The 60,948-nt window shown below is 29.5% G+C and overlaps 6 protein-coding genes across 10 annotated transcripts; 3 read left to right on the top strand and 3 right to left on the bottom strand.

The window, feature by feature from the left end:
• Positions 1-7,138: 7,138 nt before the first annotated feature.
• Positions 7,139-10,690, bottom strand: LOC114162603 (cytochrome P450 734A1-like). The gene is made up of 5 exons (XM_028046547.2): positions 10,358-10,690; positions 9,026-9,249; positions 8,686-8,927; positions 8,221-8,593; positions 7,139-7,855 (listed from the first exon to the last, which is right to left on the bottom strand). The coding sequence occupies exons 1-5, from the start codon at positions 10,620-10,622 to the stop codon at positions 7,403-7,405; spliced, it is 1,557 nt and encodes a 518-aa protein (XP_027902348.1). The 5' UTR covers positions 10,623-10,690; the 3' UTR covers positions 7,139-7,402.
• Positions 10,691-15,918: 5,228 nt separating this feature from the next.
• On the bottom strand, positions 15,919-21,025 carry PRMT10 (protein arginine methyltransferase 10). The gene is made up of 7 exons (XM_028086389.2): positions 20,740-21,025; positions 20,133-20,325; positions 19,639-19,744; positions 18,698-18,887; positions 16,959-17,144; positions 16,788-16,871; positions 15,919-16,347 (listed from the first exon to the last, which is right to left on the bottom strand). Exons 1-7 carry the CDS (start codon positions 20,923-20,925, stop codon positions 16,171-16,173), a joined length of 1,122 nt encoding a protein of 373 aa, XP_027942190.1. The 5' UTR covers positions 20,926-21,025; the 3' UTR covers positions 15,919-16,170.
• A 5,386-nt stretch (positions 21,026-26,411) lies between these two features.
• Positions 26,412-28,328, top strand: LOC114162483 (Protein kinase superfamily protein). The gene has a single exon (XM_028046394.2). It carries the CDS (start codon positions 26,804-26,806, stop codon positions 28,157-28,159), a length of 1,356 nt encoding a protein of 451 aa, XP_027902195.1. The 5' UTR covers positions 26,412-26,803; the 3' UTR covers positions 28,160-28,328.
• A 3,856-nt stretch (positions 28,329-32,184) lies between these two features.
• On the top strand, positions 32,185-40,758 carry LOC114164756 (alpha/beta-Hydrolases superfamily protein). Of its 3 annotated transcripts, XM_028049513.2 has the most exons (11): positions 32,247-32,323; positions 32,874-32,946; positions 33,538-33,612; positions 33,803-33,917; positions 36,602-36,638; positions 36,768-36,837; positions 37,044-37,148; positions 38,200-38,350; positions 38,461-38,543; positions 40,190-40,283; positions 40,412-40,758. In XM_028049513.2, the coding sequence occupies exons 3-11, from the start codon at positions 33,579-33,581 to the stop codon at positions 40,497-40,499; spliced, it is 777 nt and encodes a 258-aa protein (XP_027905314.1). In that variant the 5' UTR covers positions 32,247-32,323; positions 32,874-32,946; positions 33,538-33,578; the 3' UTR covers positions 40,500-40,758. The 3 variants fall into 3 exon arrangements, with proteins under 3 accessions (XP_027905313.1, XP_027905314.1, XP_027905315.1); XM_028049512.2 differs by lacking the exon at positions 32,874-32,946 and having other exon boundaries at positions 32,185-32,323; XM_028049514.2 differs by lacking the exons at positions 32,247-32,323; positions 32,874-32,946 and adding an exon at positions 32,380-32,404.
• A 1,091-nt stretch (positions 40,759-41,849) lies between these two features.
• LOC114164730 (deSI-like protein At4g17486) lies at positions 41,850-44,492 on the bottom strand. Of its 3 annotated transcripts, none has more exons than XM_085666410.1 (5): positions 44,187-44,492; positions 43,057-43,344; positions 42,611-42,691; positions 42,362-42,531; positions 41,850-42,240 (listed from the first exon to the last, which is right to left on the bottom strand). In XM_085666410.1, exons 1-4 carry the CDS (start codon positions 44,404-44,406, stop codon positions 42,380-42,382), a joined length of 741 nt encoding a protein of 246 aa, XP_085522536.1. In that variant the 5' UTR covers positions 44,407-44,492; the 3' UTR covers positions 41,850-42,240; positions 42,362-42,379. The 3 variants fall into 3 exon arrangements, with proteins under 3 accessions (XP_085522536.1, XP_085522535.1, XP_027905282.1); XM_085666409.1 differs by having other exon boundaries at positions 41,850-42,251; XM_028049481.2 differs by having other exon boundaries at positions 41,853-42,531.
• Positions 44,493-58,714: 14,222 nt separating this feature from the next.
• On the top strand, positions 58,715-60,599 carry LOC114164418 (protein kinase PINOID 2-like). Its single transcript, XM_028049088.2, has 2 exons — positions 58,715-59,290; positions 59,463-60,599. The coding sequence occupies exons 1-2, from the start codon at positions 58,740-58,742 to the stop codon at positions 60,292-60,294; spliced, it is 1,383 nt and encodes a 460-aa protein (XP_027904889.1). The 5' UTR covers positions 58,715-58,739; the 3' UTR covers positions 60,295-60,599.
• Positions 60,600-60,948: the final 349 nt, after the last annotated feature.

Below are 60,948 nucleotides of genomic sequence, written 5' to 3' on the forward strand. Positions count from 1 at the left end.
CCTTATTTGTGACAAACTCTTTAATTTTCTCTAAATAATTTGGGATGCCATTTATATTATCCAAATTTTAGATGTACTCAACAATTTCTTCTTCTTGTGACTTGCTTATTATATAAAAGTAGATTAAGTTATCTTAAGAGGTGAAAAGTTACTAAATTCATTATGAATAAGTTTTAGTGCCTACTCTTAAGCATATTTCTCTCCTTTTTGTATGTTCCATGACTTTTTGAACATCAAAAGTGACTACTTCATCCTGAACTCTTAATTTGAATTTCCAACATGCATATCAATGAGTGCTACTGAAATAGTCATAAAAGGTCTCCCTATGACAATAGATACCTCAAAATTTCCAACAATATTCTTGATTAGAAATTTGTAAAAATAAATAAATAAATAAATAAACTTGTCAACCTTTATCAACATGTTTTCCACCATCACATGAGGAAGTTTGATCAAGTTGAAAGGTCATGTGTGTGGGATTTCTTCAAGTAACACTTTATCCACCGATAAATTTTGTATGATGATGAGTAGGGCTGGGCATAGTTTATAAAACTGTACTAAACTATGGATTATCTACACTATTGTATACTAAAAAAATTGAACTTTTTTAACAAAAACTGGATTAGACCGTTTTTGTTGTTCAGTTTAAAAAACCTGAACCTATATAGTTATGGTTCAGTTAACTTTTGAACTGTAAAACGTTGCAATCATATCTTGTTAAACACTCCAATCAATGTTAATGGTTTTTTTTTAATTCGTGTGGCCAATGTATAAGATGATTTTGATTGTATAGTGTGAATTTATTTTTTATGTACGTGTTATGAATTTTGCTAAAGAGTATCTTGTTTATTATTTATTTTTTATGATGATTTCATTTTTATTGCTCTTTATCTTAATATACCATTGTGGTTAAAATTAATTATGATTAGGTTTATTCCAAAAATTAATATATCATACAATTTAATTGTGATGTATATTAGATTTTTATTATACGATATTTACCATTTTTTATTTTGTAATTTTTGGATGCATTAAATTTGTGATTATTCCTTGAAATTGGATTACAATTACTAAAATAATTGTTAAGGTATATTAAATTTTTTTATCTTGTTTATTATTTATTTTTTATGATGATTTCATTTTTATTATTCTTTGTCTTAATATACCATTGTGGTTGAAATTAATTATGATTAGGTTTAATCCAAAATTTAATATATCATACCATTTAACTGTGATGTATATTAGATTTTTATTATATGATATTACCATTTTTTTTATTTTGTAATCTTTGGATGCACTAAATTTATTATTATTCCTGAAATTGGATTTCAATTACTAAAATAATTGTTAAGGTAGAACTATGTCATATATATTCTAAATAAATGACATTTTGTTTCGCAATTAAATTTTTAAGTTTATCATATAAGTAAATATTTTCTATGGTTGATAAAAAAAAAAATCACCGACACCGAAGAATATGTCGTAGCGTTTTACATACGGAAAAAATTCAAGATAATGTAAAATACGTAAAAATGGTTCAATTTTACAATGAAAGATATGATTGTATCGTTTTACAATTCTAGAAGTTAATTGAACTGTAACTATATAATTCCAGTTTTTTTTAACTAAACTTAAAAATGGTTCAGTTCACTTCTTATTAAAAGAGTTCAGTTTTGTTTAGTATATAATAATATGGATAATGTATAGTTCAGTATAGTTTCATAAACTATGCCCAGCCATAATGATGAGCATCACGAAGCCTTAAGAATCCTTCAACTTAGGAGGTAGAGATGGATAATTGCACTACAATATGTTTATAATTTCACGATATCATTTTCAATGATTTTTCTTTATTTTTGTCAAAATCTCCTTCATGAATTTAGAATTTATGGACATTTTATCTGACATCTTACAAAAGAATGTTTATATTTTGAGATATTTAGAGATATCCATGAAATGAGCAAGTATTTTATTTTCCAACTAGACATTAAAGGAAAGGCTCTTTACATTCATAGGTATTACAAGCTCTTTCACAAATCTTGATCTCATCACTTCCAATGAAGCAACACTTTACTTGGAAAGACTTATCCAATGATTTTCCATAGTGAAAAGTCGTTTTAGTTTAACCTACAAATGTTCCAATCCTAAAATAATAACAATCCAACACGAATGATCTTTTTTATAACTATTTTACAACATAGAGAAAACAATATAGTACAAATATTCTAAACAAATAACAGAAATCAATTTACCAACATTTGGTTCAAGTTGTTGATCAATAACTCATCCATAACTTAGTACAAATCAAAAGAGACGTTGATGACAAATGATCAATCATCGGAAAAAGATCTAACTTTTCAACACAAGCATGTTACACGAATAATCATGGAGCAACATTGAATTATTTGTCTAAACAAACAAACTCATGTGTGTAACATCTCGTGAAATGATTTATGACTTATAACATAATGTCTACGTCAATGAATCACCAAATAAGAAGATCTATGTAAAATATATGTATCTATTTTATTTCATTATTTTATATTTTATTAATTTCATGTTCTTTTTCCATCTAGCTTTTAACTTTCAAATAAATGAAATTTAAATTAATCTATTAAATGTTTATTATTTTCAAATATATTTATTTACATGTTAAAAGTTAATTTTCTCACTAAGAAAAATATTAATAATTTTAAAGTTAAATTGTTAAAATTGTTAATAGAAAATATTAAATAACAATATATGAAATTCTTAATCGAAACCTAAAAGAATTTTATATTTTTACTGTATTCTTTAAATTCTTTACTGACTCTTTTTTATAACTTTTGTTATAAATAGTTTTTTATTATTTTATAGGTAGTTTTATATTTAAAAAATGATTACATTTTTTTCAGAAAATAGTCAAATTGAAAAAATGGTAAAATTGAGAAATAATTATTTTAATTTAAAAATACTTTTATTTAAAAGATAAATTTGTATAACAGATCTGACACCAAAAGGAAAAATCTACTTTATATACCAGGACAAATATTTACATTTAGAATATTTTTATTTAAGGTATAAATTCAAAAAATAAATATGGACACAGAAAGAAAAACCCCTTCATACAAAAGAATAAAATTGTCCTACATATATAATTAAATTAGTTATATTATGTATTTTAGGAAAATCATTATTTGTTCTTGTCATTAAAAAGATATAAATAATTTTAAGAATATCCATTTATATTCTACATTTAATTACACAAACCGAATTCGTATTTATTTATTCAAAATTATTTTATTTTATTTTTCTATTATTTTAATTTTATTATACTATAATATTCAAAAACAAAAAATAAAATCATATCAAGAAAATAATACTAATTATACTTAAACATTTTTAACAACAATAAACAATTAAATTAAATATAATAATAATTAGCTGTAAACTTAATATTTTAAATTTCTTTATTAATTTTACACTAAATAATTTAAAATATTTCTAAACTATTATTAGTATTAATTGTATTTTATATATATTTCTTAATATTATTCATGAATCTATTTTATATTTTATTAATTTCATATTCTTTCTTTTTCCATGTAGCTTTTAACTTTCAAATAAATGAAATTTAAATTACTTTATTAAATGTTTATTATTTTCCAATATATTTATTTACATGTTAAAAGTTAATTTTCTCACTACGAAAAATATTAATAATTTTAAAGTTAAATTGTTAATAGAAAATATTAAATAATAATATATGAAATTCTTAATCGAAATCTAAAATAATTTTATATTTTTACTGTATTCTTTAAATTCTTTACCAACTCTTTTTTATAACTTTTGTAAATAGTTTTTATTATTTTATAGGTAGTTTTACATTTAAAAAATGATTACATTTTTTTAAGAAAATGGTAAAATTGAAAAAATGTAAAATTGAGAAATAATTATTTTAATTTAAAAATACTTTAATTTAAAAGATAAATTTGTAAAAAAAATGTGAACACCAAAATGAAAAATCTCTTCTATATACTGGAATAAATATTTACATTTAAAATACTTTATTTAAGGTATAAATTCAAAAAATAAATATGTACACAAAAAAAAAATCCCTTCGTAGAAAGAAAATTCCCTAGATAAATATAATTAAATTTTAATTATGTTATTTATTTTAGGAAACTCATTATTTGTTCTTGTCATTAAAAAATTGTAAATAATTTTAAGAATATCCATTTATGTTCTACATTTAATTACACAAACCGAACTCGTATTTATTTTTTCAAAATTATTTTATTTTTTTATTTATATTAGTTTAATTTTATTATACTATAATATGCAAAAACTAAAAATAAAATCATATTAAGAAATTAATACTAATTATACTTAAACAATTTTAACAACAATAAAAAATTAAATTAAATATAATAATAATAATTATATGTAAACTTTATATTTTAAATTTCTTTATTAATTTTACACTAAATAATTTTAAATATTTCTAAACTATTATTAGTATTAATTTTATTTTATATATATTTCTTAATATTATTCATGAATCCATTTTATATTTTATTAATTTCATGTTTTTTTTTTCCATGTAGCTTTTAACTTTCAAATAAATGAAATTTAAATTACTTTATTAAATGTTTGTACATGTTAAAAGTTAATTTTCTCACTACAAAAAAAATAGTAATAATTTTAAAGTTAAATTGTTAATAGAAAATATTAAATAATAATATATGAAATTCTTAATTGAAACCTAAAAGAATTTTATATTTTTACTGTATTCTTTAAATTCTTTACCAACTCTTTTTTATAACTTTTGTTGTAAATAGTTTTTATTATTTTATAGGTAGTTTTACATTTAAAAAATGATTATATTTTTTTAGGAAAATAGTCAAATTGAAAAAATGGTAAAATTTAAAGAAATGGTAAAATTGAAAAATAATTAATTTAATTTAAAAATATATTTATTCAATGATAAATTTTTAAAACAGATGTGAACACCAAAAGGAAAAATCTCTTCTATGCACCACATTTTTTTAGGAAAATAGTCAAATTGAAAAAATGGTAAAATTTAAAGAAATGGTAAAATTGAAAAATAATTAATTTAATTTAAAAATATATTCATTCAAATGATAAATTTTTAAAATAGATGTGAACACAACAAGAAAAATCTCTTCTATGCACCAGAATAAATATTTCAATTTAGAATACTTTTATTTAAGGTATAAATTTAAAAAACAAATATGGACACAAAAAGAAAAACTCCTTCATACTAAAAAAAGAAAATTCCCTACATATATAATTAAATTTTAATTATATTATTTATTTTAGGAAACTCATTATTTATTCTTATCATTAAAAAATTGTAAACAATTTTAAGAATACCCATTTATGTTCTACATTTAATTACACAAACCGAATTCGTATTTATTTATTCAACATTATTTTATTTTATTATTTATATTAGTTTAATTTTATTATACTATAATATTCAAAAACTAAAAAATAAAACCATATTAAGAAAATAATACTAATTATACTTAAACAATTTTAACAACAATAAAAAATTAAATTAAATATATTAATAATTAGTTGTAAACTTAATATTTTAAATTTCTTTATTAATTTTACACAAAATAATTTTAAATATTTCTAAACTATTATTAGTATTAATTATATTTTATATATATTTCTTAATATTATTCATGAATCGATTTTATATTTTATTAATTTCATGTTTTTTTCCCATGTAGCTTTTAACTTTCAAATAAATGAAATTTAAATTACTTTATTAAATGTTTATTATTTTCAAAAATATTTATTTACATGTTCAAAGTTAATTTTCTCACTTCGAAAAATATTAATAATTTTAAAGATAAATTGTTAATAGAAAATATTAAATAATAATATATGAAATTCTTAATCGAAACCTAAAAGAAATTTATATTTTTACTGTATTATTTAAATTCTTTATCAACTCTTTTTTATAACTTTTTTGTTGTAAATAGTTTTTATTATTTTATAGATAGTTCAATATTTAAAAAATATTTACATTTTTTCTAAGAAAATAGTCAAATTAAAAAAATGTTAAAATTTAAAGAAATGGTAAAATTGTGAGATAATTATTTTAGTTTAAAAATACTTATATTTAAAAAATAAATTTATATAACTGATGTGAACACCAAAAGAGAAAATCTCTTTTATATATCCGGATAAATATTTCAATTTAGGATACTACTTAAGGTATAAATTTAAAAACAAATATGGACAAAAAAAAATCTCTTAATACTAAAGAAAATTCCCTATAGATATAATTAAATTTTAATTATGTTATTTATTTTTGGAAACTCATTATTTGTTCTTTTCATTAAAAAATATTAAATAATTTTAAGAATATCCATTTATGTTCTACATTTAATTACACAAACCAAATTCGTATTTATTTATTCAAAATTATTTTATTTTATTATTTATATTAGTTTAATTTTATTATACTATAATATTCAAAAACTAAAAAATAAAATCATATTAAGAAAATAATACTAATTATACTTAAAAAAATTTACAACAATAAAAAATTAAACTAAATATAATAATAATTAGTTGTAAACTAAATATTTTAAATTTCTTTATTAATTTTACACTAAATAATTTAAAATATTTCTAAACTATTATTAGTATTAATTGTATTATATATATATATATATATATATATATATATATATATATATATATATATATATATATATATATATATATTCCTTAATATTATTCATGAATCTATAATGTTTTAAAATATTAAAAATAATTTAAAAATATTATAACATAAAGTTGTGTAACTTATAATTTTATGATAAATGATGTAAATAATAATATAATAACAATCAAAAACTATTTTAATTAATAGTATATCAAAGATAATAAAAAATAAGATTAATAATCTCTAAATTTGATAAAATTAAAATTTATCACTATTTAAAATTTTAATATATTTATAATATATTAAATAGTATAAATATTTTCCTCTAAATAAAAAACGAAAGTATGTCAAAATTTTAGATAAGATGAATTTCAATTTTTTCTTAATTTATAAACCAAATAATATAATGTTATTAAATGTTATTATTCACATAATTACGAAATTGAATTTCAAATTGTAGGAGAATATTCATTAGCTTGTCGATGGTAAATGATAGAAGTCACACAAACCACGTGCCTATAATTTGTTCTTGGCTAATTTTAAACTTTTGAAATTCTCTTTTAAACACTCAATAAAACCCTAATCCATACATTTTTTTTCTTTTTTGGTCTTCAATTTTCCAAAAGCCACAAGGGGGTTTTGATCCCTAAACTGAACCCAATATACACTTATTCTACGCAAACGTGCTGGCATAGCCATAACGCATCATCATCAACAATCCACGGTGGCTGCGCCGGTGGCAATGGGTTGGAAAATGATCGGCGCGCCATACTGAGGGTAGAGCAACATGAGGACCGTCGGCGCGTGGCGATAGGATGGGGCCAATTTGAAAGTGAAACGGCTAAGCATGATGGCCAGGGTGAGCTTGGTTTGAAGAAGCGCCAGGTTCTGTCCCACGCAGGTTCGCGCACCGAGCCCGAAGGGGATAAATGCAAAAGGGTGGCGCGCCGCGCGAGATACGCCGTTGGAGAAACGCCCAGGATTGAACTCGTTCGCGTCGCTGCCCCACGTGGCCTGATCGTGATGAACGGCCAGGATGGGGATCAGGAGTTCTGTCCCGCACGGGATCTTCAGCTTCCCCAGCTCCACGTCACCTTTCGCCCTTCTGATCGTTGCGATCGTCGGAGGGTACAGCCTCAGAGACTCGTTCACGATCATCGTCAACTGCAAATATAAAATTTCAATTTTTTTAAAAAAATTTTAAAAAAAAAAACATAGTATTTAAGTGTTTGATACGAGAATCGACAAGTTGATGACCCAGGAAAGATTCGAGAATTTTGAGGGAAGTTTTGTAGTTAAACGAAAACAAAATTTGGAAGAGGGAAACGATAACACTGCCCCTACATGCTTCCTTGAGATAAGAAACAGAAAAGCCGAAAGGGCCGCGGTTGGGTTTCCTTGTGTGAGGAAAGCAACACAGAAAACAAGGGCCGAAGAGACAAAACATGATTTTTGTCTGAATCCCAAACAAAAACAAAACAAAACTTGCTTAAAGATTATATATCATTTTATGCACAGTTGCTGCTTACTGTCTTAAGCTTGAGGAGATCGTCCTTGGTAGGGATGTCACGTGCCCCGCACACCATCGCCACCTCCTCACGTGCCTGTACCTGCCACTGCGGGTGCATCGCAAGCAGAATCGTGCTCCACGTCAGCAGGTTGGAAGTGGTGTGTTTCCCTGCAAAGAAAAATGTCTTGCACTCTTCCACGATGTCATCAACCGTTACGTTCGCATTGGTGGCGGATGCCCCAATCATAAGCCCCAGCAAATCTTTCGCCCCCTTCGTATCTTCATTCCCACACGCATTCTCTTTTTTTCGTCCATCGATCAACTTCACCAACGATCTCTTCATTTTCTTATCCAATTTCCAAGAATTTAAATTCCTCCTCGTCGGAAAGAATCTAAAACAACCCCACTTTCAAAATATTATTATAATTAATTAATTAATTAATTACACAGGGATTGTATTGTTCGTTGTTTGTTTGTTTGTTACCTGGAACCTGGAATGAACACTTTTTGGAAGGCATCAGCTGCTAGTTCCATTTGTTGGGCTTGCAACCGGAAAACCGCTTTCCCATCTTCGTAGCTGCTTCCAAACGCTGTCCTAGTCACCACATCTTCTGTTAATGTTTGAAAACATTCTGAAACTTCGATTTCCACTTCACCCTTCTCGGCCTCTGTCTTCCACTTCTCCAACATCTCAACCACGCTTGCTGCCATATTCGGTATCAACAACTACAAACATGTATTTTTTATTTACACCATTCAAATACAATAAAAAAGGGTACACACCATGAACAATTTAACATAATATATATATTACTATAAATTACTTTGAGATTCTCCATACGAAAGGTGGGAGAGATGATTCTGCGGTGGTGAGCCCATTTTTCTCCTTTGAGGCTCAGGAGTCCATCACCTTCAAGCAGCTTCACAAGCGGGGGAGATTCGTTTTTCTCATACAATTCTGACTTGGAGGTCAAGATTTCTCGGATGAGGTCTGGATCAGCGATGGTGACTCGAACGGTGGGTCCAAACCAAACCAGGAATGTCGAACCTTCATCAAATATAATCATGTTTTTTATCAAAAATTAATGCAATTGAATGTGGTGTGTGTCATTTTGCATTAATGGGATTATTTTGATGTGGTAAGAAAAAAAAATGAGACATTTTTACATGAAGGTGGAAGTAGCACAGAGGGTTGTGTAGGAAGTGTGAAGTTTGTAAAATGATGAAAGATGCAGGAAACATGACAACCGTTGGTTTCAGAGGGTGCAAGGACGGTGTAGACCCTACAGCACAGAGACATTAACAGAGAGGTGGCAAAAAACAGGAGGAGGAGGGAATTGAAGAAGACAAGTCAATTTAAAAACGGTTACCAAACATATACAACTACATTGTCACAATTCAATTCCCCATATAACAACACAAGAAAAATAAGACATGGGAAAGATCAAAACCAGATGACAACTTCGCATTCAACAAAAAATTGAACTCGTATATATAAGAAGGGTTCTTTTATGAGCTTGGTGTTTCTTTTTTCTTGTAAGAAAATAAACTAGGAAAAAAATGTTAGTTTTGTGTAACTGACATCTGTATCAGTTCCTAATAAATATGTGATTAACATACAGAAGTTTTGGTTAATTAAGGTTTCAAAAAGTTGCAGTGGTCATTGTCACCGTTACTCCTACTGCAGGAAGTTATGGATAAATATGACTAATACAACTGTGATTGCCTGGTGAGCTAAAAAACTCAGAAATGGCGATGTTGTGGTCAAAGTCTTTGGACATTACTTTATTACTAAAAAGATGTATCGGAAAAAACAGAGGGAAAAGAAGAAAAAAAAGTTGATGGAGAAAGAGGTGGTGCAATAAACCGCTACCGGTGGAAAAGAAACGGTTGCGAAGGAAAAAAAAAAAAAAAGCAACCTTTCTCCATAAATGAGGCCTTGAAAGTCTCAAAATTATCGAAAAAGAAACAAAAAACAAGAAAAAGTAACACACCCTTTGAAGAGAAACAACATGGGTCTGAACAAGTGTCTGAAAATATTCATGCAACCAAGATTGGAGACAATGTGTGTGCGTACGAGGAAAAGTAGTAGCAGGGTGTGTGCGTTTGTGAAGGAGACAGGGTGAAAAAAACGGTGATAAGAAAAAAGAAGGTACCATAAAGTTTGTTCCAGTGATGGTAGAAGGCAAGGACTCTAGGGAGAATGTTGTGAGAGAAAGGCATGGGTTGAGAAGAGGCTTTCATCATCATTCCGACAAGTTCCTTAACATTTCCGACGAAGAAACGATAAGGGGGTCCTCTTATTCCTTGGTCGGAGAAATGGCCTTCGATTTTCCTAGGTCTCCACCAGAAACAGAGTGCGAGCTTGAACACAAGAAGCAGAGTAATGAGAAAGAGAAAAAGAAGCTTAAATGGTTCCATGATGTTTTTGGGTATGAAAATGAGTGTGTTGAGGAGTTTATGGTTAAGTGTGGTTTGGTTGATACTGTGTTGTTGGCTTTATAAGATTTGAAGAGAGAGAGAGAGAGAGAGAGAGAGAGAGAGAGAGAGAGAGAGAGAGAGAGAGAGAGAGAGAGAGAGAGAGAGAGAGAGACAGACAGAGAGAGACAGAGAGAGACAGAGGAAGAGAGCAGAGAAAAGATAAGCAGAAGAAAGAGCGTAGGGGCCGCCATTGGAATTCTAATAGTCAACCAATTTGAGCTTATTTTAATCAATAAATTCTTCATACAAATGTTACCCTTCTATTTTTTTTCATATAAAACTATATATAACCTTCTTTTTTATTCTGTTTTACCCTTAATAACATTTTTAAATCATAACTGAAATTCATGATAAAGGGTGAAATAAACAAAAAAGAATTTTAGAGTTCTCATATGTTTTTCTTTTTAAGGGATATTTTTTGTGAGAAAAATTATTCTGAAGATAAATTTGAATTGAAGAATAAACATAGATGTAAATAGTATAATGTTTTGTTTATAATTTATGTATGAATTTTTTTATAATGAGTATCATTTGTTTGTGTTTCTTTGTGGTGTAGATTATTTTGTAGGACACCGATATTTTAACATTAATTTTTTTTATTCATTTGATGTTATTAATCACTATTTTTTATTTTCTATTTCTTTTTACATGTACAAAAATTTATTTTTGTATGTAAGGTAACTTCAAACAATTGTTTTTTCTTAATTTGTATATATATACGCATCTGTTTATTATAAATTTGGTGTGAGGTTCATTTTTTGTATTATTTATTATATTTGTTATTTTATTTAATAATTTTTTATACGATAGGAAATAATAAATATGCTTTGAACTGTCAATAGTGATATTAAAGTATATATACAGTAATATTATTCTTAAAAATAAGAAAGAATTCAAACTATCAAAGAATTACCGAATAAAAAATAATAATTAGAAAAAACAGCTCAAATTGTACAATATTTAAAATATATCTTTTATTGTAAAGTAACTTACGAAATAGTTATAAGATAATATAATGAGAAAAAAAAAATGTCAACACGCATCATATTATCTTTCTATTTTCTTTAGTTAAATTGTATATATTATTCTTAAGTTAACAAGTTTTCATTTGACTTCATTATTTTGTTTTTATTATTATATATTTTGAAACTATTGTTTTTAGTTTTGATGACATGTATGATTTCTCGTTTTAGTTTGTTAAATATATTTTTTTCACTTTTCATCTTTTAGGATTTTAACTTACTACTTTTTATATTATAATATTTATTTTTAAATATAAAAATAAAAATTATTTTAGAAATATTAAATTTTTTTTAATATTATATCATAATATTATTATACATAATTTGAAAAGTTTATTTAATCATTTATTCCATGTATATAAGTAGTTAATTAATGTTGTATATTACTAGGAATTACAAGTATTATATTTTAGTTTTAGATGACTAAAATTAAAAGCAACTTATTTTACACCAGTAAAAACATATGTAAGACTATATAAAATATTGGGTTAAATATGTTTTTTTTCTCAAGTTTCATTCAATTTTGGTATTAGTTCTTTTTTTAAATTTTATATCAATTTAGTCCTTCATATTTAAAAATGTTTGGATTTAGTCCTTCTTATCATATTTTGTTAAGTTTATTTGACATTTTAAACGCATTTTATAATAATATTTGAGTTAACATCGAAACGAAAATGTGTCAGACAGGGTAAACAATTTAAATATTGTCATGAAATACATTTGAAACGTCAAATAAACTTAACAAAATTTGGTTAAATGGACTAAATTCACACATTTTTAAAGATGAAGAACTAAATTGGTCAAAATTTTTGAAAAGGGACTAATTTCAAATGTCACTCAAACTCAAATTTTAGCGACCAAAAACATATTTAACCCTAGGATATTTGGTAGAAAGATGTTAGTTAACAAGTTTCAATAAATGGTAACTTGTTTGTATAGAACTGAGATGAAGAATTAATATTATTATTTATATCTTGTTAACTAATCAAATTTAAAATTTTATTTCAATAAATGCATTAAAATTATTATAAATAAACACATTACTATTTCTCCCTTAACACTATTTAACTAAACGTTATTAAAATTTCTATTAAGAAAATTCATACTTATTATTGTTATTAAGATGTTTATTAAGAAAATTCACATTTATTATTGCCTCCTTCTAACTTCAATATCCTTAGTTATTTACATTCTTAATTACATTAAAATATACAATTTTATCATTTTTATGAATAATTAATTAAAAATAGAATATATATATATATATATATGATTTTGCAAAAAATAATATTAAAAAAGGAATAATCATTATTTAAAAAAAATATTTAACTATATACTTTAAAATAAATAGAAGTTATTTGTTTATTTATTTTATTAAATAATTAAATAAATTATTTCATAAAAAGAATTTGAAAAAATTATTTAGTTATTTTAAAATAAAGAAAACTTATTTAATTAATTTTATTAAATAAATTATTTTTTATTTATTAAAAGGTAAAATTGTCTAAAAAAAAGTATATCCTCTTGTATATCATGATATGATATAGATGAGTATTATGTTAGAATAATTGTTAAAATAAACAACATTACTTAAAAAATTGTAGTGTTTGCGTGTTATTAGAAAATTGTTCTATTTTTGTATGAAAACAGTTATAGAGTTGTATAAGTTATCTTCATATTCAAACCAAATTATTTCAAAAAGACAATACGAATAAAATCATTTTTGTTTGTATCACAGAGATAACATATGTTTTAGTGAAAACAATACTCGGAAACTGTAGAATTGCATGATAGAAAAACAGTTTTGTAGGTAAAGTATGATAACGCGTTCTTATACTGCAGCAGGCAATACCAAAATTGTTGCTTATCTTGTCAAATAAAACAATTATAGGATAATAATTATTTATTTCAGAGAACTGTCATTTAAATAAAAGGATGATTTTCCCTTTACGAATATACAATTTTTATACAATATTAGGCACTGATTTAAACTTTTACTGTCGACAACCCATTTCAAAAAGAAATATTTGAAAAGAAAAAATAGATTCAACAGCCTAATTGTAGAAAAATATTCTTTTATACATGAAAAATATTTTATTAATTAAAATGCACGCATCACCTAGGATACAAATTCAGAAGTAATGGAAAGAAAGAGAGTCCCTCATATTTAATTCACTTGACAAATATATCATCTTACTCACCAATGAACTCACAATTATTTAATTAAGAACAAGAAGAAAAAGAAAAGGTATTTTTGCTTTTGATTTGTAATCTATTATGTAATTTAAAAATAATGTAACCTAGGAGGAAAAAAAATATAGCTTAGAGATGGATAGATAAAAGTTGTGAGTGATTTTGGTAAAAAAGAAAAGAAAAGAAGACACTAGAGAGTAAAGAAGAAAAGAATAATCAATTGTATCATATGTAAGTTTGTGTAAAGAAGCTAATTTTAAAAATGTATTATTCCACTGCTTATACATTGAGGTTCTTCTATGGTTTACTTAAGTATCTATTAGAGTTTTCTTATGTTGTTATCTATTTTGTAAAGAGAATTTTTTTTTATTGATCCTATGAAACTCCAAGGTATGTAATATATCCATTAATTATTATTGGTGGAGGATTTAACTAGATTAGATCCCTTGGAATTATCTTTCATGATGAGATTTGTTTACATTAAAACATGCGGATATTTTTTTAAATGGGTATTTGACAAATAACAGAGTGGGTAATGATTGGAATTATGTTAGTGTGAGTCAAGTTGTAGGTAAATACTATCTATATCAGACCCGACCTATTGTCATTTATATTTGTACATCTCATTGTTTTGAGTATTATTTATATAAGTAAAACTTGTGTGGATTTTTCTTCCACTTATTATTTGTTTTTTTTTTGTTATCTTCCAAAAAAAATAGTTTGAAATTAAGAAGTAAAAGATATGATAAGGGCATATAATTGGAGTTTGCTTATAAAAAAATAGTTTTTTAAGATAACGGTATGCTATAGAAATTAAAAAAAATGTAACTAAAGATGAATATTAATATTTTAATGTTTATTTTCTACTTTTATTTTATTTTTATCTTTCGTCATTCATACTATCATATTCACCAATAAAATATATAAATGAAAACTAAGATACATCTTCCATTTACAAGTCATGTCTTATTTCTCGTAGGAATTAAATTTTATGAAAGTGGACCACACCTCATAATTTTTTGATTTGTCAAAATACTTCAGAAAGTAACAAGTGTTTTTGTGATTAACTTAATTTTCTAATCTCGTCATTAATATTGAATAAAAGTGTTTATTTTCTCGTTATATTTATTCTGAATTGATTACTATTTTATTTTGATGAGAAATTTAACAATTTTTTAAGATATTTAAATACATTAAATTTAAATTATTTTTATTTTTAGTTTTTTAATCTTTAAAATGCTTCTCAAAACAATGCAACATAAAAGGTATTTAGTTAGGCTCTAAACAATTTGTAAGAGAATGTCACTTAAGTTCTAAAATGCAAGAAAATAACTTGACTTGTTTCTAGTTTTTTCAAGACTTTGTTTTGTGGTGGCTAACCTTAGGAAAGGAGGGAGGTGATCCTATATTAGGGTTATTCTTGGATGAATTAGGACAAGTTTTGAAAAAGTTCTAGAAAGAAAACCATGGAGAAGGCTAGTTACATTTGTGCAATATGTTTTGTACCTTGTTTTCACAAATTCGAGGTTTAAATATTATCTTTAATTCATAATATTTTATTTACCGAAATGGTAAAGAGTTCTTCTAATCAAACATTACAAGGGATTTGAGAGTCTCTTGGACAATAAGGAATTAAACCAAAATTAAGGGAATTTTCTCTTCTTGAATAAAGCGCAAATGTGTTACGTAATTACTTAACTACTTTGTTAATTTAGTGGTCACTTTGTTGCATTCCACCCACTAACCATTTATTTCAATTTGGATGAGTTGGTTGTGTTCAACCCGAGAAGGAGATGAACAAGAATAGTTAAGGAGAGAAGAAGTGTGGGGTGGGGAGATGGAGATGATAAAAAGAAAAAAATGCTAATGATTCATTTGAGTTATTTTTTACTTCAAAAACTCTATTGATGATAAAAAATAATAGATTACTTCACATAAAATAAGCTAAAGCAACTGCATCATTAAATGTAGTTTTTAATTATTTAACAACAATAAGCTAGATTCATTTTTTGACAGAAAAATAAATAAACCTCATTGCATTTCTCTACCGATATTATGTTTGGATACAACTTGGTATATAATCGAAAACCTGGAAACTACCATGAAAATATTAAAAGTAGTTGTGGAAAAGAAGACTATTAAATTAAATATCATCCCACCAAAAAGATACAATAGACCTGGGGACATAATTATATGATATCATCATTCAAAGCATCAAGAGCAATAGAATCTACCATGTATCCTGTAGTCCCTGGAATTTGCAATCCAAATTGTTACTCAATGTAGTACTTGTTTTTGAAAGGTGCAAGTAGCTTGCCGGAATGCTGATGAATCTCACATCCAAGTTCAACCTCCATCAAACGATGATTCCCCTTTGAGCGACTCATCACAAAAGAAACCTTTAAATCATCACCTTCACTAAGATTCATAGGAGGATGCAAAAGAAAAACCTGTCCAATGATTAAATATATCATCAAACTAACATTATCATGCAGCTGGATACAAAAGTCAGATCGTAGGTTATGAATACAACAATAAATGCTGCATACGCATAAATCATTATTCACAAAGTATAGAAGTTATCTATTTGCCTGTTTTCCTTTCTCTATAAAATTGTTAACACGTACTTTAAGACTACAACATGCACTTTAAGCGAGTGTTTGAAGCAAATTGAAGAACTACACTAGCAAAACAGCAAACTACAAGCATCTGAGTCAACTCAACACAATTTTTTGACCTATTGTTGTTTGGAGATTAAGTAGCTAGATAGAGAGGAGGAAAGGACAGAGGAGGGTTAGGGAAGAGAAGAGTCAGAAGAAAACTACTGAGACACTGACAAAATTATTTCATGAACAAGATTATATCACCAAGAAGTTGATGCAGTACAAACCTGTTGGCCCCAATGTGTACCGTAATCCACACTGGGAGCTGTAGTTAACTCAATCTCCTGTTCAGCTGGATCCTCACTTCTTCCCTGGTGAGTTAAAACAGAAAACATTGGGATTAGGATTTATGATATTAGATAGATACAAATGCTCTTAAAAAGGTCAGAGTAACTAACCCGAAAATGTACATCAAACCATCCTCCAAATCCACACAACTTTGCGTTTTCCATCGTTATTGACAAAGAAAAGTTTGATCTAACTTTTTCTATGTCAGTCACTGTGGCAGTTAAACAATCAATTTCCTTTATTATAGCAGCAGTTCCAATGACTTGATGTGGATGAAGGTTGTTCCACAAAGATGTCTAAAGAAATCACAGTAAGCATAAATTAGTTTCATGAGCAATCTTTATCCTTCTATATCACACTCTGACATTAACTTACAATAGCTAAGCCAAATTTAATTTGTATATCCAATAACACCCACAAAGTAAAAAGAGACCATTAAAGTTCATAATTCAATAACCAAATTTTCAATTTCATGCAACTGCTAAAGGAGAAATAACTAAGGTTGTCAAACTTGCAGATCCAACCATGGATCTGAGAAGGGACGAAGACACAAGCATGGGATTGTATGTGAAAAATGTAAGATCCTACCTAAAATATAGTATTATGCTATGAACTGCACACCACACACGTGAAAGCACATATAAAATAACACAAAACAACTATAAATGACAAGTTCCTCAACATTTATATAGATTATGGTTCATAAGGCATAATGGATGTTTGATACAACATGGCCCACTAACTAGCAGGCCTACAAACAAGAAAGTATATGAGACCCCAATGGATGAAGGACTTTATTTAATGAGTCCATACAATTATGTGTTTTTCTTTTCTTTTCTTTTCTTTTTACCAAGATACATGACTTCTAAATAAACAAAAGTTATAAAGTTGCAACTCAAACAATAAAACTCACACAGGGCGGACCAGAAGCAGATGAGAATTTCAACATAAGAAAATAAAATTACACAAAACAAGGAAACGAATGACAGACCACTAAAATAGTAGCCTCGGTCTCATATATGTAGAAGCAGAATATATCAGTGGCAAATAGCTACAGAAGTAGCACATAGAAACACAAGCCTAGCTCCTACATAATGATGCAGACCAAGCACATGGACATTATTGCACACATTCTTCATAGGTCCACTTGACATAATCACCCACTGATACTCACGCAGGCCTTTAGGAAACAGATTTGAATAACCAGAAAACTGATAGTATTAAACACAAAAACCAGATCAGCGAACTTTTACAGCAAGAAGAAAAAGAGTAGAGCTTAGACAAGGAAAATTCTGTCCAAGATCACATCCAAAAAGTAACAACCACGACTTATTACTCTCTAACCACTACAGCCCTATCATCCATACACAATACAGCAGAAAAGGTGCCCACAACGTCACGGCACTAAGGGCTCACGTATCAAAACAGGTTCATTCTCAGACAAGGCCCAAAAAAAATTTCTAAAATTTGGTTATTTTGGGAGGGTAAATAATTTTTTGATCATGGATTTTCCACAAGTTGCTTGACCCAATTAATCATTGTTGATGCACAAAACCCACCCACCCCCCTTTATAGTCCAGGTGTCCAGCATGAAATCGTACCAAAATCACAAAAATAAATTTTGGAACTACAAACTTTCAATCTGGTAAAACACAGAGAATTGACCTTGTGTAAACCATCACGCAACTTTGACAATCATGATAAGAGTACCAAAATTAACTTCTAAAAACTAATTCACTAATTTTAAACAAACAAGAAGACCAAATTATAAGAACTCAAAGGCTTCCAACCATGATCGAAATTTTATTTCAGTACAAATAAACCACTAAAACCAAAGTATACAACTTGCCTGAAGATAGTATTTTCTTTGCTCATCTGAAAAAGGCTTTGTTAAAGTGCTCATATCAACACCATAGTAGTCTTTTGTTTCATCCACGAAGCTGCGCCAATCATCCATAGTTGATTCATATTCTCCTAATTTGTGATCTACTATCCCAGTCCTGATAGGTGCCATCCACATGCGAGCATGACTAGGATACCTGCCAAATAAAGCCTCTCAAATCACCAATTACGTAGGCAACACCATAAGCAACCAAAGAAATACACCAAGCACTAAGGTAACCAAAATTTATAAAATAACCATCAGGCAACAACCAAATAATTTATACATGTAAGTTATCATCACTGGTAATGTGATGAAAAGAGAATGGTACGCACAACATGCCAAGACAATGAATCTACTGTAAATAGATAAGGATTGAGTAGTTTTGTATTTAACTCACGTCATGTGACAGGTTTGGCACTATATTTGTTGACTAATGCGTAATGACTATGGAATAAGAATTTTGAAGCTAACCTATCCCATTGAAAACCATAGAATATGTTACACAGAACAAAACTTTGTGCCTTCTATGAAGCTTGGTTTGAAACATGGAAACAAACATTGAAATTTAAATATTACATCTACTTGTTGGCAATAGTTCTGGTTCAAAAATTAGCCCCCACTGGAAGCCCTTTGCATATGCAATACAGTATGGAAATAAAATAAAAAATTAAGTGACCAAAAATACTAGTAGAAATCTCAATAAAATCTCAGAGAAAGAATGAATCCTGCAATATGAAAAAGGAACTACACAATATCTATTTTAATTAACACAAGCTAAAACACAAAATGGATGAATAGGTAAGGTGCTAGGGAGTAAATGAGAAGACAAAATATCAATACATCAAAATACTTTTTTCTCTGCTTTGAGGCAGAAAAATAATTGCAAAATACATCAAAATACATACATCATTCCTGTCGGTTTGAGCCAGTGGTCACGAGCATGTATAACTGAATCAAACATGGATTCTCGCAGAAGAAAATAACCCATCCACTCAGAGATGATCACGTCAACTGCAAGTTACATAATAACATCTAAGGCAATCACAAGGATAATCAACAATTATAATTTAGACGAAGAGGGAAAAAATGAACAAAACTCAAATGTACTAATAAAACACAACACAAAGTGTTTTTTTTTTTTAATTTAAGAAAACAATTTTTGTTTCCATTTCCTTATTTTACCAATAATTATAAAATATCACTTTAATTTCTTGGTTTAGAAAACGGATAACACACAAAAACTGTTGTTTTCTTCCCCCACAAATCCTTTAAAACAGGAAACAGAGTAAATGTCATTTTTGAAATCATTAATGTACACAAGAACCAGAAACACACAAAAACAAAAAACAAAAAACATAAGTTATATCAAACAAACTAAACAGATCTCATTACTTCTAACCTTTCTCAGGCAAGGTAACATCCTCCATTGATCCCTCGATGACCTCAACTACATTCTGGAGATTATTCGCTTTGACGAGTGCACGGGCATGTTCTGACATCTTCGTCGCTTCCACTGCATACACCTTCCTCGCACCTGCTTGCGCTGACCATATAGCAAGAATGCCACTTCCAGTCCCCACATCCAAAACAGTCTTCTCCCAAATTAACTCACCAAGTCAGTTCAAAATCATAACACAAGCAATAAGCATAACCAATGCTCTCAAATTGTAACATAGTAGCAAAGGTCATCCTTAATCAATTTCTGTATCAATAAAATTTCCATTACCATCGAAGTTGGGCTCAGTAACTAATTTCACAGGTTTTATTTCACCTCATATTTTCATATAAACTGCAAAATGAAATCCCAATTTCTTGGAAACTATTGAAGAAAAAAATTAGGCTTGTACTAATCTGAGCTCAAAATAAGACATTCAACCTTTGTTGTCCAAGAATAATTTAATTCAAGTTTGAAAGGAAAAAAAAGAGTAGCAAAGTTTCATACAAGACGGCGCTTGGTGTAGTGGTTAATGGTTGATGCGTAAAATGGTGATAATGAAGAGGCTTACCTTGCCAGCGAAGTGTTTTTTGTTGTCGAAGATGGCGTTGAAGTAAGCGTCCATGCGAACACGATCGGAGAGCATCTCCTTCTGGTGATAGAGGAAAGCATAGGTGCAGAAGTAATTGGCGTAGTCAACGTCTTTGGGAACAGGGGCGCCTCGGCCACCGGAAACGGCGTTTGCAGAGGTTCCCATCTTACACACTCTCGCCCTTGCGGCGTTGCACTCTCTGCTCCGTTCAACTTTTAGGGCATGCTAACTTTCGCGGCACTACACTACGGTTAGTTTATACTCGCTGTCTTTTCGAGCCTTTTATTCAATTTTTTTTTCTTCTTCTTTAAAATAGTCCCCATATATAAAAATATAAGCTATAACACATATTATTATTAATTTAAGAGAAATTTCTTAATATGTTTTTAATTTTATTGGATCTATTCTATCATTTTTATTTAAATTAAATTTTAGTATTTTATTTTTAAAAAAAACATCAATATTAAAAATCGCATTGTTTCACTATAAATTATTTATCGCAAATTTGATAGATTTTACGTATTGAGAAACATTTACTTATTACAAATTTAGTTACAATGTAATTTATATATTTAAAAGTACTTATGCATCAAATTTAAGTAATATAAAATAAATAGAAGAAAATGTATACATGTATTATGACATGTTACACAGCACTGTATTTAAAGATTTTTTAAAATGTTTCTGTACACCACGTTATTAATTATAGTGATAAGATTTTCAGCTTTGTCTAAAATAAATATTTTTTATTTTTATTATAGAAACATTGGTATATAATTGATTATATATATATATATATATATATATATATATATATATATATATATATATATATATATATATATATATGTGTGTGTGTGTGTGAATATTAGATGTGGATGATAAGTTATTTTTTGAAGTAATTAATATCCAAAATTTAAAAGGTATTATCAGAACGAACTCAATTTCATTCCTCTTGAAATTTAGGATCTAGGGTTTCCTACGTGACATTTTTCCCCAAATTAATTTCATTTAAAATTTTTGATGTAAATCATTTCGTTTAAATTTAGTAATCTTCATGTTATTGATAAAGTGTGTTTGAATTTACATAAGTTTTTTCTTATCCAACCATCAGAAATATTGTAAGGCTCACTTATATTTTAACCCTTTATTTTAAGTATTGTCCCAATCTAAATGGGTCTGAGGGTTGGCCCATAGGGCGTACAAGGCCCCTAAGACAGTCAAACCCCTTCCACTCTTGTCATTCTTGCAAAATAGCACCTTGCTTACCCTCCTTTTCTCCATAGCTCTGTTAGGGTTTTGAAGTTAAGTTAGATTCAACCCATACTTTCTCTCTGGTTTGGTTCTTCGTGTTTTCTGTTAGGGTTCTGTGTAGTAATCACGTGCCTCATATGTATTAGGGTTTTCAGCTCCTAAATCTGCTCCGGGAACTCTCGTACTCATTTGCTTCAGTGTCGGAGTCGTTTGGCTAACTCTATCCAGGTAAGGGAAGCTAGGGTTCCTCGTATTTTCGAATCGGTTGCTTATTTCTTATCTACCTCGAGTTTGTATGAAGTGTATGCTACTATGGTTAAATAAAATGCTCTGCTCTGCATTGTGGGTACGAAAGTATGGCTGCTGCAGGTACAAATAGTGGCGAAAACTGATAATCTCGCCCAAACGTGCTTGTCTCACCTAGGCGAGCTTGGCAGATGCTCACCCAGGTCTTTTGCGCGAGTTGCCGCTCAGGTGACCAATCTTCGTTTTGAGTGAGGGAACGTCTCGCTCAGGCGAGGAGATCTCGCCTAAGGTAGAAAGTGCAGAAGGCCACTCTTCTTGGTTGTCGAGTTATCGCCTAGGTGAAAGGAGCTCGCCTGAGCGAGAGTCCCTTTCGCCTGAGCGAGACCTTTCTGCCTGAGCGAGAAGTTGGACGAGAATGCGTCTTGTTCTGTTGTTTCTCTGTTCTTAAATGTTGGCCATATGTTTGGATTTTTTATATACTTTTAAAGCATGAATTGGGTGATTATGCATGAGTGATATGATTTATGAATTGTGATGGATGAGCTTAATATGATTTGGGCATGATGCATGTATGGAATGATTCATGGGCTAAAAGTGATGATTTTGGTATGGTTTTGGTATTAGATATGAATGAAGGTTGGTTATAAAGTTTGGCATGAGATTGGTATGCACGATAAGTACCTATTTGGTTGGTGAAACATGATTTATATGTGGTTAGGACATAATTTCACGATTGTTTTGTGGTGGTGCCTCATTGGTTAGGGCGTAATTCCATGAGCCTCTAGGTGAGACCTCATGGTGGTGCCTCAATTGGTCGGGACGTAATTCCATGACCCCTGTTAGTGGGAGTTCATGGTGGTGTCCCATCTATATAATTTAGTAAGGATTCAAGGTAAGGATTGCATCCTAACGCTTTAAAGAGTTAGTTAGTCTCACGTAAAGCGTATTGACTTGAGTGGTGAGAGTAGCAGGAGGCCTTAAGGGCTAACCTTATGTGTGGGGTTGAGACACTGGAACAATTAGCTCGGTAGAGCAGTAAAAGCCACTACAAGTGTAAGCATCCGCTAAATCCGACTAATTATATGTATTCGGATGAGTCGTGTCGTGAGTCCTTGTGTATTGTTTGTAAGTCATAACATGATTGATTGATTGATATATATATATATATATATATATATATATATATATATATATATATATATATATATATATATATATATATATATATATGATCATGTAAGTGCATGTATTTATATGATAAATCATTTTCTACTTTAGCTTACCCTTTGCTTGTTTGATTGTTATGTGTGTTCGTTGCGATGATCATCAATTTATTGATGTGACCAGATGTGAGAACTCCCCGTGGTCAACAGGAAAACAATGATTCCGCTGTTTAGCATCTCTAGGATGAATTTCAGTTTTCTTTTAGGGCTATGACCCATGTATTGTCTTGCCTTAGCAATTTATTTTGTACTTCGTCGACCCCTTACACTATTTTGATTCTGACATCGTGGTGTGCCTAAATTTCTATTATAGTTTTTCTTGAATAATTATAAGAAGTAGTGTCTATACTCCATATTTTTGTTTTTTAATACTTTTTATGTGACATTTTCTTTAATTAGCGTTATAAATTAAATAGGGTGTTATAAATATGATAAGTAATTTATTTGCTCTGCATATATAATTATTGGACAAAACATTATTTTATCATTAAAAAATTCAGAAGACATTAAAACAATGAGAGATTGGGATAAACAAATTCAACTAATGATAAAGAAAATTCACTACTTTCAAGTAAATATCTTGTGATATTTTAATAATGTTCTTACTATTTTCACTTGTATTCATGTCTCTATCTCCGATTTTCATAATATAATAAGCCACTGTAACTATAATTTCAAGACTTTGTAATCTTTTCATAACTCATTGTAGTTTACAGATGATTTGACAACACTATATATGAATCTTGTTTTAGAATTGATTTGTGTGAATTGGAAATAATTTAGTTATGAGTCTGAATTAAAAGTTTTACATTAGATAATAAAAATTAAATTAAACACCATATAAAAATACAGATTTATGATTATATTATTTTAAAATTTTAAGTTAAAAATGATATCAAATATTTTATTTATATATATATATATATATATATATATATATATATATATATATATATATATATATATATATATATAAAACACCACATGCTTTTTGTACTATTTGCCTCATCTTCATTTTTTAAAGCATCCCTCAAAATTTACCTTAAAGCTATATTGCAAACTGTTTGTTTGTGAAACGCCTTCTGTAAAATGTATTACTCAGCAACACATTCCTATTATAATAGTTTTTTAAATAAGACTTAGATTAAGAGGGTTGAAATTTTCGTGTAACATTTTCTTAATGAGAATGATAAATAATTGCAGAAACTTATGGAGGGATCTCGGGTAAGCGCCATCTTGCAATATATAAGTTATGGAGGACTAATTCGTGTTACAAATGAAATTTCCTAATAAGTTTATCCCATTATATCTATCACAAAACCAAGGTTTGAAAATTTCAGCATGTACCACTCACAAATATTCCTTTTTGTCTGGTTAGTGCTCTCTCTTTTCCTTCAAAATTCATTTTTTAATGTCAAACATTACTCCACTATCTGTCATCTTCATTTATTATATATTTAGTTTTTATAGAATTATGTAGAAATAATTAGGTGGTAATTTTTTAAAAATAAATAAATACTACCCCCACCTAAAGTATTTTTTATTTTTTATAGAATCTATGCAATCATAGGTCTAATCTAATGTCATTTTCCGGTATGATTTATTTCTTTATTTTATCGTTCTATTAATAAAAAATCAATCAAATTTCTCAAGTTTAGAAATGTAACGCAATTTGTCGTCTATTTAAACTGACCTTATTTGTTACATACATTAACACCATGTACTATTGGGTATAAATTATCTCATACTTAAATTATGTTGTTAATATGTATTTATTAACGATTTTATTATCGATAAGGTAGAAAATTTGTATTATATTTTCAAAATTTTTAAAAAAATAGTTGAACGTCTTCTTAATCAGATTAAATAAAACAAATGAATACATATTAGAATTAAAAATAACTAAACTTTATATATATTATATCGCATGTTTTATTCTTGGTTTTATGTGTAGGACCAACATATGAGGTATGTATTGATATATTCTTCTTCAAATTTTACAAGGAAACTATAATACAGCAGTGCGTATAGTGTTTTATTTTATTTTTTCCTGAGAAGAGAAGCTTATAGTGTTAGAAATAGAAAAATTATAAAAATGTTTTTTTTTTTTATCTTTCTACACCTTTTTTTAACATTTAATAAAAAAATTAGTATTTTTATTTTTGTACTTGATTCATCTCAATTTATTTTATATTTTAAAACAAATTTTCTCTTTCATTTATATTAGAGAGGTGTAGACTAAAAACATATGATATTTGTATATCACCACCCTTCAAAATACTGAGTTGGACACGTCTCGTATATTTTAAAATAATCAACAAACTTTTTTTATTTTATTTTTTAAAAAGCCTCTTGTACCTCTTTGACTTTCCAATAAAATATAAACTTGATATTTTCAAGGTACAGAAGATACCGGATTTACATTAGTATAACGAATGTATAAACTTTTTAAAAAGTCGATGTCACAAAAACAAAACAAATGTTTTTAAATATCGTAAAGGAAAAGACACAATTAAGACCAATATTATTTCGATTCTGCAAGTTAGTTATATTTCCAACTTTTTATTTAACAACTTTTATCCAAAGAAATCCAATTTGTATAGCTATAGGTTTGGATAAATTTCTTTTAAAAATTAAATAAAATAGAATATTTTTTTTATAAATTAATTAAAACTCCACCACCTGTAAAGGAATTATATTGTGAGACGTTTTGAAAGCAAGCGCTTTGGTAAATTCTTTCTCTAAGGAGTTAAAAGAAAAAACGTAGTTACACTTTTGAAACTGAAGGAAGACAATATGATTTAACAAATTTGTAAGAAAAATATAATGTAATATGAAAATTTAAAGAGTGACGAACTTACAAAGTATTAATCGTATTGTCATAATCATAAAACAAACAATACATAGGCCTGTGTAACTATTGGAGATTCATGACAAGAATTAACAACGTTGGCCTATGTAACTATTGGAGATTATTATTATTAATGTCGAACTATACCAAACAAACAAATTATTTTTTGACGTAAATTACATCTGCAAGTTAGATATGAATGAACTTCAATATCTTGATTGTTTCTAATCTATTTCAATACTTTATAACCTACCCAATATTTTAAGTTTTGGCGATTTTGAAGATGGAAATGGTCACCCTGTGCCTTCTCTTTCGTAACCATTCCAAAGAAAAAATTTCATATCTTTTTCTGCACTCACAAGCAAAACTGCTGAACGAATCAACAACAACAGGGTTCTCTTCTCAGATTCCAAAGGTGGAAAAACATTGAGGCTGTTACGTTATGCTTCCTTAGTGAAGAAGGGTTTTGATGGATGAAAGGAGACAGAAGATAATCGCTGCTATATCAGTGATTGCACTGGTTATTCTCATAATCGTTGCTCGTGTCACGTTGAAACTCTCAAAGGGTTTCTTCCTTATATTCGGTGCCGGTGTTGCAGTCATTCTTGCAGTCTTTGCTTATGTTCTCCTCAGCATAAGATTCAACCGCAGAAGGAGGTTATTGGAGTCACAGTTGAAATCTGAAGGCCGAGAACTTCGCATAGAGTACAGTTTCTTAAAGAAAGTTGCAGGGGTTCCCATTAAGTTCAGATACAAGGAGCTTGAGGAAGCCACCGATGGGTTTCAGGCACTGATCGGAAGAGGTGCTTCTGCTTCAGTTTTCAAAGGTATTCTCAACGATGGCACTTCGGTTGCCGTGAAACGAATCGATGGAGAGGAGAGAGGGGAGAAGGAGTTCAGATCAGAGGTTGCAGCCATAGCTAGCGTGCACCACGTGAACCTGGTGAGGCTGTTGGGCTACTGTAATGCTCCGACAGCACCTAGGTACCTTGTTTATGAATATGTCTCAAATGGGTCTTTGGATTGTTGGATTTTCCCCAAAAAGTTACCTCGGCGAGGTGGGTGTTTGTCGTGGAGTTTGAGGTACAAAGTTGCCATTGATGTTGCCAAGGGACTTGCTTATCTTCACCATGATTGCAGGTCAAAGATCTTGCACCTTGACGTGAAGCCAGAAAATATACTGTTGGATGAGAATTATAGAGCGGTTGTTTCAGATTTTGGTTTGGCAAAGCTTGTTGGCAAGGATGAAAGCCAAAAGGTTGTGTCTGCGATTAGAGGAACAAGAGGGTACTTGGCACCCGAGTGGCTGTTAGAGCAAGGTATTTCGGACAAGACAGACATATATAGTTATGGGATGGTTCTGTTGGAGATTGTTGGAGGAAGGAAAAATGTGTGCTTGGTGGATGATGATGATGGAAAGGCCAAGTCCAAAAGAAAATGGAAGTACTTTCCTAAGATTGTGAATGAGAAAGTGAGGGAAGGTAAGTTCATGGAGGTTGTTGATCCTAGGTTGTTGGAAGGTGGGGGTGTTGATGAGAGGCAGGTAAAGACACTGGTTTATGTTGCTTTGTGGTGTGTGCAAGAGAAGCCAAGATCGAGGCCTAGCATGGCCCAAGTTGTTGATATGCTTGAAGGGCGTGTGAGGGTAGAACTTCCACCTGATACTAGAATGGTTCTTGTTGATTTTCTGTGTGTGGATGATGACAGTGCGACAGATAGCAGAAGCATGCAAAGGTTGAACTTTGTGTCGAATCAAAGAACACAAAGCGATGTCGAGTGTTCATCTACCTACTCCCTTGCTACCAGTGTTCTGTCTGGAAGATAGATACCTTAGCTACTCAATTGATGTTTTTATAGTTTGAGTAATGTTTTTACTAAAATTTTTCATGATTGCAGTGTTGATTTTTGTCTTTATCAATCATGTGTTTTAGTTTATGTTTATCTGTTATTGTAAAAAGTTTTGAGAGTTTTAAGGAAGAATACCATTGCTGTTATTGCATATCTTATATGATTAATTACCTGTTTCTTTAGAATGTGAATTTGAAATATTGTTCCTAATAAATTTGTTAGTAAATTATATCATTTAATTTCTTTCTATTTGGTGGATCTTCAAACATGTACAGAAAATAGGAATAAAATTTTTTGAACTATTATTTGCTGGTAACATTTGTTCAAATCTGTGACTGAATTCACCATGTTTTTCGTTGCAATTTTGATCTATGAAACAGACAGTATTGGAACTTTAATGTGTGAGTCAACTCTTAGACTTTTTCTTGGATTTGATAAACACTTACCTAATACGGATTAGATTTGATTAAAAAAATTGTAATCCAAATTAGAATAAATCATCTTCATTCCATGTAAAGGTAAAGTTGTCAAAATAGGTTATACCTATCAAAATAGGTTATTCCGGCGAATCAATCTGGTCTACCATAGATTTGGGTTAGATTGAAAATTGTTGACGAATGTTAATACAGGTTAATTTTTGACCTGATCCACCTAGAATCTGGCTTACCCGAATTGAACCTATGGTGAGCCGGATTGGCTCACCAACTCGAAAATAAATGGTCAGACAAGTGTTTTTATTATGTTGAACTTTACATTTTGGTCGGGTTAGGTTGTTCTTTTTAGTCAACATATTAGTATTTTTATGATTTTGGTTTGTAGTTGGAGTTTAACATCCTTTTAGATTGCATTTTGATTCTATTTTAATTTATTTAAATCTTAATAAGAATTATAATTTAGTTTTTTTGACATTGAAGATTTTTTTTTAATTAAGTGAGTTAGCCAACCCGTTTAATCCACCGACTTATAATGGGTCGGACCGGATTCAAATTATTTTTGCTTGTTAATAAGTGAACCGGATTGATTGGATTACTAAGTGGTGGTGGACTTAGCCAATAGCCTGGGTCGAGTTACGCGTTTGACAATCCTAATATTATGAATTTCATGCGTTAATGTATATTTGATTTTTCTAACCATGTATTAAAATGTCCAATAAACTGAACGAAATATTTGAAACTAATGAAAACTTTCTATAAGTGAAAATTTTTGTAATAAAAGATGGGAAAGATTAAGATTCCAAGTTAAGATTAATTGAAGAGAGATTTGCACATTGATCTAAGGTTCTTGTTTGTTTGTTTTTTCATCTTTTTCCATTGTACGATTTTCATTGCTTATTTTATCATAAGATTCTTAAGATGATACATAACTCTTCATGACTCGGATTTTGTTTTAAATTAAAATATGATTTAATATGTTAAAATGTTTATAGTTTTGTTAAAAATCTAAGAAATATTTCTTTAATCCATTAAAATGTTGAATTAATCTATTAAAATTACTTGAAATCTAAAATTAAACATTTGAATCTAATTGCGTATTAAAACATTTTTAATTGATTAAAATTATTGAAGTCATACTTTTGTTTAAAATTATTTTAGACTTATTCTTGTTCATAAATATAATTTCACTCATGTCCTTGTTCAAGAAATTTGAAAAAGTTGTTTTTCGTTTTTTAAAAATTGATAAGATAAAAGTTCAAATTATCCTTTTTTTAAACTCTATCCTATAATTCCAACATCTCTTCCATACAAAATATGTGAGTAACACAATTTATAAAATATAAATTATTACCAAAAAAAAATCAAATATCACAACATTAGTTAATAATGATTATGTGAGTTATTAGGGAAGTTCTACTCTCTTTTTTTCTTTTTCTTGGGCTTGTGGGTTATAAGTCTGCCTGCAAAACCTATTCATTAATGTCATTGACACATTGTGTAACACACATTGTACGAGTGTAGACTCCATCAAGTAATATGTAATTTCACTGTTAGGCTGTAAGTAAAAAATAAATAAATTAAAATTTACATTTGATTTTCGTTCAATCAATTTAGTCACAATATATTTTTAATCATATCTTAATTTTCGTGGACTTTTATTTAATTTGATAATTTATTATTAACATGATTTAAATAATAAACGGTAATAATTAGTGACAGGTGACATGTCCCTTAATATTTTTATTTTTTTTCTTTTTAATTTTTGAAAAAAAATATTCACCTGTCAATCCAATGATATCAAACCAATGTTTATATTTAATTTGATTATTATATGTATTATTTATTTTTTCAATTTAGTCTCAAAGTTTTTAAATGTGGTAATTTTGTTTCTTTCAAAATTGAAACTAAAATTAATTTTGATATAAATGCTATAATAATGTTTTTATTAAACTTTTTTGGTTTATGGTTATAATTGGCTTAAAATTAGAACAAAAATTTAAAAATTGAGAACTAATATCATTGATTTAAAATTTTAAAAGGTTAAAAATTACATAATCACATGAAGTGGAGAGGAAAATAAAAAATAAAGAAATTGATTTTTAAATTGGTTTCTACTTAGTTAATTAGTGATCAATTTAATAATTGATTATAATTTCGTATTCATATTAATATTTGATAATTTTTTATTTTGTAAATTGGTATATGAAATCAACAATTTTCAGGTATTAAAATTGATCATTAATGAATATTTTTTTATATTGTTTTTATGTGAGTATTGATTTGCTTTTTGCATTTTATTCACATTATGTGTCTAATAAGTATTGTAATTAATCAAAATATTTTTCTATGCCTGTTCACTTGCGTGATCTATACAACTTTTAATATAAAATATTAAGATAATAAGTTTCCGAGTTGTTTTTTTTTTATTACATATCTTGCTTGATTCTGTATACTGTGGCAGTTTCAACTTACATACATTTTCCGAGGCTTTTATATAATTTGTTGCATACAAACTTCCAAATCATCAATTAAAATTAAAGATTGACGTTCCTATCATGTATTTCATATTTTATATAGCACATTATCAAGATATTACTTAATTCTATGTATTTCATACAAACAATAATAAGGAAAGGATGTCTCAACTTATTAAAGTCATTTTTATAATTTGACTCATATTTTTCATATAAACTAGACATATTGATAATTTGACTCATATTTTCATCTAAATTTGACATGTTGATAATTTAATTTATATTTTTCATCTATTGAGTTTAGAAGATGCCATATATACAAGTGGTGAATGGTATACTCTTAGTTTTATAATACACCTTAACAATAATATCTGAATTACGTAAAAAATAAATACTTAAAGTAGTTAATATGATTTTTTAACAACAAATTAAAGATTAGGGTTGATATGTGTTTATCCTTTTGAGAGTGTATATGCATGCTCTACCTATTTAAAGTATAATAAAATAATCTATCTCAAAAGTAAGAATGAAGAAAAACATACATATTATAATTTTCTATAACTTAAATATTGTTTTTTTTATATAAATTACATGTTATGTTTAAATAAGATAATAACTTATATTTACTTGTTTTTTTTAATTTATAGCTTGAAATATTTATTGCCACTTTTATGAACTCTATCATCGATTCATAGGAGTTTTAAAAAATAAATTACAAACCTAGACAAACATAAATTAATTATTATTACCAGTATTGTTTTTAATATTGAAATAATATTTTGATGATACTGACCAAAAATATCACATAAATAAGATTAAATAATATTTATTTTTGTTTTAAATATTTTTTCTCGCATATCTTGCTGTCAAAGCAAAAAGGGTAGATCTGGACCACACGGGATTTCCGATCTCTGACACACTCCACTATTGTTGTTGCCTATCCTAGTCAACAATACGTGGCATTCACATATCCAATACTGATTTACATCCAACGGCCACTGTGCACCGATGAGTCAACTTACGTGTACATGACCACATTTAATTAAATCCATAATACATTTGAAAAATTCACATGGTGTGTGTTTTATTTTTTATTTTTTTTATAGTGTATAATAATTTATCATTTATATGGAAGTAGGGGAAAATAAGAAAGTTAAAAACAAGGAGACAACCAAATCAACACAAAGCTTCCGGCATTTTTTTGGTCTCAGAAGTTACGCGACATCAACAGAGGTTGGTGTTTCTATAACTAGAGTTGTTCGTCTTAGCATTTTCTTTTTTATGTTTTTGCAGTATAATCACTTCTCTACAGAGGTTTGTGTTCCTTTTTTTACTTTAAAATTAATTGTGTAGTGGAGTTTGGTTTTTTGTTTTGTTTAGTGTGTTCTGCTTCGGAATTGTGAATGGTGATTTGTATGTCGTGGAATGTGGATTTATTGATTCTATTTCTGGCCATGATTCTTCTTGATATAATCTTTAATGAGATTTACTGTAAAATTTTATTTTGTTCTTTTTTGGCGATGTTGTATCGGTTCTTTGGGGTGTTTTGGATCCTTGTTTAAATTTGACCTAGTTCTAACATTGAGGTCAGGGCACAAATTAGTATATACTTATTAGTATGGTTTCTTTTTGTATAATATTATTTTAAAATCTCTAGAACTTTTCGGATTTCTTTGAACACATTTTAAGCACCAGATTGGGAACCATTTGTTTTTTATCTTGTGTGGTTTTTGTATTGAATAATAGTGTTCTTTTGTTGTTTGTTTGGTTTAATGTTTTGCAGTCCTAGTGAACTGAGAAAGTCAACCCATCAAAAAGCTCAGATTCCCTCCTCTATTTCAGTTTTCCCAGACATTGTAATACCTGTTTTTCTTGTGTTACTCAGTTTCATTTCATTGGTTTTGGAAATGAAATCTTATCTGGTTCCTTCCTTTTTAATGTTTAAAACAGAACAAAGCTCCTATAAGCTCTGATGTTTGCAAACACATTATTGTCTTTTAAATTTGATGTTCTCATGTTCTTTTATTGTTGTAATTTCGACATTTGAGAAATCTGGATAATGTAAACCAGTTTTGTATTTGGCTCAACTTGATATAGGTTACCATATACCTTTTTGAAAGTGGATTTAGGTTTAATTCTACCAGATAAAATTGGCTTGCAATAAGTACCCACTTATATACTATAATTTTACTACATTTCTAGTTGGCATGGGATTTCTAACAGTACTTTGTGTGTATTTCTTAGGTTTGTGAAGACTTGAAATACAACTTCTGCTTCAAACTAAGATACTTAGTTATTGAATTCTTAAATGTTCTGATAGTTATATCTTTTATGTTTATTTGATGCTGGATCTTCATTTACTCTGGACTTGTTATCATTACTGGTCTTGTCCACTTAACTGAGATTTTTTGTATTGATGTCAAATTTTCAATGTTTGTTTATTGCAGCCCCAGGACTGATCATTAGGTGTTTTTCTATAGAGGCTAGAATGAGCTTTGCTGCACCATCACTTGGTTCTGTTGGTAAGTATCTTCTTTGTAGTATGCCTGCTACTTCAGGGTGTAATTTATTGAATTCTATCCGGCAGTATCTCGGAGTTCTGAAGATGGATTAATGGGTTTAACTTTGGTGGATTTAGGTAGCACAGTTGATATCCCATCTTGTTTTCTTTTGGTGATAACTCATTCTTTCTTGTGGATCTATCTTACTTAGGTGGCAGATCTGCTGCAAGAGCATTTGAGTTTGGAAGAACCTATGTTGTCAGGCCTAAAGGTAAACACCAAGCAACTATAGTTTGGTTGCATGGCCTCGGGGATAATGGCTCCAGGTGACATGACATTTCCTATTGCTCTATTCCAAATTTATACACACACACACATGGAAATTTATTTGTGGTTAGGAGATATGTTTCTATGTCTTTTAATTTTTCAGTCATTGTTTATGATTGTTACTGTTAATTGTTGCCAAGGATACTTTTGAATTGAAAGAATATGTTACAATTCCATAACAATCATAATTTGTATACATCCTCAAGTTGAAACATTAAATTATATGCACTGAGCTTGGTACATATAAATTGAATTCTAGGTTCTTTCAAGGACTTAGTGAGAATGCCTGCATGTTGGTCCTTAGAGCTGATAAATCTAGTGTGGAGTTCCTTGGATAATAGTTTCTCTCTACCTAAGCACAATATTGAAAGCAATATGAAGGTTGCCTAATTCACAATACAACTTCATCTATTCAACTTCACAAAATTTCAACTCTTGAAGATGTTGTTTAATCCATGGAAGTTCACAACTGGCCAAAGCCATAGATCTGTATGCACCTTTTTCATTGATTGGGCAACAATATTTTTCTTTCTTGCTCTTTCAAAAGACAATATTGCCTCCAATGAATATACAATATCCTGTGGTGGATCTTTTTTCAATGGGACAATCAACCCATTCTACATCACAATACCCTATAATTTGAGTATTTCTTTGTACTCATACAACACTCCTTGTGCAAGAGCTTTTTTGAGGATTTTGCAAGGATCAATATGAGGATTTTGCATGAATTGACTAACAACTTCGACTACATAAGAAATATCATGTCTTGTAATACCGAGATAAATGAGTTTTCTCACCATCCTCTTATATCTTTTTGGATATGAAAAAGTTTCACCTTGGTCCACAATCAACTTTTGATTTGGATCAATAGGCTTGTAATTTGCCGACCATGTCACCTATATAATATCAAGAGCATGTTTTCTTCATGAAATAATAACTCATTCCTTTAATTGAGCCACTTCAGTACTTCCTAGGAGAAGTACTACAATAGAAAACTGAATGATTTGCTTCACTTTGTTTCTTTCCAAAAACTTGCATAATATGACTTCATTTACCAAACCAAGCTCGGAGTTACTGCTTATACCATTAGAGAGAGCAACGTAATTTACACACTAGACCAAACTCCCCTCGAGCTATGTAAATTTCCTCCTCAGGATCATCATGATAGAAAACGTTTTTAATGTCAAGCTGATGAAGTAACCAATGGCGTATAATAGTCATTGTAGGGAAAAGCCTGACTGTGTTGATCTTGACCATTATAGGAAAAGTATCACAATAGTCAAGTTCACAAATTCTTATTCTTGACAACCGACTGAGCTATAAGACTATCAACTTCCCTAGTAGGACCAACTATAATAGACCTATGTGCAATTGACCGTCTTCTTTTTGGAGGGAAGAGAAACAAATTCCTACGTGCCATTGCTTGAAAGAGCATGCATTTCATCAATTATGACTTGTTATCTAGGATGATTAAGTGCCTCAATAATAACTTCCCGAAAGAAGTATGACAGTAGGAGAACATGATGGAGATCGATGATGATAACTCCCAAAATTATAAGTAGGATACGGTTTACGTGTAGACAAAATATCTTTCTTAAGAGCAATAGGCCAATTTGAAGTGGAGTCATGAAATACTTGATGGAGAAGGATCCATGGCATGGGAAGTTATTGGAGAAGGATCTAAATAATGAGACTTCAGGAAGGGTGGGAGGAGCTCTGTGTCCTGGGTTGGTATGTAAGGAGAGGTGGTGGAGCAATGTTATTAGACTGGGTTTTCATTTGGGTTGGAGTTAGAAGTTGGAATCATCAAAAGACCAAAGGTTGGAACAGAGAGAACCTGTTGAATGTGATATCAACTTGAGTTTGGATGAGCGAGATGCATGTTCAGCTGATGTATATTTTATATATATGAAAAAGAAAGAGTACATTAGAGGGAAAAATTATATCCTATAACACTCAACTCTTAGGTTAGGTAAATATACCCAAAAAGTAGCTTTACGATAAATGACAAACACAATAACAGTCATACTTTTAGCACTCATGAATCTTGTCTGTTTAACTTTTTAACTGCTTTTACTGGTTCGGTTTTTATTTATTTATTTATTTATTTTTTCAATTTGTAACCCCTTTTATTTAACCATTTCATTAACAACTATTGCTATTGATACTCAGGAGATTTTGGTAAACACCGTAGAGGTGGGAATTTGAATTTTAACATTCAAATTTCCCTCTTCATCTCACGACCAATACTAGATAAAACCGTCTAGATTAGGAATTTGGTTTTCATTTTACTTACATGTGCATTTGATGTTGACTTATCCTATAAATACCCATGCTTCTCCTTGTGTAAAACACCTTTTGATATATAAAATTGAGACCTTTCTTTGGAGTGATATCTTGGTTCTTAGGAGTCAAATGGTGATTCAACGCTAGTAGCTCTTATCATTTGGTTATCATTTTCTAAATTCTGTGCTCTATTAGCTCTTATCATTTGGTTATCATTTTCTAAATTCTGTGCTATCATAGAAAAGGGATTCAAAAGAGTGGCACATGCTATTGAAAAAGCGAAAGAACAGGGTTAACCATTATAGTGTCGACTTAATTTGATGTTTTAGCATTGTTTTAATTTTAATAACGAGTTTTGCTTGGAGAACAAAACTCATTTTCTGCTTTGCTTATGCAGTTGGTCCCAGCTTCTAGAGACCCTTCCTATTACAAATGTAAGCACACAGAACTTTTAACTGTTAATAGGGGAACGCATTTTGCTTATGCCTAGTTTTATATTATTGGGATATGTATGATCATCTTGATAGTAATTTGAAAGATCATTGTTTAAATGTATGATGCAGATTAAATGGATATGTCCAACTGCTCCTACTCGGCCAATATCTATTTTTGGTGGCTTTCCATCCACTGCTTGTAAGTTTTATTTTTTTTAGGCCCTTAGAGGGACAATCAACCTCTATAGTTAATGTATTATAAGCAGGCTTATATGCTGCAATATTGAAGTTGTCACATGGAGCATAGAAGTGCATTTGAGGACAGAGAGCACTTCGGGTTTTAAATGTTGTAATAACCTTAAATCGGTTTTGATAGTTTCTTTCTATAACTTCCGTATCTCTTAGGGTTTGATGTTGGAGAGATTTCAGAAGATGCTCCCGATGATCTTGAAGGATTGGATGCTTCAGCTGCGCATGTTGCAAATTTGTTGTCTACGGAGCCTGCAGACAGTGGGTTTCTCTTTCAACATTTTTCTCTAATTTATGTTCCACGTAGCTTACTTTAGTTTTTAAGTATGGTGATGTTCGCTGACATAAAGCTTATTTTCATGCTAGATTCTCATAAAAGTTAGAACTTAACAATTGAACTCTTGCACATTTTTTCTTATTAATGTCTTTTAACTGCTTAAGAAGAAAATAAATTATCTTGGCCTGATCTTTGATTTGTCAAAGATATCTAACAATGGTGCATAAACTTGCACACAAAAAGGTAGAAAAGAATAAAGAAATAGACACAAGTATATTACAGTAAATAAAAGCTTAAGATCATTTTGCATACTTTAGTACCATAAATTGACATTTGGTTAGCTTATTTGGTGAAATGATTGATTTTTTGCCTGCTTTCTATTGAACATTTGAAAACCATGTACTAAATGTAAACTTGTGAACCTTATAGCAACACCATATTGATATTGTAAAGCTGCATGACTTTGAGATCTCATCTCAGTAAACATCCGTTTCTGAATGTGCAGGAAAAAAATAGGCAAATTTGATCCACATAACTTATTTTGAGATCTACCACGTGTTCTACTTATCATTTAATTATGCATGTACATGGTTGTTGGCCACATATCCCAATCTATGTATTTGGAAGAAATATGAATGGCTCAAAGAGCCAATATTGCCAGCCTCTGATATGAGCGTAGTAATTCCTCAGATTTGAGGTCAAGGATACCTCCAAAAGGGAAACAGAGAAGCTGATTATTCTGTTACCTTTTTTATTCATAACTATTCATGGTTTATCAGTGAGCGTTGGTAAAATTTGTTTGTTATTATGTGATAGTCTCGGTCTATATGGTTAAATTTCTAGAGTGTTCCTAGAGTTGCCAACGTCAATAGTGTAAATCCTCAATTTCAGATGCTGTTAAATGAAGGGAATTTTGAATTAATTATGCATAAGTTTTACTGTTTTTACGTTTCTTGGTTGTATAGTTCTTTTTTTCAATCACAGGAAACGAATTATTGAGTTATAATAATTTGTAGTCTGATATATGTATGACAGTTAAGCTTGGTGTGGGAGGGTTCAGCATGGGAGCTGCTACCGCCCTGTACTCCGTGTCCTGCTTTACTGCTGGGAAATATGGGAATGGGACTGCTTATCCTGCCAACCTAAGTGCAGCTGTTGGTTTAAGTGGCTGGCTTCCATGCGCAAAGTCTGGTCTTCTGACAATATTTTAACTTCTCATGTTAGTTCAATTCAACCCCCTTCCCTCTGCTTTCAATATTACTTAATGAAATTGCTATATTTCTATTCTTCGCATAGGACCTTGAGCAACAGGTTACAAGGGATAGATGAAGCTACAAGGCGTGCTCAATCCTTTCCTGTTTTGCTCTGTCATGGAAAAGGTAAATCTGTCAAAATAAAATATACTTTTTTTATGAAATAAGTGGTCTTGTAAAGTAGATTTTAATTTTGACTAAACATTACAAAAAGTGGAATACAAGGTGAGGTTTGCACCTATATTATAATTTGGTTATATCTCTACTCGGTATGGAATCTTCAACACACCTCCAAGTGAGGATGAGAATATGAAGTGTGAGATTAAATATTTATGGGTAATCGGATACCGGGTAGCCTGATAGATAGACCCAACAACCCTCGTTTGGATCAACTCCAATACCATTATAAAAACTGGACTTTAAGCCTATCTTAATTTCGTAAAACTTGTTTACAAGGAGAGATTTGCACTTATGTACTATAATTTGCTCATGTATTTAGTCTATGTGGATCTCCATTAAGAGGAAAGAACAGTGTTAAATTACAACTAGAGGCTCGATTAAAAATCTAACATAATGGAAATTGTTAAACTATCAGAAAAAAGTGAATCATTAAGTTTGAAATCGTGTATGTCTGTGACAACACAAATAATTTATTTATATTAAAAGAATGAAATCAATACAATAAATAAAGAAAATTTGATATCCTCTAATATTGAGTATATGATACTAGAATAAACTTCCCTAATAATAATAAAAATAATACACACATGATCTTGATGTTTCTAATTACAAAATATGATCTTGATATCTATAATTATAAAGATCTGATCCTTATTCCTGGAATTGTAACACATACAAGTCTTATGTGCTCATCTTTCTAGAGATGTGATTGATCTTTGGTCTTAGAGACTTAGTGAATATGTCTACCAACTGTTCACTATATCCCCAAATTCCAACTTCTCTCATGTGAAATGACAATCTACCTCAATATTATTTGGTTTATCTTAAATTCATGATTTTGAACAATACATAATGCTGCTTGATTGTCACATATAGTATGCATTTCAGAACTTTCTTCAAATTTAAGTTATTTGAGAAATTGTTTTAGCCATGTGAGCTTGCAGGTATCTGAAGCCATTCCCTTGAATTCTGCTTTTGTATTTGATAACATTTTGTTTATTACTTTTCCAAGATATTAAATTACTCCCAAGAAGAACACAATACCCTGAAGTGGAGTTGCCATCACTGGGTGGGAATACCCAACCAGCATTAGAGTACACAACAATTTGAGTACCCCCCTTGTCTTTATGAATAAGGTCTTTGCCAAGAGTATTCTTAATATATGCTAGAATCCATACAATTGCATCCCAAGCCTCTTGAGAAGGAAAGTTAAAAAAATGACTGACTACACTCACTGCAAAGACAATGTCTGGATGAGTGAGATGAGATAATTTATCAAAATGCTGCTATTTTATTTGATTTCAAAATTCATGCTTTTGCAAAATGCTGCAAAACATTCCTTTATTTAATGAATATCCAGGCAGACACCCCTCTTATTATTTATATGTTTCGTTAATAATTACCATTGGTTAATTATGTTTAAGACTGTTCATCTAGGTTGAGTAAAATTTTCTATATATTTAGTAGGTAAAATCCATTCAACCTGCTCTGGTTGTTCGATATTAAGCTCATTTTTGCCAACATTAAGGCTATTGCTAGGTAATTTAACTTTGAAACAGTGGAGTGAATAACATTTGTATTTATATTCTCAGGTGATGATGTTGTTCCCTATAAGTTTGGTGAGAAGTCATCGGAATGCTTAAGGTCAACTGGATTTGGGGATGTAACTTTTAAATCTTATAATGGGTAATAAACGAAAATCCCTGTGATAGATTTTGTCCTACTTTTATTTATTTTTTTTATAAATTCTTCTTTATCCCATGCTAAATTTTAGTGTTTTCTAAACTTTTCTTTTTGTTCTACATATAAAAAAGGCTTGGACACTACACAATTCCAGAAGAGATGGATGAGGTTTGTGCTTGGCTAACGTCAAAATTGGGCCTTGAAGGAAAAACAGCTTAGGTAGCCAGCAAAGGAAGCAGAATGTGAAAAGTAATTCTTTTCCTTTTTGGTCAATTGTAATTTTGTTATTCCAGATTTGGTTAGATTTCTGGTGATGACATGCATAATATATTCTCAACCCATTTTGTATAACACTTGGTGGCAAGTATGGTCATGAATGCTGCTAATATATTATGCTGAAGAGGATCTACAATGGCAGTAGGGTTTTCCTTTTGTTACATAATCTTCCTTGAATGAACTTCCAAGTGGGACTTATTAATGGAGGTGTACTTGGTTTTGGTTTTGTATAAAATCAAACAAAATATGTGGATTAGATTTTTAAACTTTCATTCTTTTTAAAAGTTTAGTTTGTCTTTTGACCAACCAATTTCATATCAGTTTTTAAACTGGTTTTTGTGAACAAAATTGGATTTCGTTGCAGCTGATTTTACAAATATTTAAAAACCAGTTCTGTAAACCAAACCTTATATTTCAAAAATAGTTTAAAGTGAGATAAAATTAAGTTATAAAAATAGCTGAAATGTTCAAAATTAGGCGATTGTTTCCTGCACCTATCAAATTTCTTCTTGCATCTTATAAGGAAAATACTGAAATACGCTTTACCATTGCATCACAATACCACTGCCATTGTCATCGCCACTAAATGAACTCATTCTGAAAAGGTTTTTTCAAAATTCTTTTCATATGTTCCTGAAAATTCTTTTCAAAATATATTTCATGTAGAAGTGTTCAGGAAGGTGTGATATATGTTCTGAAAAGTTTATTCCAGAAATCTATTATGGAAAATATATTTCGAAATGTATCTTATGCGTTTCAAAAAATTTATTTCAAAAACGTTGTTTTGAAAATTTTGTTCCTGAAATCCTTTTTTCGAAAATTTCGTTCCGGAAATTCTGGAAAATTTATTCCGAAAAGCCTATTCTAAAATTGATAACCCAGAAGTTACTTTTACAAAGGTAAAATGATCATTTTTTAAAATTGATGGGAGTACAGAAGCAATTGGTCTCAGAATTAAAGAACTTCACAATGAAAAAGATTTTTTTAAAATTACTTACTCTTTTAATGGCATCGCCTCGTCATGTCAAGGAATTACTACCTCAAGTTATTATTTGATGTGGATTTTTAACTTCATTAGTATAGTCATGTATTGTGATAAACTACTTTTTTCAAAATCTTGATTTGTTTAGATTTTCCCATGTAAACATGAAGACCCTTTTATAATCTTCTTAGAGAAGTTCTTTCTCTTTTTCTTGACTTGGTCTCTAGACAATTTGTCTTTCTACATAAATCCCACAAACACATGATGGTTTATTTATAAAGTGTTAAAGAATATTTATATATAACTCAGTTTTGAAACGTAGATGTAAATCACATTCATGGCTCCAAAATGAAAACCCTTGCATTTGAACAACTATGCTCCATACACAATCATTAAACATGTGTAAATATTTCGTTAACTCTCTAAAAAATGCGCTTAAAATTTACACAGCTACGACCCCCAACAAATCCTCCAAAAAAAAGCCTCGCACAGATGATAAGCTAAGCCTCATAAACAACCATTGCTACGTACGTGTAAAGAATCTTCCATAACTCATTTCCAAACTTGGATGAAATTTACATGGCTAAGAGCCCCACATCGCTCCACAAATACAAAACCTGATACACAATCATTGATGACGATGACGATGATGATGATACATGAAAACCAATAATCAGGCACTGTTTCTTGAATGAATCAACCCTGACACAAATCTGAAGCCACTAAATGAATGAGGAACGTAGAAAGCCTTTGAAAAATGAACAACTTCTAGGCTCCAATCATCCCTACAAACAGATATGGTCAAATACTCAGTGTTTCTCACCTCCATCATCATCATCATTCATTTTAATGGTGCCTCTTTAACAAACGAAACATTTTCTGCTTTGCTTGCAAAAGGTGACAGAAGGTGCTTTTCTTGATCATCGTCTATTACTGATGTTGTTTGAGATGCACATGGTGATGCAGACGAAAGAGAATCAGTGATTTCATCTTCTGCAAAAATAGTCACAAAACATAGACATTATGCAAAATGTTTACATTCCTCACAACAATACGAAACATATATATATACCTGAACAGTCATGGTATTCCGGTAGTTGTTTAACAGTAGTTACTTCAACACACTCAGGAAGTAGGCAACTGCATAGTGAACCTATATTTTCACCAAAACACCACACTTAGAATATATATATCATTGTGTTTCTGTAACAAATTCTTCTCTGTAGTCTACAAGAGTATACATAACTATAAAGCCCGGATACGGACACGGATATGACTGTGACACACACGGAGATACGATTAAATTGAAAAACATAGAACACGGACACGACTATATATATATATATTATTTCTAAACTTTCAACTAACGCACAGTAAACTAACATATCAGTAAGAATTCGAAGACAAATATAAAAAGAATAATCTTATACCATGTTGTTAAGACCCTTTTCTGATAAAGCGAGTAAGAAAGAGATATAAATGAAGGTGGGAAAAGCAAAGGTGTTGTTGTGTTCATACCTAGTCTAGCAAGACGATTGACCCAACCTGGGATTCGTTTTCCATTCAATCTACTTGAAACATCATCCGTAAAATGATTGCAGTTCTTAGATATGAGGTTGTAAGTATCTCCATGATACTCATTAGCTATACTCTCAATGAGAATTCGAAACTCAGAAGGATGCATGTTTATTTGCCCTAAATTCACAGAACATCTGTATATAAATCCAGGGCACTTCTTTGGCTCTACTTCAAATACTCCACTTGCTGGAAAGTCATGAGCTCCAAATCCATACTCTTTACCGTGTACTATATATTCAAACACATCACGACAAACAAACATGGAATCATAATAAAACAACTCTTAAACCCTACTACATTAATAATTAAACTTCAAACATATTCATAAACATGTTATAAACTGCTTTTTCATATGAAGTTCTTATTTAAATGAAAGGTGAAGATTTTGGTTAATTCCATGCTTTTCTTAGGGATCCTTGAACAATATTTGAAGGCTAAAATGTTCATCAGCCTGTTCTATTATAGTTCAATAATATTGACTAGAGAAATGAAACAAATTGTTTTGGAATTTTATACAACCATGTTATCCCATAAATTCTTTTCCATTTCATTCTTATAAACAAATTTCTTAAAAGGGACAACTACTACAACATTGATACACACAAAAATTATACATATATGTTATACCATTAATTCCTTGAATGAGATTTAGAGAAAACTGAATATTATACAACCAGTCACAGGTTCTATATAAAGAATCATAACGCAATGTGGCTATTATTGTATTCCAAGAAGAAAAAAAAAAGTATATAATTTTTTTCTCTTGATTCTCATCTGTATCTAATTTTCTGCAGATATTCATCTTCAAAACCCTTTTGCACATTATATATGTGGTAAATGTCCTCTGTAGGAAGTTGGCAGAAATTAAAAACCTTGGTTTGCTACTAAATTGCATTGAATCATGAAACATGTTATGATAATATACGAAGAAGAAGAAAAATAACAATAAACGTAATGGAGAAGAGAAATGATTGATTAAGGTTATGGAATGGAAAATGAAGAAGAAAAACAATTAAAGATTAGGATTTAGACAATGAAGAAAAGAAACAGAAAGTTAAGAAGAAAGAAACCTTCAATGCCAGAATGAAAGATTCCAAAGCCAAACCAATACAAATAATTGTTGAGAGGGGTGAGGTCGTAGACATTCAACACCACTCTGGTCGTGTTGTTTCTGTCTTTGTCGCCATTAACATTGACATTATTATTATTATTATTACTACTATTATTATTTTCATTATTATTAAGATCAGATATTGAGGTAGAATTGGAGCTGCTCTTCGTCGTCCCCATTTTTTCACAGAGATTGATGTGTATACCTCGCTCTCTATGAATTCCTGGGGCAACAAAACAACCTTGGAAATCCTCAAAACACTACAAATTATTTATATTGATTTATTGAATTATAATTTATTTATTAGGTCCATGAATAATATATCACAATGTTAGACCAAACAACGAGAAAGTCGGATTTGGATCTCCGCAATTTCTTCCTTCTTTATCATTAAAAATTCCAAGTTTCCCGGCAGATGACGAGGGTGTGTCTGTCTCTGCCACGTGTACTACAAATCATGTCTGATAGCTTATTACCAAACAACGCTTCCATCTTCTGTCCTTTAGTTCTACTTTGCCCCCAAACAATCTTTTTCTTTCTTTAAGTAAAACCGCTCTGCGCCAACTTCGAACACACCGTTTCTCTCTCGATTTCTTTACTTTTATTTTTTTTCATAAAAAGATACAACGTACATCAATGTCTAATTATTAATTATTTATCACAAATCAAAATATATTATATAACATTATATACATTAGATTTTATTAATAACGGTGAAGATCTTAAGTCAATCAAAGATAAAAATGGATCTATAATATATAAAATTGTATAAATCTTATAGTGTTGATTTTATAAAAGATGAATTAGATTTAGATTCAATTTTTAAGATTATATCATAGTCATCTAAATTTTATTTTAGTGAAATTGGTTATTTGTTGGACCATATTACATTTATCGTATTGTTATCAAGACTACCAATGTCTAAGATGTATATGTATATATATTAAACATTCTACAATCATGAATAAGACAAATTTGTTGTATATAATTATGTGCAAACTTAATCATATAATTCAATTTTATATAGTTAAATTAGATCTAAAGTCCACTAAAAAATAAATATTTTAAGAAAATAATTTTCATTTTACTTTTTAACTAAATTGATCATTTTAGTAATAATAATTGTATTGCATTATCTCTAATTTTTCTCTATTTTTCTCTGTTGTCGTCATACATTCATCTTAACATTTTCAATTTTACAAGGTATTCCACTTTTTTTTTTTTTTCGTGTATCATAAATTTCGAGTTTAATAAGTACAATACAATCACTAATAATAATACGATCCTTTCCTTTCAACCATCCAGTTTGTACTCATTTTGTGATAGCTTCATTTTTTTCCCATCATTAAGTTACATTGATCCTAAATATTTCAACTTCAAAACCTATGTTATGATAATTTTTATGTCAAAAACTTTTCCCCTCTATTCTTGTTTAAAACTAGTGAACAAAATTCATTACAAAACAAGTCAAATACAGAATAATTTTAGCGTTAGAATATGTGACGAACTACAAAATATCATCGTAGAAAGAGGTGTATAGTATTGCTTTAAAACAAACAATATATACCATTTAACTTAAAGCAATTGTATGTTTTCTTTGAGGGAGTTGTTTAACGATGAATGTCTCGTTTCGGATTTGGGTTAGATTCGCGTCTTGGAACAAAATGGGTATGAACCCTAGAACGAAAGAAGAAAAATAGAGGACATTGGTTTGGAGATTTGCATAATGAAGGGAAATCATGCCATTTGGAGAAAATTATAAGATAAATGAAAAAAATCCGAAAAATTCAAATATAAAAATCAGTGGTTTGAAGAAAAAAACTCGAGACTTGAGAGAAAAACTAAAATTTTTATTTACTTAAATCTGTTTACAAAAGAGTCTCAAAACAACTTATATACTATGGGCCTAAATACAAAAGGCCCAATAGAACTAAAAGGCCTGATAAAGTCCAAACACAAATTACAAAGGTTTTAAGATTATTATTCTATAAGTCAAAGTTAATACGAGATCTCTACGAAAATCTTAACTATGCTTTCATCTGTAACGTTCTAGTCATACTTCCATCATTTTATGATGACGATTTCCATCACAATTTGAAATGGATGTAATATATTATTTGGGACGAGTTTAATTTTGGTTAATAACTCAATTGGATTATCTAGGATTATCTATTTATTGTCAATTTTAAACATGTAAACATGTAAGTAATTTAATATTTTAATTGATTTCCTTTTTAATTGCAATTGCAGCTAAAATGATATAACAAATAAAATAAATAAATAAATAAAAATATTTACCTTACTACTAAAACTTTAAACATATAATAAAAATAAGCATCACATCACATGCACATTTTGTTTCTTACTATGGAAACACAAAACATATACAAATATTGCATATGAAAATACGAATAGCTGTATGTTTTAAATAAAAGAAGATAGCAGATTAATCTTTTTGCCATTACAACTAAAATAATGTGATAAATAAACAAGTTAATAGCATAACTATTTACATACTATTGAAAGTTCAATTACAACAATAAAAATAAACCATGCATGTAATGTTTTTCATGCAATAACATATATATATATATATATATATATATATATATATATATATATATATATATATATATAACATATAAAGTATTTCTCATGAGATGAAAATATAAGACATGATAAAATTAAAACAAATAATTGTCATTATCGTTTAATCTTTTTTTGTTCATCTTATTCATCCTCTATGATAAATATTAACTATAAATTAAGTCATGTGCTTATGAAACAAAGGGGTCTCTTTTTAAGAGACAAGAATGATATCATTAGGGTCTTAATTATTTTCTTCAAACAAGTTAGATATATGGGATATTCATTTCCTCACCTTCACTTGTTTGATGTCGCATTAGAAGTAAATACGAATTCAATCTATAGAATTAAATAGGTATAAAGTTTACATATAAGAGTGAAGCAAGAACAAAATCACAAAATAATAACATAACAACACAAAGATAGGATAGAAATTCTTAGAATCTTGCCATAGGACATCCATGATATTATGCAAGTGTGGAAGCTTACTTCTAAAAATGGATGAACATGAACATATACATGGTAAGAGAATATGAACAAAATTGGAACAAGGAAATAACAATTCAATTAAAAAAAGTGATAGAAGAAAAGAGAAGTATGAAGAGGAAGATTTTATGATTCAATGGAAGAAGTCACACCACCTATGATTCAAGATAAGTATTGAAATGAGTCGTCATTTGATAATATGATCTATCATTACTAAAAAATACATATTTCCTTCTAATTTCCTTTTGAAAATTTTTCTTAGGAAACAACAAATTTTGTTATGAGTAATGATTTGTAAGAAAAATTTATAAGAAATACTTACGACTTTTATAATTTTGTAGAAAAAAATTGTCCACGAAAAAATTACCTACAATTAAAATTCGTAGGAAAAATAATAAATTTTTTATTTTTTTGCAAAATTTGTTAATTTTAAAACAAATTTGCAAAAAAAAAAATCTTATAAAATATGAAAATTTCTGGAAGTGATAAATAAGACTTAAATAAAAAAAGAACTCTATCTCGTTCAAAACACTACAAAAATACTCTAGATGAAATTGAAATGTTTCTAAAAAAAATGCAAATATTACCTAATAGTATAGAATATATATTGGATCACATGACAATAATTAAAATGTAACAGAGAGTACTTGTTTGAACTATTACCATATTCCAAAGTAAATTGAGGGAGAATTCATTGTGAAAAATTACTTTACATTATAATTTATGTAATAGTAGATTATGCTATGGACATAGATCGAAGTTCATTATAATTATTCAATTAATCATTAAAATAACTTAGCAGTTCAATTTAACTACACTACTTTATGTTTAACCTTTGTAGTTTACGTTAATTCATCTATCTTCTACCCATTTTACTTGTAATATCTTTAATGGTATTATGTTGGAAGTTCTATATGGACCAGAGATAATGTAATTTCATAATATATAAGTAGGTGTAAAATTCACTTTACAAGTCGATTTTGTAAAGTTAAGTTAAGTTTAAAGTTCACTTAGTATCAGAGTCATTCTTTAAAAAAAATCTATTCTAACGAGATTTTTTGAACATTCTGTTCTATCCACTATCAGACCGTTAATGGACCACCCATTAATTCTAGCTTCCATTGCAATTGGTCTCTTTCCTTCATTTCCTCAACATAGAGTGCATGGTTATTTTAGCTGGATGTAACTTTGTTTTTAACCATTTTTATGTCATTATTATTCAACGGCTAAGCATATCCATTTATCTGTTTGTTCTGTATTTTTTTTTTTACGTTGTTTGCAGATTTGTGCTACAAATTTAAAATATTTAAAAAATAATAATTTCAATATAAAAGAGGAGAGAATCTTTATATCACATGTTTTCATTTTGCATTTCTTCAGGTGACTTTTGAAAGAACAAACCGTAGTGGACTTATCAGCATTGTCTGAAAACAACAACAGCTTTGTAGTTGCTTTGTTTTGTCCTTTTGGTTGCCTCATTCTGTAGCAGCCACCGGCACAAGAACGTGAGGAGTTCAGAAGAATTCTCAAGTTTTTTAAAAAATTTTCAGATAGTTGATTTGGAGATCTACCATAAGATAATAAACCACATTTATAGAATTGAGTTAGATTTAGAAAATATTTTTTTAAAAAAAATTAAGAAAAAGCACTAAAAGAAAATAAAATATATACCATTCCTTTCCAAAAGGTCGAAATTAACATCAATGAAGCAGAATCAAAATGACCCACATAATATTTTTCCACGGCCTACATCAAACTTTGGAAATTGATTCGTACCAAAGCTTTTTTCCGCCACCGATATTGATTTTTTAAGTAATATTTTTTCACTGTTGAACTTTTGACATTAGCTTTGTGATCCACATTAATTAAATCCCTTTATGATTCACATTTCTTTCTCCACACTTGCACTTAGCGATGACAATTTGGGACAGTATAGTTCGTAGGTTCGTACAGAAAACGTAAGGTGGATTAGAATGTTAAATTCGCTGGTCCGTAATAGCCGTTTTGCATAGGTCCACAGTTTGTGTGGACTAAAAACGGGACGGGACGGATTAACCTGCTGGCCCGCTTATAAAATTATGTGTTTTTATTTTTTTAGTTCTTACATCATTCGTCATGTTTTCTCTTTCATTTTCTTTTATTTATTTTATTATTATTATTGTTATTATTATCACTATTATGTTTATGTATAGTCATTGTATATAAAATAATGATTTTAGTTCTTGAATATGAAATATCTTTTTATGCATTTTTAGATACATGTCTTATAAGATAACATGTTACTATTACTTTAGTTGTAATATTCATTTGTTGCTATTTTTCTGATCTTTGATTAGTTAAATTAATTGAAATTATTTCTATAAAAAATAAATATAAATTATTATGAGAAAATAAATTATTTTGCTCAACATAAAAAGAAAATATTTCATTTATCACAAATACAAACTAATCCGCAAACCAACTCACAAAATGGAACAGACTAGAAAAATGAATCCTATATTAAAACAAAATTTCTCAACTTCTATACTCTTTCCTTTTATTTAATCCTGTAATTTGGTTTATAGAGAGACCACAATGTTGCCCTTTGTTCCGTGAGTCCGTGTTACAAAATTGACTAAAATTCAGTCTTCAACTATCCCAATTTTGACTTGGTTTTCATTTGCTAAAAAAAAAAAATATTTAATTAATTAATTAATTAAAATATTTAATTTTTAAGTTATTAAAACAAGTGTTAAGATATTTTTTGATAGCGTTTGTAACTTGAATTTTTTAAAATTAAACTTTTTGCTAAATTCAATAATTTATTAACTTACTAAATGGAATTGTGATGATTTTTTATTGATAATAACATTTGGAAATACTACTTGCAGTTTAATTCTATAAAAAAAATATTAAATTAATTCAAATAGATATATACTTAAAACTATTTTTCTAAAATAAACTTTTAATTCAATGTTTTTTTTTAGTCATTAAATATTTTAATAATAAAAATGTCATTATACAAAAATAAAAAATATAACGATAGATATAAAATTTTTATTAACAATAATAGTCGTCACAATTGAATAAGTTAGTAAATTATTCATAGTTAGTAAAAATATAATTTAAAAATGAATTTAAAATTATTATCAAAATATATTTTAACATTTATTTCATTACTTTAAATTTATTTATTAAATTATAAATAATAATGTGTCTTCCATCGTTTAATTATTTAAAAAATTATGAAAATTAATATTTAAAGTTTAAAACTATAATTATATTTTAATTTATAAATTATAAGATCATTAGAACAATCATAAGAAAATCTTTAAATAACAACAAATTTTAAATTCCAAAAATAATTTGTCATTATATATAGTAATTAATTTATACACAAAATTATAAACTAAAATTTATTGGTCTTTAAAATATTCACTATTATAAATCCAAACTAATTATGATCAATTAGACTCTAAATTGGGATCAATTTGGACTCAATCTTTTGGTAGCTTGAACTTTGGTAACTAATATTATAATGATCAATTTAGAGTGTAATTGGTCACTAATTATAATTATTTATTTATAATAAAAACTATTTTAGATAACAATAATTTTTAATTTATAAATTTGTATCTAAATTAGGCACTATAATGATCAGTTATTTTTTTTTTAAATTGACTACTTTTTAAGAAATTTCTTGCAGTGTTATTTTTCATTACATGATTTGTTAAAATAATTGTATTGTTGATAACGGTTATGAATTAATGAATTAATGATTGTCTAGTGATTTGATACATTTACTCGTATGATTGATACTCATATGATTCATTACTTTTTATGTAAATATTTGTATTGACTAAATTGATTTGTTTCCTTTATGGAATACATGTTGTATATATAAATAGGACTCTTCCTATCAATTATCAATAATAAGATACAGATGAGTTGCTCCCTATTCTCTCATTCTTTATTCTCTATTGTTTCTTTTCTTCTCTATTATCTATATTATTTTCTCTGTTATTCGACTTTATTTCATAACACGTTATCAGCACGATGCTCCAACCAATTGAGGACTAGTGAAAGTTTTTTCTCTATAATGACAGTGTTCTGCGTGTCTCAATCCAAACTCTTTCTAATCTTTTCTCAAATTATAATTTTACCTTATATTCTTCCTCTTGTGATAACAAATTGTTTAACTTTATCAATTTTCATCTCTGTCTTATTATTTTTATTTTTATTATGACGGTGATTATTATTATTATTATGATTATTATTATTATTAATATTATTATTTTATATTATTTTATGTGTTAGTTCTAAACACAGAAAATGTTGCAAAATTTGGATTTGTGACCCTTGATATTACAAGGAAGAATTCCTTATATTGGATTTTAAAGTTGAAATATATTTAGATGCAATAGATATTGGGATACCATTAAATAAAGAAATAAAGCATCTAAGCAACATGACAAAAATATTGTGAAAAGAGATTTCACAAATATTGTGAATTTATTTCATGCCTATGTATGGTTGGCTGGACAAAGCAATAAAGCTTTTGATGAAAAATCATGAGATCCGCCTAATTTGCTCCATCCCCAGAAGTGAATGCAGCAATAAATATTATCAATTTATTTCATGCCTTTTCTATCAATGAGCTTTTGATAGAAAATCAAGAAACCTGTCCAAATTGGTTCTGCTCCATTCCTAGAAGTGAATGTCGCAACATTTGATTTATATTTTCATGATCGTGATCGTGATATTGATTATGGACATGGTTATAAAGAAAATTTCAAAGACACATTTTGTCACTAGAAGTGGCACAATAATGTGAAAAAGGGAGAAGGAAAATGTGAAAATGCTGACAAAAAGATGAAAGTATATATTATCATTACGGTGGTAAAGGCCATTTGAGTTGTACTTATTATACACCAAAGTATCTTACAAATAATGAGAAAACATAGAAACATACTTTGCTTATGAAGATGGTGATTCTGATTATGACCATATGGATGTTACTCATCTTGATATTATTATTTTCTTTGCTAAAGCAAATAGAAGCATTGATCACCTCATTGATTATGAGAGTGTTAAAAAAATAAATCTCGTATTGATATTTACGTTTATATGAAAAACGAATGTTTGCACTAGTACCAAAAGATATGTGTCTTATTGATAGTGTAACAACTTATACAATTCTCAAGAGTAATAAATTTTTCTCTTGTTTGATAATGTGAGACATCAATGTTAGTATTATTTATAGTACTACAAATATATTTGAAGACTCTAGAAGAGCTATTATACTTCTACCAAGAAGTTGAATAGAAACTTATTAAGTTTCAATGATATTTGTCTAAATGGATATTATATTGAGACAAACAATGAAAAAGCTATGAAATATCTTTATATCTCTATGATTGAGTTGAAAAAGAAAGTGTGTTGGAGAAATTATCAACATTCTCTTATAGTTTGTACTACAAGTTTATTAGTACAATTAAAATGCATGTCATGGTAAACCAGAAGTTTACAAATCAAATGATTTCCTTGTTTGACATGATCAATTATTATGATGCGAAAAAAAAAAGGGTTGAAAAACTCATGTGGACACGTTTGAAGCGTGATAGACCTATTGGTTCCAAATATAAAAACTCTTGAATGAGAAAGGGAGCTAAAATGCAAAATGACATAATCGAAAAGGTTGAAATTCCAAAAAATTCATTTGACATAATTAATGGTCCGGTTCCAAAAGAACCTCAGGTACCTGAAATTGTTGAAAATGATGAGATCTCAATAAATTATGTCATGAATCATATAATATGGAATCAAAATAAAGTTAACATTGACGAAACTTTTACTTATAACATAGCGATGAATGCTATGAATGACAATGAGGATCAATAAGCAATGATCATTGAAGATTGTCGGCAAAGAAAAGATCGGCCAAAATGAAAATATGCAAAGAAGCATAATTATATTTGTTTGGTAAATGAAAGGTTTTTGAACATATAGTTCGCACACCTAAAGTTATGAAACCCGTTGGGTACATACGAATTTTTGCGCAAAAATCAAATTTAAAATGATGAAATTGTTAGATACAAAACATAATTGGTTTCTCAAGGTTGTTCACAAAACCTTGTATTGATTAATGAAAAAACATGTTCACTAGTATTGGATGCAACAACATTACAATATTCGATTATCCTAGTTGTACAACAAGGTTTGTATTTATATCTAATGGATGATGTTACAACCTATTCGTACGATTCTTTTGAGAATCATATTTATATGAAAATCCCTGAAGGATTTTTTGCCCAACAAAACAAATTCTAAAGAGGGTTATTCAATAAAATTGAACATGCTCTTTTATTGATTAAAAAAATCAAGACGTGTGTGGCATAATCGTCTTATTGAGTACTTATTAAAAGAAGGATATAAAAATGATCCTATTTATTCTTGTATTTATATGAAAAGATCCAAATAATAAATTTGCCATAATTATTGTTTATGTAGATGACATAAACATCGTTGGAATTCCTAATGAACTCACAAAGGCAATTGATTACTCAAAGAAATAATTTGAGATAAATGATCTTTGAATGGCAAAGTCTTATTTGAAATTAGAAATTGAGTATTTAAATAAAGGTATTTTTATACGTCAAGAATCTTATATAATTAAGGTGCTTAAAATGTTCTGAATGGGCAAGTCATGTCCATTATGCACTCCAATATTTGTGAGATCATTAGATGTTGATAAAGACTCTTCTTAGACCTAAAGAAAATGATGAAGATCTTCTTGGTCTAGAAGCACCATATCTTAGTGTCATAGAAACACTAATTTATCTTGCTAATTATATTCGATCTAATATTACATTTGCTGTAAATTTGTTAAGCAAGATATAGTTCTTCAACTACAAGAAGAAAATGGTTGGAGTAAAACATATACTTCGTTACTTTAAGGGTACTATGAATATGAGCTTATTCCATCCAAATGATTCAGATTCAGACCAATGAGTTATGGATATGCATGTTATTTTACATATTCTTACAATGTCACAATGGTTGATCACAAACAAGATGTTTGTTCACATGTGGTAGCACAATGGTTTCATGAAGGTATATGAAACAAACCATAGTAGCAACATCGTCTAATCATACAAAATTACGAGGAAAGTTGTGAATATGTTTGGTTAAGGTTTATAATTCAACATGTGCAAGAAACTTGTGACTATCCCCGAGAAAGATGGAATCAACAACCATATATGAAGACAATAGTGTATTGTTCAATTGAAAGGATGATACAGATATCCAAAAAATTCATTCATGTGAAAATATGGCAGATCATTTATGAAGTTTTTGCCAACGAGAACTTTTGAGCAAATGATTCACAAGTTCGGACTCCATCACCTTAATGATGTAAGTTTACATGAGGGGGAGAAATAGAATATGTGATGAACAATATTGTATTACAGAATACAGAATGTTGTACTCTTTTTCCTTCACTAGGTTTTTTTTATCCCAAAGGGTTTTTCCTAGTAAGGTTTTAACGAGGCACATTCTTTTATCAATTGACACTCAAGGGGGAATGTTATGAATTAATGAATTAATGATTGTCCATTGATTTGATACATTTACTCATATGATTGATACTCATATGATTCATTACTCTTTATGTAAATATTTGTATTGACTACGTTGATTTGTTTCCTTTATGGAATACATGTTGTATATATAAATAGGACTCTTCCTACCAATTATCAATAATAAGATACAGATGAGTTGCTCCCTATTCTCTGATTCTTTATTCTTTATTGTTTCTTCTCTTCTCTATTATCTATATTATTTTCTCTGTTATTCGGCTTTATTTCATAACAATAACAACTTTTATTATAAGATTTTTAAAATAATTGTGTTATTGATGAAAACTTTCATTATTGTATCATTAAAACAACCATGTAGTAGATGACAACTCATCGTAACATCATTAAAACGAACATCATGTAGTTGTATGCTTTCATGATATGATCATTAAAATATAGTTAAATTATGTCTTTGATCTCCATTTTCGTAGCAAAATATCGATTTGGTCTCTCTATTTTTTTTTTATCTCAATTTGGTCCATATTTTGAAAAATTTGATGTAATCAAGCCCTTTACATTAGTGGTGCAGTAAGAGCGTTAAAGGGGTACCACGTGTCAGTCCTGAATTTTTTGAATTTTTTATTTAGTTTTTCAATTTATTTTATTTTTTAAATTTAAAAAAAAAATTATCACGTCTCAAACTCACGTCGTGCCACATGGCAGTGACATGTGATATGGCTGTGACAGTGTCACATATCACTATTATGTCAGGTATCATTTCCTCATCCTCAATTTGGTCCCTGTATTTTTATTTTTGTCTTAATTTAGTTTTAATTTTTGTAAAAATTGTGCAATTAAGTCCCTCACCAAATTGAAACAAAAATTAATTTTTACATAAATATTATACAAATATTTTTGGGTCAGTGATTTCCGAATAAGTGAGTGAGTGTCTTCCGGAAAAGTCTTTCCAAAATGATTTAATGTGTTCCAAAAAAAAAATCATGGAGTGCAAGAAGGAATTTGATGAGGTGTAAGAAGTAACAATCAAAATATCATCACTTTTGAATGTTGATGACTTCTTTCATGTTTTTTAGCTCTTCCAAGAACATGTGAGATACCCTAGAAGTTACACATAAAGGAACTATTAATGTTAAGAAAGTTAGGAAGGATTCTCAAGAGTATGAGTTGTTTAGGATAAAAGATGAGGAAATTATATCAAATATTTATAAAAGGTTTAACCATATTATATACCATTTATTAGGCCTTAACAAAGTTTTTGAAAAAAATTGAGTTTAATATAAAATTGTAAAAGTGATTGGACAGAAATTGACCGTCTAAGGTTTCAACAACTCTAGAGTGTAAACATTTGTCTACAATGAACAAAACTTCTCTGTTTAAAAAATTAAGAGAAGGTGAATCTAAGATGAGTATACTAGTTGAACAAGAGAAAAAATGACATGAAAAAGAGAGTCTTTGCTCTAAAAACAGTTTTGTAAAAAGGAAAAACCAATGATGAAGATTACAATTATAACAGTTATACGGAAATCTATCTTTACTAAGAAGTTTGAGAAATTTCTGAACAAAAGAAACAAAGATAACAACTTTTCTCGTAAAAGGTATACAAACAAGAAATCTAAATTGTATGCACCTAATTAAGTTCCTTTGTTTTGTTCATACCAAAATTGAAAGTACAAACAATCACGGTAAGAATAAAATTAAATGTATATTTGTAGCTTTTAAACATTAAAATATAATTGTTTGTACACTTTGTTTTAGTTTAGCATATCATTTGTTAAATTATTATTATGATAAACTATCTTTGTCATTTAAAACTACAAACAATAAAATGTTCCTTTACAAAGAATTTTGAAAATGTCTAACCATTTTTTTAGTGTTTTCTCTCTTTGTGCTTTATAGTTGATGGGTTTTGGGCTTGAGTTACATCTTTTGTGAAGTCATTTATTTAACATTGAAAATGAGATTTTTACGTGTAAAAAAGTTGTAAGAGAAGTGGAATTAATTGAAGACTCACAATTAGGCCAAAATTTATAATTAAAAATAAGGATGAAACTCATTTATTCAAGGACCTAATAAGCCAAATATTATTATTTAATTTTGACTTGATTTACATGATTTTTTTCACAAAAAAAATTAATTCATCCTATAATAATCTTCCTCTTAGTAATTGTCGTGCATGAATCGAATTCTTCGATTATAACTTAACTCACCTGACCTACATCACGATACAATTGATACAACTTGCAACAACCTCTCTCAACAATTATACCAATTGGAATCAAACTCGTAATCTTAGTTCTAACACATTGTTGAATTAAGTGTTTATCGTTCGAAAAAAAAAATTATAGCTAATAGTTAAGGTACAACAATTTTTATTAAAGAGTGAACCAGCCTCCACCACAATTCGATTGTAACTTGATTTGGGTGACTTACACTAAAAAATAATTAATGCACCCTATGAAAATGCGACTGGAAGGCAAGATGATGAAAATATAATTGTTGTAAAAATATAATAGAAAATAAATCATGTAATAAATATTGTGAACATTTAAATAGATTACTTAGTAAATGTTAAATAATTTATTTTCTACTATATTTTTACAACATTTATATTCTTCGCATAAGGTGCATTAATTATTTTATGGTATAAGCCACCTAAGTCAAGTTATAATGGAATTGTGAGAGAGGAGGCCGGTTCACTCTTAGTACTATAGCGGAATAAGGAAGAAGTGACATCAAACTTTCTTCAGATTTGTTTAGAAAAGGAAATCAAGTTTCATATCCCTCCTTGCCTTGCTTAGGTAAAGACCTATCCAAAGAAACTCACGTCAGACTTGTAGCACAGCTTGATTAGAATTCAATACAATACATAGGTGTTTGAGTTTAAAAGGTGTGTAATTTTTTCTCTTTCTATCAAGAGTTTCTAGTCTTTGCTTTTTAGCTTTTCTAAGTAGAAGCTACTTCCATTTTGCTCTCTTGCTGCTACTCTTTACTTATGCAAGCTAAAAGACCTTCCATCTTCTAATTTATCTTTTCCTATTCAATTCCTTCTACATTATTGATATTTATTCTTCTTTGAAAAAAAAACAACATAGCATAATCATACCCTAGCTCAAGCCACAATTATAAACAAAAACCATCAAGAGAAAGTAAATTAACAAACCAAACCAAATCCTCTGGCAAAACCAAAACGTCCAATTCTTCTTACTAGAATCACATCAGTTATATTCAAAGTTGTTATGTGATTTTTAGGATAAACAACCTTAAATTCCGTTAAAAATCCAAGAGTGAAGCTGTTAAATAAGCGTACTAAGTTTGTAGTAGTAGCATAGGGGCTATGGATATATTTTTGTAATAGCATTTCATATTCCTGTATCTTCTACCATCGTTGGGTAGCTACAACTTGTACCTGATTAATGGTCTCTTATGGCTGCTCATAAAAAAATTTGAAAGTGATAGAATATTCAACTATCGCAATTTTTGTTTTGATACCAAGTAAGAACATATTGATAAGACAAATAAATTATACATTGAGTATCAAACAGGTGTAGTCATAAAAATAAGAATTAAATAACTTCTTGTAAGGGAACTTGCTTTTCTATGTGTTGGAAACCATTGACTAACTTTAATGAAGTTTGAACTCTACAATAATATTTCTTGTATCTATAAAAAAAAACCATATATATTCAGTATTTTTTATTTTTTATTTGTTTTTGAGTTGATTCTAGAAAAGAAAAATTGGTGAGTGACAGTTGGTGATACTCTGAGAAAGCAAGTTTGAGTGGTGCTGTATATATAAAACGGTAATGTGAAGCTCCTTCTCATCACAAGCCCCACCAAAAAGGCACTTACATGTTCCTACCACCATGTCTTCCATGGCCTCCACCAACCGAGACGAATCCTCCGACAACGACAGCAACTGTTCCTCGGTAACCGCACCGGACTTCTCTCGCACCTGGCTCACCACCTTTAGCTTCCTCCGCGCCAACCGCACCTCCCTTTCCCTCCCCACCGCCCAAACCACCTCAAGGGCTGCAAGCGAGGCCATGCGCCGCCTCCGCCTCCACACCGGCGCCATCGCCCTCGACCACTTCCGCCTGCTGCGCCGCCTCGGCAGCGGCGACATCGGGAACGTCTACCTCTGCCAGATACGGAACCCGGTGGTGGGGTTGCCGCAGTGCCTCTACGCCATGAAGGTGGTGGATAGAGAGGCGCTTGCCATACGGAAGAAGCTTCACCGAGCGGAGATGGAGAAGGAAATTCTGGCCATGATGGATCACCCCTTCTTGCCCACTCTATACGCTGCGTTTGATGCCTCTCATTACTCTTGCTTCGTCATGGACTTTTGTCCCGGCGGAGACTTGTTCTCCGCTCGCCAACGCCTCCCCGGAAAACGCTTTACCATCTCATCAACTAAGTATGACAGTAACATATATTCTTGTTTTTTGCCAACAACATTCTAATTAAATGTCATTTTTTTCATTACAAAAGTATTAGCTTTATAAAGTACAACATTAAAATAAACAAAAGGGTTTCGAAAAATATAAAAAGTTTTCTGAATTGGTTAACTAAAAGATGGCAAAATGCAGGTTTTACGCAGCGGAGACACTCGTGGCACTGGAGTATCTGCACATGAAGGGCATAGTGTACAGGGATTTGAAGCCGGAGAATGTGCTGGTGAGAGAGGACGGTCACATTATGCTATCGGATTTTGATCTGTGTCTGAGATGCGAGGTGGTTCCGAAGCTGTTGAGAAGCAAAACCAGATCAGAACGCAGCGTGAAGACGAGAGCATCTTCCTGTGCTGCCCCCATGCAGTCCTGTTTCTCTGCCTCCTCCAAGAGAAAGAAGGTGACAACAGTTATAAGGGAAAACATGGAGGTGTGTGAGGTTGACACAGAGGTGGTGGCAGAACCCATCAATGCAAGGTCCAAGTCATTTGTGGGAACCCATGAGTACTTGGCACCTGAAGTGATTTCTGGGCAAGGGCATGGTAGTGCAGTGGATTGGTGGACTTATGGGGTTTTCTTGTATGAAATGGTGTATGGGAGAACACCCTTCAAAGGTGAGAACAATGAGAAAACACTCACCAACATTCTGAAGCAGCCATTAACTTTCCCTAGAATTACAGTGAGTAGCATCAAGGAGTGTGAAGAGATGGTGAAGGTTCAAGACCTGATCAGCAAGCTCTTGGTGAAGAACCCGAAGAAGAGAATCGGTTGCTGCATGGGATCGGTTGAGATCAAGAGGCACGAGTTCTTCAAGGGAGTGAACTGGGCTCTGATTAGATCGGTTAAACCACCCGATTTTCATGCTGATTTCAACAACATTAAGGGTAGAGTTTTGCTACAGAAACTGAGCAAGAAAGACAAGGATCAACAACCCTTTCAGATTACTACTCATCGTTTTGACTACTTCTGACTCTGAAATGTAAATAGTTAAGGAAAAACAGGCCTGCCCAAATGTGATTAATCATCATCATAACACAAATTAAGGCTTCTTACATGTTTTTTCTCACTAATTACCACCAATTAAGGTACCATGCATTGAACTTAGTAGTTTTTGTTTCTGTGTTTTGCTGGTTAATTAGTTACACTTATGTTGTGACATGTCCACCAATAAATTATTATAGTTGAGAGAATCTGTGGGTGTAAAGGAAAGTGATACAATAATTATCCCAATGTGATTCTCATGAGAGCTTATATGAACTCATGTGATGCTACTAATTACGCTTTTCATTGATGAGAAAATTACAGAGACTTATTTTAACGTTACTTTTTGTCATATGGCTCTTTTCATATCTGCGCATTCACATGTCCTTTTCACCGAACAGGGAAAGAAACAAAAACAAAATGTTTTTTTCTTTCTGGGGTCCTTTCCTCTTTCCTTTTGATAAATCGTAAAACGTAAATTACGATATTTTTTCGACAGATTAAGATATATTTTAGAAGCGATTTCAGGTTTATTATGTCATATTATCCATTTAGAATGTGACAAACAAACAAACACTGTACCATAAAGCAACCTTTTTTCCCAAATGAAGGTCAACAAACTAATGTCTACGGATTCCTCAAG

This window comes from Vigna unguiculata, chromosome 9, assembly GCF_037176805.1.
Source record: "Vigna unguiculata cultivar grain cowpea cultivar isolate G323 ecotype 2 chromosome 9, ASM3717680v1, whole genome shotgun sequence".
NCBI classification, from domain to species: Eukaryota; Viridiplantae; Streptophyta; class Magnoliopsida; order Fabales; family Fabaceae; genus Vigna; species Vigna unguiculata.

What these genes read in the sequence shown, in the direction of transcription:
- LOC114162603 (XM_028046547.2), bottom strand. Translation starts at nt 10,622, where the DNA reads ATGGAACCATTTAAGCTTCTTTTTCTCTTTCTCATTACTCTGCTTCTT. An exon ending in TTCGTATGGAGAATCTCAAA is followed by an intron (nt 8,928 to 9,025) that starts GTAATTTATAGT and finishes ACATGTTTGTAG; the next exon opens with TTGTTGATACCGAATATGGC. An exon ending in GTGTTCATTCCAGGTTCCAG is followed by an intron (nt 8,594 to 8,685) that starts GTAACAAACAAA and finishes GGGTTGTTTTAG; the next exon opens with ATTCTTTCCGACGAGGAGGA.
- PRMT10 (XM_028086389.2), bottom strand. Translation starts at nt 20,925, where the DNA reads ATGGGAACCTCTGCAAACGCCGTTTCCGGTGGCCGAGGCGCCCCTGTT. An exon ending in TGTTACCTTGCCTGAGAAAG is followed by an intron (nt 19,745 to 20,132) that starts GTTAGAAGTAAT and finishes TGTAACTTGCAG; the next exon opens with TTGACGTGATCATCTCTGAG. An exon ending in GTACACATTGGGGCCAACAG is followed by an intron (nt 16,348 to 16,787) that starts GTTTGTACTGCA and finishes ATCATTGGACAG; the next exon opens with GTTTTTCTTTTGCATCCTCC.
- LOC114162483 (XM_028046394.2), top strand. Translation starts at nt 26,804, where the DNA reads ATGGATGAAAGGAGACAGAAGATAATCGCTGCTATATCAGTGATTGCA.
- LOC114164756 (XM_028049512.2), top strand. Translation starts at nt 33,579, where the DNA reads ATGAGCTTTGCTGCACCATCACTTGGTTCTGTTG. An exon ending in CTCGGGGATAATGGCTCCAG is followed by an intron (nt 33,918 to 36,601) that starts GTGACATGACAT and finishes TTGCTTATGCAG; the next exon opens with TTGGTCCCAGCTTCTAGAGA. An exon ending in TTTGCTCTGTCATGGAAAAG is followed by an intron (nt 38,544 to 40,189) that starts GTAAATCTGTCA and finishes TTATATTCTCAG; the next exon opens with GTGATGATGTTGTTCCCTAT.
- LOC114164730 (XM_085666410.1), bottom strand. Translation starts at nt 44,406, where the DNA reads ATGGGGACGACGAAGAGCAGCTCCAATTCTACCTCAATATCTGATCTT. An exon ending in CTTTCATTCTGGCATTGAAG is followed by an intron (nt 43,345 to 44,186) that starts GTTTCTTTCTTC and finishes TTGAATATATAG; the next exon opens with TACACGGTAAAGAGTATGGA. An exon ending in CAATCGTCTTGCTAGACTAG is followed by an intron (nt 42,692 to 43,056) that starts GTATGAACACAA and finishes GTGAAAATATAG; the next exon opens with GTTCACTATGCAGTTGCCTA.
- LOC114164418 (XM_028049088.2), top strand. Translation starts at nt 58,740, where the DNA reads ATGTCTTCCATGGCCTCCACCAACCGAGACGAATCCTCCGACAACGAC. An exon ending in TTTACCATCTCATCAACTAA is followed by an intron (nt 59,291 to 59,462) that starts GTATGACAGTAA and finishes GGCAAAATGCAG; the next exon opens with GTTTTACGCAGCGGAGACAC.